Source organism: Elaeis guineensis, chromosome 15, assembly GCF_000442705.2.
Source record: "Elaeis guineensis isolate ETL-2024a chromosome 15, EG11, whole genome shotgun sequence".
Taxonomy (NCBI): Eukaryota; Viridiplantae; Streptophyta; class Magnoliopsida; order Arecales; family Arecaceae; genus Elaeis; species Elaeis guineensis.
Window position 1 is genome coordinate 64,776,633 of NC_026007.2, and position 72,089 is coordinate 64,848,721.

The following is a 72,089-nucleotide window of genomic DNA, read 5'->3' on the forward strand; positions in this document are numbered from 1 at the left end:
AAAGATTCTCCTTTCTTCGCATGAGTTCATTGTTAGATCGCACAATGGTCACTTCAAGATCTGTGTAGATAGAGAAATGGAGTTTGACTTGTTTTAAAAGCTATTCAGAATACAATTCAATAATTGATATTGAAAAAAAAAAATCAATCATTCTTTCATACAAAATATACACTCAGATCCTCGTTTGTAAGGTACAGAATTTGATATTATAGCAGTTGAACAAGAAGCAGGGAAAAAAAAAAAGAAAAGAAAAGGAATGCAAGGATTGCACAATCTTCGCGGAATCCGTCCCAAAAGGCGAACCAAACCATGTTACAAGTTCCAAATTCCAAGCAAAAAAGAAAACCTCAGAAAAAAATAATATTTTTTTCCTGGTGGGAGAAGAAGTTGCACCACAAATTCACAACCTAGGGAATAGACCTTGCTATTATTCACAAACCCAAGTTGCACCATATCGGCTGATGTGTCAGGGTATAGAAAGAAGCAAAAGCTTTTCCACATCCTAGTATGGCCCTTAAATTTGAGTTCGCCTTCACAAAACCCAATAGTTAGTTTAGTGATGTTGCTAAGAAGATAAGTTTCAACAGCTAAGCAAATAGTTCTACGGTGGTGTGGCTATGTTCCAGTGACACGCTGGGGAGGTTGGAACAAAAATAAAAAGGAAGGTGCTACGGTATTTCTTTATAGTTTCCTATAAAAATATAGATTTATTAAAAAAAATACTTGTTGGGGGTATCCTAAAAAAATCCCATGTGATGCCAATGGAGAACCATATGGTTTTTTTTTTTTTTTTTTTGATGGAAAAAGAGGCAGGGACTGCCACTTGAGTTTCTATTAATATGAGGAAGTAGAATATTTACTTGGGGTGAGGATAGAGAAGATGCTGAAAGAGATTCAACAGACGAGAAAGACGGACGTTTTCAGATTAGCAGAATTCCAGAAGTCAGTTTTTCAGGATCTGAGACTGCGTCTGTCAGTGAGCAATATATATTCAGAGATATAAAAAAATTCAGAGGGATGGGTTTTGTTGCTTAGTTGTGCAGAGATTACCCATTTTTTAAGAGTCAAACAGGTGATTTCAATAGTTTTGATGGGAGAATTAGCTATGTTCCTTGGTATGGGGATTTATTAAAAGAAATTAGTTCGTGGTGCATTTACACCATTATTTTTGTTCGAACTTAGCTAGCCTTATTTTTCAGGTAATGTCCAGCCTGACCCATTTTATACGTTGCATCTTTTAATGTCACTTTAGATATTTCTATGAGATTTGACTGAAAATCTTATAAAATTTTTAGATTAGGCCGTCCATTTAAGTATAGCTCTATATCAACCAAATTCCACCTAATTCAAATTATATCGAAAGAAAAATGATCGTCCTTTTTTTTGCCTTGCAGCCTAAAAACTAGATTGTAGGTTGGGATTGAAAAATATAAGCTACATAGGCCAACAAATCTGGTTCTTATTGAGTTTTTAGCCCAATTCTATAAAAATATCCAAATAAATATTCAATGTAATATAGTGATATTTATATGACTAAACTAAATTAATTAGCTGTAATTCTATTTAAAAAAAAAAAAAAAGAAAGAAAGAAACAAGATTCAGAATCAAGAAACAACATAGAAATCATAAAAAATAAAAAGATAATAAATTAAAATAAAAAAGTGAAGAAATTAAAAAAAATATTCGAACCTCATCGAATGAAAGAAATCTAAGAGAGTCATGAAAAATTAGGTAGCCGAATTTCTTGAAGCTTGATGAATTTATACCACGAATCCTATCAAAATATCTCCGAAAGAACCAGCTCTCAACTAGGAAGCAGATGTATCTTTGCCCAGATGAAAACTAATGATACATGCTAAACACATGGGCCCACCACGTCCTAATCTCCACGTGTCCCATGATTATAGGCAGTGAAAAGAATCTCATTCCCCTCCATCAAAAATTCCAATTCCCCTCACGAGATATTAAACCCAATACCTACCAACCTAACTTTTCCTTCTTCTTTTTTTCAATGCCAAAAAAGAGCTACGGCGAATAATGGAGCAGTCAAGAATCGAAGGCTAAACTTTGCCGAACTCTCTTCTCCCTCACACCTCCATAGCGTCATTTGCTTCTCGGCCTCCATTCAAAGTCCAAAAAAAAAACTCTTCTTCGTCAAATCCACCACCCAGAATAACTTTGGCCATCAGTACGTGTATTACTACAAATAAAACGTCCATTCCTTAAACCCATATGCTTACTGCTCTCCATCCCTCCATATTAAAACACCGGTTAGAGTTTGGTTCCATCGGAGTCTCCAAAACAGCGTAGAGAGAGAGAGAAAGATCAGATGGCCTTCATTTGTTTCCCGGTGCTGCCGCAGAGAGAGATGACTGTAGGGGAGTTCAAGGCGTGGTTGAGGCAGTTCGACTCGAACCATGATGGCCGGATAAGCAAAGAAGAGCTGCAGCGTGCACTTCATAGCTTGCACACGTGGTTCCCATGGTGGAAGGCTCGACAAGGTATCAAGGAAGCTGATGTCAATCGAAATGGAATGGTAGATAAGGAGGAGATCAGCAAGCTGGTCAACTATGCGCAACGACATCTTCATATGAAGATTTATGATTTCGATTCCTGCTGAGAGCTCTTTTTCTCGATCTGTCTACAATATGCCATATGTTTTGATCCATATGGGTTGAGGGGCCGGGCTAAAGCAGTCTTTAAATTTTGTCTTTTACTCATTGTTGCTGAGTGTAAGTCTTCTTTCTTTTATGAAATGAATCATCTTACGATTCATAATGTTAATAGGACATCTTAGGTGCAAGTATAAGCAATAATAATTATTAAATGTGTAAATTCATATGAAATTTATTGCATTTCTTCAATGAATGTTCCATCTCAAAGAAAATTATTGATACACCTAAAAACGAACCGTGCACCGAGGCGCCGGCGAACTAATGGCAGCCCAATACATGTTCTTGGTGGAGAGCGATGGAGCAGCTGCATAGCCTCTGCCATCTGATCTTTTAAGATCATACCGAAGGAGTTTCAAGACCTTCTGCCTACAAGATGATAAACAGTCCAGTCACTTGCTGCTCTACTCCCTCTTTTAATAAGTGAGATCCATGATCTCATCAACTTCGAGACATGCACACCATTATGTCCTAATAGCCAAAGTGTGTCCCCATGATCGTTGCTCTCTGACAGACGGCACACGTTCTTGAAGAGATAGGTACCCACCTTCATCTATAAACTCCTCTCCTTGAGACCCTCCAAGTTAGTGAACACCAACCTCGCATGCCATCTCTCGAAGATAGACTCGATGTGAACTGAAATCCGGCTCCTCTCTAGAACTCTGAGCTCTACCTTCGAGATATATATGTGCCATTTTCCACCCTCCATTCTTCAAGAACCTTTCATTTCTATCGACATTTTAGATATTTTCTGTTTGCTTCCGTGGGAGACTGACTTAAACATCGGAGGGTCTACGGTAAAAAAATCTTCCAACATAAAGATTTTCCTATATTTGATGATTTTGTAGGATTGGCTCGATGGATCAATCAAGGATCCGATGCCAGTATCCTGCTTCAAAGATCTCGATCAGCTATCTTGTGATCGTTATTCTCTCTCAACTCCAACTTAGCAGCTTAAGCTAGTTCGACTATGCAGTAGCAACAACTATCATTTTAGAGAGGCGTCTTACACAATATACAGTAAACTTCTCAGTGTAAGAAAGTTTGATGTATAACAAATATGAAAATTTATCGAATGAGATGGCAAAAGTTCATCGGTCTATCCATGTGAACCGAAAGAAATCCAATAATGCATTGCAGATAGTATTTTTAGATTAAATTTTATTTTATTATAAATGATATCAAAATAGATCCAATCTATTGTCTATATAGATCTACAGTATGGATCTATTTAGGTTGATCTCAAACTAATTATCGTGCTTATGATTGAATTTATAATATCTATGATTGAATTTGAATTGATTTGAATCATTAGTCTGTCGAGATGTTGAGATTTAAATTGAGAAAGTATGTTACAGGCCTCGTAGGCTCTGCACGGGGTCATGGGTTGTTGCAAAAATCCCAATAAAGATCCACAATGCCATCATCTTTTAAAATAGCATAACATGTGACAAAAACTTATATGATGCAATCTACAGTATGAACACGGCTATGACTAAAGTGATTTGAAAAATTAATTTGAAGGCAAATCCAAAACCATCTCCGTATATTCCATGGCTGAATGACTTGGAAATGCTTGCCAAGTTGCAGTATGCGTCACCATTCTCCATCGACAATGACAAATTTAAAGCTGAAAGAATTTGTGACGTCATTCAGACGGCTATTGGGAATACTTTAGGAAGACCACGGTTTTTTTTTTTTGGGTAAAGGGAAGACCACGGTTTTCAACGTGAAAAATGATTAGCATTTTCAGGGGAAAAAAAATGAACACGAGCACCCACCCTCGTCCTCTAAAGAAACTCTGAGGGCTCGTTTGATTCGTGAAAAGTTTTTTTTTTTCATAAAATTATTTTTTAAAAAATTAATTTTTAAAAAATAAAATTTTAATATATTTAATAAATTATAAAAAATAATTTATTATAAAATAATTTATATTTGATTGAATATTTATTTTTTTAAAAAAATTATATAAAATATCTATTATATCTTTTGTAGATATAAGACTATATCTTTTTGCTCCTAAATTTTATATAAATATAAATATTATATTTATATTAATATAAATATAAGATTAATATATTATAATATAATATTAAGTCATAATAATTTATTATATTAATATAATACTAATATATATTAATATAATATTAATATTTAATATAATAAATTTATTAATATAGATATAAATATAATATTATATTTATATTAATATATTAATATTAATATTTTATTAATATTAATAAAAATATTATATTAGTATATATATTAAAATAATATTAAAATATGATAAATATTATAATATTAATATTATATTTATATAAATATTAAAATAATATTTATATTATATTATATTATTATTCAGTATTTCATCCTATCCATCTATTGATATTTTATAAAATCTTAACTATTGATCTTAAAAGAATATCTTAACAAAAAATATCATCATTTTTTACTTCACGAAAAATATCAAAACCCATCTCTCTATGGGTTTTTACTTCTTATAAAATGTGAGAAGAAATTTTTCAAGAGAATAGATTTCCTATAAAAAGAGTTTTTTATTTTTTTTTTCCATTAAAATTCAACTAAATAAGAGATCCTCTCCCCATTTTTAAAGAACAGTCTCTTTTTCTTTTCACTTTCTGCCAACCAAACCTGTCTTAAGAAAATAAAAGGTGTAAGGCCAAACATTCCAATGCATGCATTACATTTAACATATAATAAAAAATAAACTAAAGTATTCTAAAAAAAAAAAAAAGGCTAAAGTGACCGATCAGGAATGGGAAGTAAATTATGGTTATGTAAATCATAAAAATACCATAAAAAATATGAATATCCAACACTAAGGTGCATATATACGTGCAGATGTCCAATCTTAAATTAAAAAGTTTAAAGAAAATAACAATGCATGTTTAAAAAATAACAGCAATTTAATTAAATCTCAATTCATAAAAAAATAAATACATTCAAAAATAAAATTTCAGAGCCAAATCAGCATGCCTTCTCTCATATTTTTAGAAGGCAACAAATGATCATAAAGACTCAATCACTGCAACGTTAACCAAAAATACTAACTTGAAGATATTATTTAAATTTTTTAATATATATAAATATTTAAAATTTATTGAGTGTATAGCTGATGTAGGACTAAATATATATCTATATATATCCTCATACTAACATCAGAATAAAAATAAAAAAATTAAAAAAATAACAAAAATCCAAATATGGGGAGTAGGCAGTCCCAAACTCCATTCTTGAGAGGTGCCTTGCACAATGCACAGTAAATTTCTCAGTGTAGCAAAGTTTGTCATATAACAAATATGAAAATTTATCAAATGAGATGGCTAAAGTTCGTCAATCTATGTGAATCGAAAGAAACCTAATAATGCATTGCAGATAGTATTTTTAGATGAAGTCCCATTTTATTACAAATGATATAAATATAGATCCAATCTATTGTCTATATGGACTAGGGAATACTACAGTATAGATTTTTATTGGGATATACCGGCTGACCCCTATACGCCGATTTATCCTCAGAACGGTCCGACCGATGCCCGACTCTACCCACCGGACGGACAGACGACTCCGACAATGATTGCCGACAATATCCGACCAAAGGTATGCCGGCCAAACAGGCCAATACTGTTTCCAACCGGCCGAGTGGCTGAACCCATATCACCGACTCACTGTCGGGGGTGGCAGCCGACATCCGACTTCCACAAGGTACCAGATCAGCCAACGGTATTTTCGAGTCATCATCCGACGTCCAGGCAACCAAATACCGACATATAGTCGGCCAGTCCGTCCAAATGCCGTACAACCGTCATGGGCTGTTGTCCTGCTAAGGACATGCTGTACGACGGTATGGGGCATTGTCCTGCCAAGGACATGGGTGACCTGACAACCCATGACGATTTGATAGTCCCCGATGATTTGATAACTCCCTAGTTGTCTACATCATTAATGGCAGGACCATACCGCATTCTACTATAAAATGGGATAAGGCAACGGTTTTGGTAAGCTTTCTCTCTCGTCGAGCCCCTGATTTTTTCACTGTTGCCTAATCTCCTCTCTGACTTAAGCATCAAAGGGTCCTCGTCGGAGACATCTCCGGTCGGTGAGGACTTTCCTTGCAGGTACGCATCCCCGACGATCAGACGATGAGGAGATTGACCGTAACAGATTTATTTAGGTTGATCTCAGACTAATTATTATGCTCATGATTGAATTTATAATATCTATCATTGAATTTGAGTCGATTTGAACCATTAGTCCAACGAGGATACTGAGATTAAAATTGATAAAGTATGTTAGAACCCTCGTAGGCTCTGCACGGGGTCATGGGTTGTCGCAAAAATCCCAATGAGATCCACAATGCCATCATCTTTTAAAATAGCATAACATGTGATAAAAACTTATATGATGCAATCTACAGTATGAGCATGGCTATGACTGAAGTGATTTGAAAAATTAATTTGAAGGCCAATCCAAAACCATCTCCGTATATTCCATGGCTGAATGACCTGGAAATGCTTGCCAAGTTGCAGTATCCATCACCATTCTCCATCGATAATGGCAAATTTAAAGCTGAAACAATTTGTGACGTCATTCAGATGGCTATTGAGAATATTTTAGGAAGACCGCGGTTTTTTTTTGGGTAAAGGGAAGACCACAGTTTTCAATGTAAAAAATGATTAGCATTTTCAGGGGAAAAAAAAAAATGAACACGAACACCCACCCTCATCCTCTAAAAAAACTCTGAGGGCTTATTTGATTCGCGGGAGTATTTTTCTTCCCATGAAATAATTTTTTAAAAATAAAATTTTATATTATTTGATTGATCATAAAAAAATAATTTATTATAAAATAATTTATATTTGATTGAATATTTATTTTTTTAAAAAAATTATATAAAATACCTATTATACTTTTAGTAGATATAAGATTATACATTTTTGCTCCTAAATTTTATAATATAGATATTAATATTATATTTATATTAATATAAATATAATATTAATATATTATAATATAATATTAAATCATAATAATTTATTATATTAATATAATACTAATATATATTAATATAATATTAATATTTAATTTAATAAATTTATTAATATAGATATAAATATTATATTATATTAATATTAATATTAATATATTAATATAAATATTATATTAATATTAATAAAAATATTATATTAATATTAATAAAAATATTATATTAGTATAAATATTAAAATAATAATAAAATATGATAAATATTATAATATTAATATTATATTCATATAAATATTAGGATAATACTAATATAATATTATATTATTATTTGATATTTCATCCTAACCATCTATTAATATTTTATAAAATCTTAATTATTGATCTTAAAAGATATTTTAGAAAAAAAAATACTACCACTTTTTATCTTATGGGAAGTGTCAAAACTCACTTATCCATGGATTTTTACTTTTCATGGAGTATGGGAAGAGACTTTCTATGGAAAGAATTTTTTTTACTCTCTTTTTTCTTAAAATTTTAATCAAATAAGAGATTCTTTCCACTTTTCAAGAACCGTCTCTTTCTTCTTTCACTTTCTGTCAACCAAACAAATCCTAAGAAAATAAAGGGCGCAAGGCCAAACATTCCAATGCATGCATTACATTTAATATACAATAAAAAATAAGCTAAAGTATTCTAAAAAAAAAGCTAAAGTGATTGATCAGGAACGGGAAGTAAATTATGGTTATGTAAATCATAAAAATATCATAAAAATATGAATATTCAACATTAAAAAGCATATATACATGCAGATGTCTAATCTTAAATTAAAAAATTTAAAGAAACTAACAATGCATGTTTAAAAAATAACAGCAATTCAATTAAATCTCAATTCATAAAGTAATAAATACATCCAAAAATAAAATTTCAAAGTCAAATCAGCATGCCTTCTCTCACATATTTAGAAGGTAACAAATGGCCATAAAGACTCAATCACTATAATGTCAACCAAAAACAAGAGCTTGAAGATACTATTTTGATTTCTTAATCTATATAAATACTTAAAATCTATTGAGTGCATAGTTAATACAGGACTACATATACATCTACATATATCCTCACACTAACATCAGGATGAAAATGAAGCAACAAAAAAAAAAAATCAAAAAATAATAAAAATCCAAATACAATTGGGGAGCAGGCAGTCCCAAACTCCAGGCCCAAATGAACCACGCTGCAGGTCGGAGGAGGGCCCACGCGGAGAGTTAGAATTCCGCTTACAATCTGAAAGCATCATTCCCTCCATCACGTTTTATACCCATAGACATGGACTGGACCGTAGAACCAACCCGGAGATGTGCATGCCAACCTCAAATATTTTATATCAAACGGAGATTTTAATATTGCATATGCTTCTCAAGAGACATAATCTCGTGAACCTTCGTAGAACATGAACAGCCGAGCCAGTTAGTTGTACAAATTTATTTATGAATCTTCGCCGAAGAGGTGCGTGTGGACTTAGGCCCCAATAAATTTTGGGCCTTGCGTCCTCCCACAGCATCACATATTCTTTATTCTTCTGGCACATGGAAGTCTGAAACAGATAAAGCCTTTAAGGAAATGTATCTCTGGATTATATATAATCCCAAATGTTGCTTGCACATAAAGATCAGGCTTAAGGAAGAGTAAAATGTTGTGTGTGTGTGTGTGTATGTTTTGTGAAGTAAGGTTGGACTCCAAGAACATGAATGTCATATTTAATGAATGTCATAAAAATCCCCAAGAGAACTATATGTAGATCATAAGCCCAATCATTGCATGGACTTAATATTAGAATTTTGAAAAAATCAGTTGAGAATTTAATCCGGACAAAGTACATGAATGGACCACAAGATCAAATGTCATATGAACTTATATAAGACTAAGCTTCAATGAGAGTAAGATGTACTATAAATGCTGAAAATGAGAACATGTAGACCATGGGCTACATGCAAATGTTTTATGAATCCTACAAAAAAGCATATCTGGACCATAAGCCCAAACATTGGAACAACTTGAGATCGAGCTCTGAAGAGACTCAAGTGAATCTCCAAGGAATATATACATGTAAATCTTTTTTTGTTTTTTTGGTAGAAAAATGGAAGAGACTCAAGTGAATCTCCAAGGAATATATACATGTAAATCTTTTTTTTTTTTTTTTTTTTGGTAGAAAAAATGAGTTGAGGGGGGCGAATCCTCATTTAATCGTAAGCCCGCAGACTTGAACCTTAGAGGTGGGGACGAGTGGTTAGCGGCCCATTTTAACTGAGCTACCAATACGGTGGTTATATGGAAATCATTAATCTTAATTCCATGAGCTTAATTCTAGAACACAGAGAGTCAAAACATGTATGGAATAAACCCAAATGTAATACCCACATTTAGTCTAGCTCCACAAGCCCTTGAGGAAATGTATATGGATGTATCATAAACCTAAATGGTTTGCGAAAATAAATACAAGCCCATGAATATAATTAGCTAGCTATTTCTGCCTATTGGAGTTCTTCACCTTGGAATATCGACAAGCTAGCTTTTGTATTTGTCTCCATCATCCCTTGTGCCTAAAGATTCTGTAGTCTCATTTTTTGTGTTGGATGACTTTAAAGAGCTGTGCTAATTGACTATTGAGCATACTTATCATCAAAAAAGACTGTTGACCATAATTGGCTTTTATTACTATGCACCGAAAGCCATCTAATTCATGATAGTCCTCATCCTACTCTTTGAAGAAATATAATAACATTCATGACCTTTGGATCTGACATTGGGGTGAGGAACATTAGATTTAGACTCCTAAAGTGTTTAAAGCGTTTAAAAATTGAGCCTCCCGCAAGCATATAAGTCCCAAAGAAAGGAAGCCTTGCCACCAATGCAGGAGACCAAAACAGAGACAGCATCCCTAGTCACGAGCTTCTTCCTATCCTAAAAGAGAGATTCGCCACAGTTTGACCACTCTTTAAACCTCCACCTCGTTCGTATCCCTTGCCACCAAGTGTCCCACTTCTTTTTGGCCTGGGCATGTGAGTGACAGCCGTACCTTTAGGTGAGAGAATAAAAGATAATACTGTCGAGATCTCCATCTTGATTTTCCAATAATCAAATCCTAGCTCCAACCTAGCTAACCATTAGAGATATCATTTTAAAGCCATGGAAGGAGGCACTAAGTGTGAATTATCCTAGAGCACTTCTAAGTGTATAGGCTTTGTATGAAAAATTTAACCCATTGGGCTCCTCAAATTTTACAAATACACCCTTATTCAATCATAGAAAACCACTTTTATTCATCGATATGTGGGACATTTTATTCATTTATCTATGAAAAGTTTTATCTAGTATCTTGTGATTTAAAAAAGTCATTCCTCATTGTGCCTATTTGTTTCTTAATGTGAACCTATGAAGTAACAAATAGATTCATGTTATTTGGAATAACTAATTAATTAGAGGTAAGACATATTTGTAGAACTAAGAGTACAAAGACAGCGTTCAAAATTTTAAGTTGTCTCTTCCAGACTGTCCCTTCTATTATACTCTTCCTCACTTTGCTAAGTATTAGCTCTGGTACTCGCTTGCACTCATGGCTTTGCCTATTCATATTTTGCCTTTATTTCCTTAATCAAGTTTGGTAGAACTTATCTGCTCTACATTCTCAAAATAATAATAATAATAATAATAATAATAATAATAATAATATTCAAAATTATGAATAAAATTATATAAAATATATTATTAATTCTTTTATAAGAGAACGCAATGGCCAATCATCCTAACTTCTTATCTTGATTCTTTTTTTTTTTTGGGTCTCAATTAGTTATATGTTTTAATTAACAAGATTTCATAGTTGCACTATAGTTAGGTGATCACGGCCAAAGAAAATTGCAACTCGACATGGTTAGTTGGCACACATCGTTACCGTATATAATGCATCAGAATCACTTGGAGTTTATTTCTTACTCTAAAAAAATCATGACAAAACATGTTTCTGCATCATTTTCCAATACAGTGCAAATAAACTCTTCAAGATAGTCTTAATTCCAAGTTCTGCATGCATGCTAACTTTTACAACAATCCCTTATTTCAGAGAAATTTTTGGTTTGTCTCCTTGGTAGCATGTCAACAACAAGCTTGCTCGAGTTGTCCAAATGAGTAACAATACATTCATTCCAACTTCTTTGTCATTGTTTCCCAGAGTATACACCTACCTGACCATGCGTGTAGCTGTATTCCTTCCATTTTTCCACAATACTCTTGTTGATAAGCTAGAAGTTTAAATCCATGGAGTAGATCATTATCTATTTGGTGGAGGCAGGCAGATGGCTTGAGTGGTCTTAAAATGATTATCCAAATCAAAAATCAAATGGAGCTACCTTAGTGGGAGCGATCTCGATATAAATTCTACTTTGGCTAAAAAAAATTCTAGAGATGTTTACATGATTTTCATTTCGCATGTGTCACTGACCAATAGTTCGCAATCAATATTGATGTGTAACTCATGAGAAATTATATCTTGCACTATGTGTACCATATGATCATGTACCATACTGATAAGATCATCTCATTTCTATAGACCTCACTCATCATCATGAGTTCATCTCGATAATTGATGGATAAGATGATTTGATTGGCATGATGTATCACCATATTGATGCACACGATGCAGAATATAATTTACGGTGACTCATGGATCAAGGAATATAGCTGGTACTGACAAAAGGCAACAACATGTGCATTTGTGTAATTATCCACCAAACTCCCCTCACATGTGCAGTGAAAAAGGAGGACAATGGGCAAGGCGAGGAGCCGCTCATGTGACCATATGGAGCCACAAACCTTTTCATCCCAAAGAAGACAATATCAAAGATGGGAAGGCTGTTCAATTTTATTTTTTTTTATTTTTTTTTTACAAAGGAAAAAGAAACCATAATAAAATCCAAATTCGTTTTCTATCAGAATTTTTATAGCATAGGTGTCATGTTTTGTGGCGGAAAAAACAGGGAGAGATCCCTCGGGATCACGTGATCTTATGGAGCTGTCGACATCGCCAGCTCACGCCTTGCTAATAACAAACCAGTCAAAGACCGGTCAACCCTCTTTTTCCTTAAAAAGTAAGCCTGTGGCCCTCTTGTGATCTATAGATTTAATTATAAAGGACCCCATCAAAATACTATCCTTGGCCAATTTCCTACCACCTTTGCCTTCCAGGCATCTCAGATACTTTGCCACATCAATGACCCTTGCTATGGCGTTAGCATGCATCTACATCGTGTTGGACCCATCCATTCATGACAGCATATGTGAGTGGACTCACCATGGACATTACCACCCCTTTCTAGGTAGTGAAAAGTTTGGCTGTGAGAGAGAGAGAGAGAGAACGAGAGAAAAGTTTGCCATCCTTCACCCCTCATCTTCTTAATATTTGCATTCACCTAATGATTTGGATTTTGTTTTTTCTAGAGAGATATGGTTTTAAAATCTTGATAAGATTATCCAGATGGTTTTTTTTGTGGAAAGAAAAGGAAGAGAAAGAGCAGGATCAATGGTTTTCACAACAGTGTATACATGTAATCTTCCATTCCTTCAATTTTTTTTTTTCCTTCTTTATTTCACAAAGCATGTATCAAAAACCTAAAATGTTAAAATCATGACTTAAAGCATGTACATCCTTTTACGGGTTCGTAAATATGAGACTATGAACACAACCAACATTTTGTACCATTATTTATGAAGCAGACTTTCTGCTTCCATGCTCTCTCTCTCTCTCTCCCCCCCCCCCCTTTGTTTTCTTGAGATAAAAAGTGAGATACATGCGTAACATTCTAAAAATATAAAATATTAAAAAATATGTTTGTGAATTAATTTATAATCTTCTGTCAAAACAAATATTATGGACATGGGATAATAATTGCCAAGAAAAGTTTTATCTCCAGCATCAGCAAAAAGCATGGTTTTGCGACACTACTATTGTATATGAAATGCAAATGAATGCTTGCATGGTTTTTTAATTTAGATATTCTATTTTTGTTGGATTCTATATGTAAGAAATGGTATATCAGAGAATTTTAAAGGTATATGCTTATGGTGCTGCAATAAAATATTTCATATTCATCTCTTTGAAATTCCAATAAAACGATGATTTGCATAAACTGCTTTGCAGTAGAGTTTGTTTGAATGATACGCAATGCATTTGTTTGTATCTGAAAATTCAGGGATTACATGGAAATGACTGCCGCATAATATTTTTGCATGCATATTAGTCACAGTTTGACATATTATGAGACAAACATAACTAGGCACAGCAAATGTCCGTGTTAACAAACCCTTGGGATTCAATCTGAAGCATAAAATATTGTTACACTAGTTTATAAATTTTGTTTAATATCATTCCAAATAATCTTTAGATCAAATTTATATAAAAACCCATTGTACCTTAAAATAGTGAGTGTCGATGAGTGTCTTTATAGATGTTATATAACATGGTCTGTAATAATCACAACGTAATGAAGGATAAGCCAAACTTCTTAAAATGCAATTTAGAAAAGAATATTTTTATAAGTTAAGGCAAGTAACAAGTAAAAACAAAGAGTGAGAATAAACAATGGAGGCATATTTGATAAAGCTATGATTAAGTATTAACCAAGATAATTAAGATGAATAAAAGCTAATAATAGGATTGGATGCATCACATTCAAATTTATTGTATGTCTTGCAAATCAACATGTTATCATCACTTCTGCGAGTGCAAATTTGTATGTTCAGAATGTAAAACTCACGAATAGTGCTCATCCGAAGATACAATATCTAGTGTAATTAATAATTCAAAAAAGTGCCTAAAAAGATATAAAGTTCATTCATTTTACATGATAATTTGTAGACTTTGGAGCTGTATCTTTATAACTAGAAACTTGCAAAAAAGATAGCCAAACTGAAAAAATGAATAAAATCTCAAATTCAAAGGCAAGATATTTTGTGATTGAATAAAGGGATATGATGTTTGAGATTATAAAAATTCAAGGTCTTTAAAATAGTGAATCATGAAAAAATTGTTTCTTATTGAATGTTACTCAAGTTTTAAAATTTTTGACATAAGATTATTGTACATGTATATAAAACTAATGGTGAAAAAAGTTGAATATGGGAAAAGTGAGAATGTTGTGATTATAGGAAGCACAAATTGAGAAATAAATATATTGAATGAGCTATATATAAAAGTAAGATCAATTAAGGATAGAAAAATGGTTAACTAATTAAATTGTATTATGATGTGTACAAAGTTTTAAAGTACGATTTAATAAGAGAGGGGTTCAGGTGAAAGAGAGGAGGGTTTCAATGATAGAAAGGCATTCTAGCCTTCTAAAAAGAGCGAGAGATGATGGGAGATGGACCTCCAACAATAGAAAAAAAGTCAAGGATTGGAGAACATCATAAAGATTAGGGAAGGTCGAAGTTTTTGGAAGACTAAAGGTTGGGAGATATCGGAGTTTAGAGAAACTTGAGGGTTGAGAGAGTGTCACGCCCCGAACCCAACATCCGGATCGGATACGTGATGGCCGCACACTCCTTAGAGCATGCCCTAAATAATATGCAAGGCCAAAATAAATCATCACAATCTTAACATCCATAACAATTAATTTCAAATATAATTCATAAAACCTTGCATAATTACAATTTAAATTTCTTCAATTCTCTGATCAGATACTATGACACTCTATTTATCCTTCTGCTCACCCGTAAATCCAAGCCATAGCCAATCTAAGTCATCCTGTAACTCTGAGAAGAAAAAGAAAGATAAAGGGGTGTGAGCTTTACAGCCCAGTAAGAATTCCCATATCACACTGATATAGTAATATAGTCTGAAAATAAGGATAAGCAATAAAATATAAAATCTCATGTTCAATGTCCAGAATAATGCAAACATTCATAAATTTTCTGTCTTGTTAAAATAGATGCATCATCATATGTTAACAGGTAAAACATTTTTGTTCAATAATTATTTCATATCTTATCTTTCATTTCTCCTTTCATAATCACATGATTTTTAACCTTTTCTTTCTGGTTCTGGACTATCCAATTCTATACCTCAGTCATCATCCGGATCGAATCCACTTAAAAAGTCTTTCAAGACTGTCCCAGGATGAGCTCCTGGCCGGCTGTCCCACGTACCAAAGCCCGTGAGAGGCTGTCCCAGGCATAAGCTCCTGACGGGCTGTCCCAGGCATGAGCTCCTGGCCGGCTGATCCACCTGTAAGCCAGTGGGGGCTGTCCCAGGCATAAGCTTCTGGCGGGCTGTTCCACATGACAAGACTAGTCCAAACCATATATCTCTTTCTTTTCATTTAATCATTATGCGTTGATTTCATCAAATCAATTCTAACTTGCATTATGATCAATTCAGATATGTCATATCCATATAATTATGCTATCAATCTCTGATACATATATATTGACATAACATACTCATGCTCAAAATCAAATAACAGTATCTCAGGTATAATAAATTCATCGATCTCAAATCCGACGATGCAAAAACCAACGATGCAAGATCAATAGTAAAATAGTATATATATAATAGTGATCATGTACAGGGATTCTTACCTTTACCGGTGACTGATCCAAGCACAGAAATCAATGTTCTTCTTTGATTTATGAATTTTTTTAACAAAATATTCCACTCGATATCATTTGCAGATGATCATCTCTCCGTAACCCTGATCAATATAAAAATCACATATGGAGAAAATTATCGATAATCGACCTGATAACACAAATCTAGGATCTCTCTTAGGATTAACCAAAATTAGGATTTACCTAAGTATCTGGATCCTCCACTGATCCATAAGACTTCTAGAGAGAGAAAATCCATGAAGAGAGAGAAAATTTTAGAGAGAGAAAGTAGAGAGAGAAATTTTCGTATCCTTCCGATGAGGCACTCATGATCGAGATCATCAGAGGTCCTATCAGGGTGACTCAATATGAATCAAGCGTTACAATTTTGAATAGAATCGAATTGGGATCAGATCTACCGCACGAATTTCGGAGCAATCTCAAATCATCTTATTTTCATCTCAATTTTTATCCTAGGGTTCATGATGCAATCAGAGAGGAAGAAAAGATCCTAGAGAGACAAAATTCGTAAAGAGAGAGAAAAAAAAGTCTAGAGAGAGAAAATGTAGAGAGAGAAGGTAGAGAGAGGAGAGAGAAAAGAGAGAGAAAGAAGAGAGAAAGGAGAGAGAAAAAATTCTCTCCTTCTTCTTCTTATTTTATTTTATTTTATTTTTTATTTTTCTCTTTCTCTTCTTCTTTTTCTTTTTTTTCCTTTTTCTTTTCTTTTTCTTTTTCCTTTTTCTTTTCTTTTCTTTTCTTCTTCTTCTTCCTTCTTCTTTTCTTCCCGCGGCCTCCCTTGGCTGAAACAGGGGAGGACCGTGAGGTCTCCCTTGGTGGCTTGGGCTTCGACGAGAGGGTGACTTGGCCGGAGGTCCAGCAACGGCGGCCGACCATGCAAGTTGGCCAGCGACTAGGTTTGGCCGGCGAGCTTTCTCCTTTTTTTTTCGAAAAACAGGGGATCCATCCCCTTCTTCATGATTTTCGGCCATTGGCCGATCGCCGACGGTCGAGAACTCTCGAGGAAGAGAGATAGAGGGATGGCGGTGCTGTCCTAGGGATAAGACGCCGCAAACGGCGGTGCCGGCGGTCGGAAAAAAAAGGAAAGGGCTTGACCAAACAGGGAAAAACAGAGTCTTACCTTTTTCATGAGTTTTTCCGACGATCCCGACGGCCGGCAAGGGTGTGCGAGCTACGGAAAGAAGGGGAAGGAAGAGGAGATTTATAGGGTGTAGGGGAGGTCGAATCCGCCTCGGATTGGACCTCTCTACCGGTGATTTGGGTGGAAGAAGACTCCCGCTCCCAGCGGGAGTCTTCTTCATTCCATATTTTTTTTTTTATTTCTGGGTTATTACAGAGAGGTTCAAGGTGTTCAGTGGAATTGATCAGGATTGGGAGTGAGATCCAAGGCTAAAGACTTGTGTGGAGAAGTGGTGATAGGGAGAGGGTTCCGAAGAAAGTTAGAGAGAGAGGGAGGAGGATTCTGATTGTAGAGAAAGAGCAAAAGGATGAGGATTCTATATTTTATGAAGAGAGAGAGAAGATTAAGCAATGGAAGACTTCAAACGGAGAGGACTGAGCACATGTGACCTCTCATCTTATCCAAATTAATACGAATCTTTTTTTCTAAACACCACCTCATCCAAACGGATGCAAAAATGGCTATTAACTTAAGTTGGGCTGCATGGAGATACGTGCAGATCAGATGGATAGAAAGCTGAATAGATTTGGCCTACATATGTGATTAACCTAATCCTAGTCCATCTCTCTCTCTCTCACGCGCGCTCTCTCTCTCTCTGTATGTGTGTGTGGATGGATGAATGGATGTATACGCATTTGTATATAGAGTTTTAATTTTATGAGTGTTTCACAAAATAGCTTTGTGGCATGTGAAATTTAAAGCTTAAGATCAAATGCATGCGTATGAGGGTAGCAAGCATCGTCCCGTTTGAGTTTCACCATAGATTCATGCGCTTCATGCATGGCCCCACCCATGGGTAATCCAAAATCTGTACGTTAAATCCATTGTACAATACTTACCAAAAAAAAATCTATTGTACAATAAATACAAGCCAGCACAGATATCAATGAGCATGTACATGTTAGTTTATACCAATAATTGCAGATCAGCAGGCTTAGACGATCACAAAAAAGCAAATTGGAGAAGGCATTTGAAAGATGGCCCACATGCCACCCTTACGTACCCAGCCTTCAATTATTCCGTTTGGTTCATGACATGCTTCCAAAATATTAGGTTCAGCCGTCAGTAAAGCCTTGACGCGAACTGCCCTAAAATTTTGCCCAACTATGCCAATCCGCCACTCTACCAAAAGCAGCTGTTCACTATTTACATTCTTGAGAATCAAATCTTTTTGTAATTCCATAATTATGCGCATTTAACAACCATGGCCCCCAATCTTATAATTACATATCATAGATATTGAACTTTCAACTTCCTTTTTTCTTATGCTATGTTACAACTACTACTGATATTAGTTGTTTTTGCAGCAAATAATTATTGTTTTCATACTTAAATAGCAACATTTTATATTTTAATTTAATTAAATAATGAATTTTATGTAACCCATATAATAGATAATTAAAATAAGAACATCATTTTTATGCAATTTGCAAACAATGACTATTACATTAATTCATTAATTACAACCTTGACATAACACTATAATTATTGGCGTAACATATATATATATATATATATATATATATATATATATATATATATATAATAACTGTAGTTATATTTATATATTGTTGTCAATCTATGCCTATAAACTATTTATAAGAACTCTGGCTATTGAATATATAAATGCAATCTTTCTTTTTAGGAAGAATTACTTCGTCAAGAATAGGATCCAAAACTGGTGCGTTAGACCGACGTTCACTCAACCTTATTGACAATAAATGCAATGCATGGCAAAGAACCTACCCCCAGTTTTTACTGAGTCCTATATTAAATTACCTTGAATCAAATTTAAAAGGAAGTATGCATGCTCTTTTCTTTTTGAAAATAATTCAAGACTACCATTGTCCAAAATAGAATTTTCATGTCAACGACGTCCAAGATTTCTTTTTTTTTTTTTTTTTTCCTTTCTTCTTCTTTTTTTTTTTTTTTTTTTTTTTTGCATACGTGCAATCGCACGTGAATCTGCCCATAACGTAACGGAGTGGGCTTCTGGCACATAAACAGCAGCTATTAAAAACCATGGAGAGGACCAGCTGTTCAACAAAAATAACTCCTTGCTGCCACCGACAGCGAGCTTTCCTTCGTATAGGGACCACTGTATGCGATCAAGATGATGCCATTGCCTTCGTGTTAGTCACAGCCCTGCCGATCCAATCCTTCTACTCTCCACAGTGCCACACTCTAGTCTATTCTCTATGGCATGCACAAAGAGAAAAATGATGCATGGATGGTAACAATATACGACAGATCTAGATGGTAACCCCAAAGCATTTCACATTAACATGTCATGCATGCATGCATCCATAACATGCACCCCCTCTCCCATCATCTCTCTATATATATAAACACGAAAACCTCACCATTTGGTCAGGCCAAGTAGTGGTAGAAGACTGCCAAAGTGCATCCTTCCTCACCCTTCCCACCACCATCTTTAGTTTTTCCTTTTTTTTTTTTTTGGATGGAACCCTATCCACCACTCATATAACTTTTGTTTCTAGCTTTTACTTGGAGTTATTTGTATCACTGCCATTGGGGAAGAGAAGAAGAGAAGGGGAGTGAAGAGAGGTTGATGGCATGTGTTAACATGTTCAATCCGGAGCACCAGGGTTTCCGTGGAGTGCCGGCGGCTCCGCCGATGAGTCCCCGCATCTCCTTCTCCAACGACTTCGTCATGGAACCACCACCACCAGCCCCGCGCACGCCAGCGCCGCCGGCCGACCCCAACTTCGAGTTCTCGGTGGGCAGCCACCACATGATGGCGGCCGACCAGCTCTTCTTCAAGGGCCGGCTCCTCCCCCTCAAGGAGAACCACCACGGCGCCGGCGCCCAGAGGGTGACTACCCTCCGCGACGAGCTCCGTGCCCATGATGGCGATGACGACGGCCGGCCACCAAAGGGTTCCATTAGGTGGAAGGAGCTCCTTGGGCTCAGGAAGGGCCCCTGCCCTGCGGGCAAAAGGAACGATAAGAATGACAGGGCAATGGAGGCTGCAGACGTGCACGTTGGAAAGTCTGCACCTGAGGTTGGCAACTAAATTTCATGCACAACTTTCTGTGATGATGATGATAATTTGTGAACATGATAAGGGTTTGGCTTTTGTAATTCTTATTTGTACAATCAGCCATTTAAATTTCTATATATCATGAGATATATATCTTCAATGTTACTGCAAGCTTTTTCAAATCATTTTGATCAACTTTACCCTTGGTAGCTTAACTTCTCTTCCTTTTTCTGGACTTTCAACATATTTTCATGTAGTTTTCCTAAAACTACATTGAACATATAATATTTAGTTTTATTATGTATTTAAAGATTATAACATTAGGTTTCGTCTGTTGTCGTTTCTTTTCTTGTACAGGAGCTATGAGGCAATTATATGGAGGAATGTGAGTTTAAAAGACGTCGATGATAATGGTACATGATACTGAAGTAGCAAGCGAAGCAGTAGTGGTGCTAGCAACTCTTCTTCTTGTTTGTTTCTTCTTCTTCTTCTTCTCCTCCTCCTCCTTGTTGATGTTGATGTTGTTGTTCTTGTTGAAGGAAAATGTTGGTGGCTGTGTAGGGACTGGCGCTTGATGTGGGAAGACTCCTGTTGTTTTTCTTAGTTTGGGAGTGGGGGGAATTAGATGAAGGGGGATACGCATTGTATGAGAGGAAGTTTGGTTGAGTGATATTAACTCTCATTGATCTGTCTGTTGAGAGGACCTAATTCCATTTTTCCAACAAGCTGTTGTTTAGTTGTATGCTCCTTTGTCCTTCTTGTACAAATGTTTGTAGCTGGAAAATTAAATGGTGTGATGATTCTGATTTCTTTCTCTCTTCTTTTTTTTTTTTTTTTTTTGAGGGAGTGATGATTCTGATTTCAGATCTGTGGAGATGGGGCATTTATGGCTTGGATGTGGGATCAATATGTTTGGACCCTTTGGGGTGGAAACAGTGCCACTTTTGTCTTTTGGACTGAAGTGAGGAAGAGAGAGAAAGAGAGAGGCAGTTAATATATTTTGAATTGATTCTTGTGTTTCTGATCCCCCATACAACGTTCATTTATGTTATTCAATTCAATTGGGACTCTTTTTTATTGTTATCATTAAACTATTGGATAGGAGAAGAAGACAAAGTAAGGATGGTGCGCGTTAGAAAACAAGCAAAGAGGAGAAGGACAAGAAGAGCTGTCAGAGGGGGAGAGAGAAAAGTCAGTTCAAAGAGTAAAAGTAAATTTTCTAGCTTGAGGGTACTACATGTTTCCTTGGCGGAATTTGCGGGAACTTTGTCTTGATTGCTTCATTATTTAGCGAACGCTATAACTAGCTCAAGGCTTCTTTTATAGGTTAGCAAGAGGAAATGGAGGGTAGCTCCTAGTTTTGTGGAATTTCACCGACCATGTACTAAAAGTTTGTTTGAACCCGATAAAAAACTGTGGCACTCCCTTTCAATGCTCTCAAGTAAACTCTCAGTTTCCTCAAAAGAAGTACACTTCATACCTTGCCTTCAAATTTTGTTACATGATCAGCTTCTTGAAACAAGTGAAGTTTCTTGTAGCATGAAGAAATCCGCGGTGGAAAGAACCAATTATCTTAAGATTTCAGATTACAAATCCATGTTTCATCACCTTTCAACATAAATTTAGTGAATCCACCTGCAGCCAATATAAGTTGCACCCACCTTTTTATTCTTTGCCAAATCGGAAATGAGCAATTTTAGCTGCAGCAACACAATTTCATAGCTAATCCTGGTCAATAAGCAAAAATCCTGCAACACAAAAAATCTATGTAATCATAAAGTGCCACCCACCATCCCTCCTTTCCTAATGGAGGACAGACCCTGAGAATCGAACCTTTTTTTTTTTTTCTGAGAAAGCTCCAAAAACAGCTAAAAAGAGTGCCCAGATTGTTGGCATGTGAGCATGTACTATTCAATCACACTATCCAGAAGAATTCTACGGTTTGCAAGCATCATGCTTAGATATACCAAGTTCATCAACAATTGAAACAGACATGGCAACCAACTGGACAATCCCTTTAAGTGCATGAAACAAAGATCTCTATAGAACTCGGATTAATTCATTAAGGTGCTAATGTTTGCATCCTAAAAACCAAGCTAGAACAACATAATTACGTGATATATATCATCATGAGGATAATTTGCATCAATTTTTATGCAATCATACTATTCCTATCACAAGGTACCAACCCTCAATCCAAAAGCGCTATGGTAAGGCTTCACCAATTAAAGCTGACCTTAGTAAAACTCACCCACAGGTTTACTATCTTAACCAGTAGCACCAATCATAGAGTAAAATATGATGTCCTAGTAAACTAAATAGTTCAATAGGCATATCCTGAGACTAAGTTTGTAAAAAGAGTACAGGTCCAAGTTCAAATGTTGAAGTTAATATTATTTATCTCGGCTATGCTTTCAGGATATCCCATCACATAGCAGCCATAATTAATATGCAAGGGTCAAATAATGTCCTGGCCCCAGTTTGTCCTTGCAATGATAAATTATAGATGAATAAGGCCAAACATACTAACATTTTTTCCAAACATTTCAAGAAAAAGTGGAGCTGATATGTTCTTACAGAACGCAACCTCCTATTATCATTAATCTACGGAAAGAAACAACGTAAGTCAAGTATCCAAAAGTAGGAGCACCTGATAGCATGCTCCATGCGATTCCAGTACGAGAAAAAAAGGAAAAAATCAGATGAAACTATAAGATCCGGACAATGTCCATTGAAACGTTCTTGTTATCAGACATGATGCATGCACTTCTTTTAACTCATGTTACATGAAATTATATTGTGGTTATTCTACGAGGTTGACCTGAGCTTGTCTTGCACATTATTGTTCAAGACAATTGGGAATGGATAAGATAGTTACTTGTTATCGTGAGATAAAAGCTTGAATTTATTTGCCTCCTTTCAACATAAATCTAACTAAATTGGAAGTCCATGTACCATATATTTCCAGTCCAGCCTTGTTTATAAAAGTGCCTTTGAGGGGCGATTATTCATTCCAAGAGATAGGACAGCCTCATGATCAGCCTGACACAAAATTTTCCAACGTAGTGAGAAGAAGTTTCTTTGCAGACTTTTAGCAACCAATATTTTCAAAGTTATCTAGCTTATTGATCAATCAAAAAGGTGTAGGCATGATCAATTACCTGCTTAAATTGATCAATGATTTCATGATATGCTTTTCTTTTTTCTTTGTTTCTTTTTCTGAAATATTACTTTAGCAAGCAATGCTTTATAGAGGCACACTAACTGTGCCTACATTAGTTGTTACACTGATTGAGAGTTTAGGAACTTTTTCCTTATGGTCTTTATATGTTATTTTTTGATATGTAGTGAAGAATTTCTATTTATCTTTTAATTAAGAAATGTAGATTACAGAGTCAAAATCTGATCCTTATAGTTCATTTCAAAGCCAACTAATTCGACTGCTGTGTCAACGAATTGATTTGTAAAAGAAATGTCAAATTCTCAAATGTATCATCCAAGCTGGTTTGGCATTGCAGCTTGATGCTGCTAGATTACCTAGAAGTCATGTTGAAGCTGAAAATAATTTAGGCTAGTTTGGTTCGGTACCTTGTTAAAATTTTTTTCTGGCCTAAGTGCTTAAGAAAGCATGATCCACCTCATGTTCAGAGTTCATTTGGCACCATAGCTGTCAAGAATACAGAAAAAATGTTGTTTCTTTGCAAAATCTCCATGGCATCAGTTTCTTCTTCCACTTCTCATGTTTTTATTCTAGTTAAACTCGTACCTGTTTACAGTACTCTAGTTAACAATATGGTCTATGTCCCAAAATATAATGGATTTCATGATGGCGGCCTTGTAAACTATTTATTCTCTACAAAGCTTGCTCGTTTCTAAGGCATGCTGGATAAAGCTCGATTAATGATGGAAAAAGCAAGGGGATAGATTCTTCCGAGCTTAAACCACGCAATTGTAAGCTTTATTTTGAACGGGAGAAGTTTCGTCCAGAAGAATTGACTATGTTGTCTTTTCCATCAAAAATTTTAATTTAAATCCCATAAAAAAAAAAAAAGAATTCACTTCGTTTTTGCTAACGTTTTTTTTTTTTCTTGGGGGGGTAGGGTGGCGGGCGGTGGAGTTGTGTCCAAAACCTAAATGATCCGCTCCACAAAAATTTATAAATTTATAAAAAGCTTCAAACAGGCCCTTTTCTTTTTTCTTTTGCTAACAACGGGGCATTCATATAAGTTTTACATGAATACATGCAGATGAGCCGAAAACTAAAATATTCATAATAGGCCAAGAGACCGACTCCAAATAAATTCAAAGAATATCTTCGATATATTCAGCAATGTAGGCGGCCACTCAATCAACCACCGTATTAGTCTCCCTAAAAATATGATGAATAGTGATGCTAACGTAGCCCCAGCTATAGTCAAGTCGCAATATCCTGCAAGAGAGGATAGGAAGTGGCTCTCTATCTGTAGTTCTGTAGTCAGATCACCACATTGGCTGAGTCCCCCTTGATGATGACATCATCAATATAAAATGTTCGATGAGCATAAACAATCCCAATCCAGACCACGTGGAGCTTTGTCTCGAGGATGATAGGCTCATCCAATCTGCTCCCTTTGGTCGCAATAAAGTCCGAACCTAGATCCCGAATCACAAAATTAGTACCATCCTACCTATCTCTGACATTGCTGTTGAAGTTGACCTTGAGGCAAACCAGAGGTAAAAGCTCCCAGAAGATGAAAATCTAACGGATCACTGCACAAGTAGAATGGGAGTTCTAGATCTCTAGATGCCTCAAGATCACTTCAGTCAACTCCATAGCCGAGGTGAGGGCTCGTTCCAAAGTAAATCTCATCGGGCACCATCTAAACTTGAAGACCACTCCATTCATCGCCAGCCAAATGTGATAAGTAACGTAAGCAACCTAAATGGTAGTCGCTCTAGTAGCTTCACTCATAGTGATCTACCTCAGAAGCTTCAGGAAAGCTTGGATGAAACCCCAATATGAATAAATTGGTGATACTCACTTACGAAGTACTACACCTATCTAGCCCTCGAACACTGAAGGAGGACATGCTCTACTGTCTCATCCTCGACATTGCGGGACAAACATCCAACCGAAAGGTCCAAGCCTCTATCCCTCAAGATATCTCTAGTCGGAAGCCGATCTCAAGCTATTTTCCAAATGAACAAACTCACCCTTGAATACACTTCTATCCTCCAAATCCAAGCAATATCCAAATGCCTAGTAGGCTCTTGCCGAAATATGCAATACAGATCAGCTGTCATCGCTCTCAGAATGCAAGAGGATCTCCAGACTCTAACGTCACGGCACCTGTGCATGGAAATCGCAACGGAGCGCACTCGCTCCCATATCTGCTGGTCGAAAATATGAGTGTCAGCCCCTGATTCTATCAGGTACTGTCAAATTGAAGAAGATTACTAACCCTCGAGGATGCAGCAGCCTCAGGGCAAAAGAAGGTCGGCAAAAAAAGATCCTTTTTCACCATGTTGCATCATTGGAGGCTCTCCGATCGGTCAATGATGCCTTACACTTTTCTAGACAACAACTACAAATATTGAAATTTACAACAATTAATAGTTCCTTCATCTCAATTACTCAAAATTGGAAAACAGAAAGGACTTGATAACTCTGTTGCCGCTTTGTTTTCAGAGTGTATTTCAACATAAAACTTATAAGTTGATGTCTTCACAAAATGAAATTAATATCTTTTTCCTCCTATTTTTTCGAAAGAAATTGATATATTGATTCTATCATTAATGCTAGCAGTTGTATGTGTAAACCCAATTCTCCACAATAGTTCTAATTTTAACACAATCTTGGCCTTCGGTTAACTGTTACTGGAATTTGGATTCTAAAACTGTAGACCTAGTTTGTTTGGGCCTGCTCCTAGCTTGGACCCACTCATGTTGGCCTATAAATACGGGCTTTGGACCCAACCTCACATGGACCCACAGGTGACTTGACCCAGCATGAATCGACTCACTTTATCCATACCTCTATCTGCTAGACTTAACCAAACCTTCACACTCACTAATGTTTCCTTGGTTCCCGTTGGAAACATGTAACTTGGTGCATTGGCACACCAGATACCAGTAAATAGCCTCGTTACAGCACTTTGTTTCGATGTAGTTTGGTACATATGGTCTACCTGAACCTACCAAACTCCTCCTACCTGTAATAACCTGCTCTATGGCCACAATGCTCTACAGGGAGGCATTACCTTCCAATACAAATGCATGTAGCCACCAGACCATCACATACTGGTAAAGGTCACATATTAACAGATAAGACTACCAAGTGCTTGCTTGGATGGTATATATTATCTCTCGCCCTTTAAGCGACAAGCTCCGGTTCGATTGCCAGTGGCAAACTCGACGATAGTACAACCAAAAGGAAAACAAAATGTTAGGCATAACCTAAACATATTAAACCTAAATATGAACTCTAAGTTATACTCACGCCAGTCCAAACATTTTAACTAAATCCACTGCTTCTTGGCACAAAATTTAGATTCAATTAGAGTAAGATCCAAACAATTGATGCGACCTACTTCCCTTGGCAAACCTTGAATATGTTAGAGGAACAAAAGTGGCCTTTACTCCACCAAAGCCAAATGGCAGGCACAGTACCTTGGCTTAAAGGACAGACATCTTTTGAGGGAAATAAGGACAGACTTCTTAGAATCTAACCTCTTGAGGACATAGACTCAATCATAAGTGCACTGTAATAAAGGGAGAAGACATCTAGTTTTCTAAAGCTAAGCCACAGTTGGCTAGTGTAGATGAACGCAGCAACAGCTGGGGCCTTCCATAATGAGCTCATCCGGGGACCATGATGGCTTTTTTTGGTAAACGGACCATGATGGCTTGAGAACCACCACAAAATACTGTTTATCCTAATGACATTCCGGTTTGATTGCCACCTCTCGGCAGAACTTAATCATGCAGCCATGCATGTTGGACGAATCAAACATGCCAGAGCAATCCATTTTGAGAGAAGGTACACTGATTGAACCATGTCCGGTTGTTGCCGTCCAAGCAGTGGCCCGTTGAATGAAGCATTCGATCCATGACAAAGGCATCCATTAATAGAAGTTGTTGGAGGTTTTGAAGGTTTTGTTTGAACGTTTTGAGACATCAACAGGTGAACGAGGCACCTTAAAGTGAAGGAATGTGACAGTGGGAGAGGGGCCTTCATCACTGTGAGGTTTTGCTCAAATAGAATAATAAAAAAATGTTTGCTCCACAACTGATCGGAATAAATAAAAATAAGAATAGATTGAAATCAGAATTGAAATCGAAATGGTTAAATTTTTCAAAATATTTTATTCATGATTGAAATTGAAATAAAAATTTAAAACTGTAAGAGAGAACAGAAAATTATTTTAAATAGATTGAATTATTTTTATTCTGTTTCGAAATCGGAATAAGACTCTTTCGAATCAAATAATTAGAATGGGAGCCACCCATTTTCTTTTCAATTTTGGACTTTAACTCCCTTTAACCAAACACCTCACGATGGACACGTCTGGTTTTGATGCAAAAGAAGTAGGATTCAAAAGATACGAGGATTGAGAAAAGAATTGGATATTGTTTATATTAAACTAAATAACAGGAGATATTATATTTAACTTGAAGTATTTTTCAGGATTTTTTCTTGAAAACAGCATCTTAAATTATGCAGCATAATATGATCCAAAAAAAATTAGTAAAATAGGCATCTTCAGCGACATGTGAGTGTCACATAGATCGCCAAACTAAATACTGTCACCTACACCACCAAACTGACATAATTTTTTTCCAATGTTCATCGTAATTTTCGTTTTCAGAAAAAAGACATTCGTGCTAATATGAAGGCCAGAGTTTTGAATTTTTTGCTGAATGGGAATTGAATAGTGTAGCTAAACCTGCATTTGAAGTTCAAGTTTGAAAACCTGTCTTTGACTGATATAGTTTAATTAACTCATAATATGATGTCATTTAACTAATATAGCAGATTGGACATATGATAAAATAATAATGTTAATAAAATAGTGGATAAAAGTTCGGCCCGTCACGTGAGGTATTATCCGTTCTGATCTATGGACCTCACAGTTTTACTTTTTAAAAAGCGCCTCACGTAGGAAGAATTTTTTCTTCCTTATAAGCACGGGTTATCCTTGCTCACAATCGATGTGGGATTATTGATACCCTTCACATTATTAGAATCACAACAAAGTCCCCCAGTCAAGGGAGACTTCGATGTGTATAGTCTGAGAAGTCTCACAGTCAGTCGAAGCGGACCTCGACACCTATCTGGTGCATCATTGTTGCGGATAAGAGCTCGGTCCATCATGTGAGGTATTGTCCGCTCTGGCCCATGGGCTTCATGATTTTCTCCTTTAAAAGGTGCCTCATGTGGAAAGATTTTTTTCCTCCTTATAAGTGTGAGTCTCCCTTGACAATCTCCCTTCACTCACAATCTATGCGGAACTATTGATGCCCTCCACATTATTAGAACCACAACAAATACAATTCATAAATAATATAAAATGTAACTATAATAGTATAGCATATATTGTATTTGCATTACTATTGTTGATTATTACTTAATGTATAAGAATAAATTTTACATTACAATAATTATTAATATTAATTGAAGAATTGTAACTGTGTGAACTTTCAGATATAATATCATTATAGCTTTCCTTATTTGTTTCCATTGGTAGAAGATAAAGAGTTAATAGCCGAAACCAATGCTGGCGATCCACTCAAGTAGACTTCAAGTTGGATCTTTTTATATGAAATCAAAAGTTAAACCAATAGTAATGATCTAGATCATTAAAATGATCTATCATCTCTAAACTAACTACAAATCAAAAATTATGTAATTTGGAGGCAACTAGTCCATGTATTCAGTAAGGCTGCAACTTGGTCAAATTAAATCATGAGACAATCCAATCCATATAGACCCGTTCCGATCCATTTTGTAGAACTTGTAAGATTGGATTAACTTTTAAAATTAGATTTATTCCGTGATCGGGATCAAATCTAGATTTATTGAATTCAAATCTAACTCAAACTCGATATACCAATTAGGGCGCGGTGTGTCATGGGGGGAGGGGGCAGGAGGGGTGTGGTGCGGGCTATTAACTAGTTAAGTGGGTCTCTAATCTCTGCAGAGTTTTGATCTCTCTCCAAACACTCTCCCAATTGCTCTCTCTCTCTCTCTCTCTCTCTCTCTCTCTCTCTCTCAAATTCAGAAAACCAATTCCCAAATCAGCTCCCTTCAAATCCCTGCACACCCTAGATGCGATTCCGAGACTACCTCCAACTCTGCTCTCTTTTCAAAACCCATCCTGCCTCTAAATGACTTATTCAATTAAAATGGTGGAATCAGTTACAATATCCCTGTTGCTGCATCCCCGTGGCACCAGCAGTCTGCATCCCTCTTTTCTCCTCTTTATAATCTCTGATGTTAATGATTGAATCCTACCATGCTACAGTAACCTATCCATTTTTTGTTTGATCATAACAGTTCTAACTGGATCCAATTTTTTTTGGATTAGGACTGGATTATAGGTATGAATCTAACCGGACCCAAATAATTTGTTGGGCCAAAAATTTTAGTCATAGATCCAATCCGACCATACTAATCTTAAGTTGGATTAGATCTCGGTCCAACGTTACAATCTAAATAAAGAACTGGGTTAAATTGGAGCCACTCATGACCCAGTATGACCTAACTCATTTGCACCCGTTATATTAAGTGATCAAAAATGAGTATTTCTTATGCTATCGATTTCTAAAACTTTATCTATAGGTCAAGAGTCTCTAAATCACATATTCTTGCTATGTAAAAAAGAGTACTAAGATCAATGATCCAAATCATCGATATGATCTATTATTTTTAAATTGCTAATAGATCAAAAATCTTATAATTTGAAGATTATTCGTCTATGTACCAAATGATCAAAAATAGATAAATTATATAACATTATGTAAATTATCTTTTAACTTCTCGATGTATAATTAGAGATCATCAAGTTGCATTGTTTTTAGCATATAAAATAATTTAGAGAAAATAGATTATATTGAATAACTTGAATCATTGGTACCGGACCCTCGTCTTACAATTTCACCTGATGGAAAGAGTGCATGTGGTACTAATGATTTTGAACAATCATTTTTTTTATATAACGCAGATAATTATATATTTTATAAGTTTGCCTCAGCTACAAGAAGTAAAAATGTTACGACTTCAGCAAAAAGTAAAAAGGTTAAAAGAGCGATCATGCACCATGGACCCGACCCGCATCCAGGCATCAGAATTTAATCAATTTAAAGGTTAAAACTCGAACCTTGGACGTGGAGACGAGAGGTTAATGGTCCGTTCCAACTGGACTACCACACTAGGCTGTCTAAATAGGATGGTAGCATCAAGTGCAAAAAGTGCAGGATCTCTGCGAACGTCTCTGGGACTTGATATTCTTACTATTTACCGGCCATTAATTTCGGACAAATTCCTCATGCATGGTGTTTAATTTAGTTGCCTATTATTGATCATGAACTTGTAATTAAAAACCAACGATTGCATGTGATAATCGGTGAAAAACCTGAATGGTTATCATTCTGGACAACTCAAACCTCATTTTTGCTTAAAAAAATGTTGATTTATGATAAGTTATGCTGGTATTCGAATGAGGCATTGTCATCAAGCTAAGAAACATGGAGTAGCTAGGATCACTGGATGCCATTAGATATTGGCAATGCTGGTCAAGCAATTAAAACTGGATTTCTACTGAAAGTTCAATCTACCTTCAGGACAACTAAATTCAGCCATAAGTCTTAGCAACTTTGGTAGCTTTAGGCTGATGATACCTTTCTTTGTTGCAGATATAGATTAATCAAAATTAAGGCTAGAAATGGATTCGGGCTGGTCCAAATATGGGTCGGGCTTCGAGCCTAGCTCGAACAAAATCAAACTAGGTTGAGACTCGGATATAGAGCATTTCATTTTTGGATCAGACTCGGGCCTATCATTGGCCCAGCTCGAGCCGAACTGCAAGCCCGATCCCGGCCTAAAATTCCGGCATGAGCCCAAATATTGAGAGTCCGAAATCAACAGTTATCCCTAATTTTATTAGAGCTATGAATTGATACAGGATACTAAGAGCCGTGGTAGCAGCCAATTTACATCGATGCGGTTGCCATTTGCTACATAGGATCCCCTGAAAAATACTTTGCAGAGGTAATATCGCCACATTTGTACCAAGGGTGGTGTCTCAAAGATTTTTTTTACTTGTTCAATACCAAAATGTTGCTTCATGTGGCCAGATGGTGAGATCTTTAGTCTTAGGACTTGAAACAGATGAGAACTCTTACAAGAGCTATTGTGAGCCGAGCCGAAATTGATATGAAGAAGATCTAAGAAGAGTACAAGATTAGATACAAGACCACCCTTAATGCTGATGTTATTGATGATACCTCTAGGGATTACAAGAATTTCTTGCTTACGTTTATGGGGAATGCTAATCCATGACATGTAGTATGGATGAGTTGTATATGAAATTTAGAGATCCATTTAAAATAAAAAAAGATCAGGATGATTCGGTGAACCCTTACTATACTTTTCAGCAAAGATACTTCATAAAACTATTTTCTCCTTGGTACCTGTGGATATTTTGGTGCTTAAGACAAGTTATTTACCTTTAAACAAAAGATAACGGGCTCGGACAAGGCTCGAACCAAGCAGTGTCTTAGATTGGCCCAAATAGATTTTGGCGGGGTTCGAATCAAGCTCAAATCTAGATTTTTATAAAATTATCGGACCAAAGTCCGATCCGAAATCCAAAAATAATTTTTGGACCGAGTTCGAAAAGAGATACAGCCCAACCCAGTTCGGCCTTATTCCACCTCTAATCAGAATTTTGCAGAAGCAATTCTAATTTTTTTGCCTGCACACTGCATTCTCCTTATATTGCAGCGAGGAATTAAAACAGTTGCCGTAATGCAAGAAAAGGAAAAAACTATTTTAGGCATCATGTTGATTCATTGGATTGAGACAAGTTGTAGCTAGAGATGGTCTTGAGTTTTTGTCTTGTGTGCCAGGTAAGGCAGAGATTTCCGGCCACTCATGCAATTGCTATGGATTAGCACACATGTATCCTGACTGATACCTACATCCAAACATGGAACCATCCCTGATCAAACAGCACATGTGCATGACCATGCTGTTGAACCGTGACTAAAATTGCTAAAACCGCATCTGTCTTGTCACCTACAGTGCAAAGGTGTCCAAACTTCCCTGGTCACAACGCCTGGTAGAGGGGAAGTTATCGCCTGGACCACGCCTAGGTAGACCAGCACAAATCTCGGAGCACATACATGGCGGATAGCATGCAATCGGGAATGCATAAAAGACAAGGGTTAATGTGACATGTTATCCACCGTGGACTGGTCTAGCTGAGCGTGGTCCAGGCAATAATTTCTCCCGTTGGAGGGCAAGAGATACGCCAACTTTATTTATGCAGTGTGATATTATTATTGGACTCGTAAAGTTCCAGCTGCTCTGGTTCTGCATGGACCGCAAAATTCCTAAGCATATTAAGGTTATTGGTTTTCGGACCAGGTTCCAGTTTTTATCGAAGTATTAAGAGTCGATTTAATTGCACGCTGGGTTTCTTGTTTGTGTCTGGAGTCGGCAGGGGCCCAAATCTGGGTAGGGTTGGGACCACGATTGATTGGATCCTGGTTGGTATTTGGGAAGGTTGACATCCTCCTCCTAATAGTGTCAACATGTCTACTTCAACCAGCCCCAAAAGGTTTCGTGCGAAATTTGTATACATCTTCCTTCCTAAAGGTCTTTGACATTTGCAATCAACTTTCAACATCCCATCCCCACGCCAGGGCATACAGCTGTTCGAGAAATTAGAGGCTTGCTTCTGCAGTCCATCAACTGCAAGCTAGTGGAGTCTGGATTGAAGGCGACTCCCCAGCGGTAATTAGATTGATAGATAAAATGATATATTCACCCTCTACTTTCAGGTATTTGGCATGTGTGTGAACCGGCCAAACAACGCTTGCCTAGGCTAAAGTTGGTGGCCCACCCAATATTCTATTTAAAATTTTTATAAAAAAAAAATAGAGGGATGGCGATAGGGTTGGAACTGGATCAGGTTAGGCCGGGCCATACCTCTACTCGAGTCCAATCCGAATTTTTTGAGCTTCGGACAGGATTTAGGTCTGATTTTTTTGGAAAAACCCAAGCCCGAGCCTAGCCCGAACCTGATTGGGCCAGTCCGAGTCGTCTTGCTCTACAATAACCTCTTCTTCTCCATCTCTCCAATTCATCTCCTCACCTTGCTCAATCTTGGCACCCTAGACGATCGGGTTCTCGCAAGTGATGGCCTTCTAGTCGGCAGCTTTACAGTCAAAGCTATAGTTGTGGCTAGGGCTAAGCAAATAATCGAAATCCGAAGAAACCCATCCAATCTGACCCAATAAACATCGGTTTCGGTCAGTTGAAAGATATAAATCACATGGAATTAGATTGGATTTGTAAAAAATCAGTTATTTATAGTCGGATCGATTCCTACACTTTTAATCCATATGAAATCGAATCCAACCGATTTAGTATTTCATAAACTCACTTTCATTTTGGGATGGCATCATTTAGACTTTAATACTTCAATACTTCGTTTAGACTTTATTCTAAAGGTTTAGATATTTTTTGCATTAAATTGTTCAAAAAAAAAGTAAATAAGCTTAAGTGGGCCACTATTAGACTTAAAATCAATATTGGATCAATATTGAAGTCTAAACCAACACAACCCATCCAAATCCACTACAAACAGTTCATTTCGATTTCAAATGATTTATACATGATAAATGGTCGGCAACGGGTTGAATTTTCTTCAATCCGATTGGATTCGATCGGATAAAATTTTTCTCTCAATCTGACCGAATCCGACTCGTGCTTAGCCCTAGTTGTGGCGGTCCAAGTACCGATGCTCCAAATAGAACACCTCCTCGCACCAGCAACAAAATTCCATTAGACCCACCCTCATCCAAGACCCAGCACTAGTTCACCTGTCGTGTTGGCACCACGCCTACAATAAGCAACATCAGCATTCGCTACTAGCCCCTCCACCCCTCCAATGATCAGGGAGGGTTGGATTTGGGATTCTTATGGTCAGAATAAGATGACAGCAACAATAGAGAGGTGAATCTGACAGCCTGGAAGTGGATCTAGCATATGCTATTGTTGATCGGATTGTTGTAGAAACCACAGTTTTGATACAGAGGGTGTGGGTCTCCGAGACCTGGAGCCCCTTCTCTCTCTGGACCATTTCTCTACTTCGATTACTCCATAGGGTTAGAGTTATGGTTTGGGAAAGAGATCTGGCTTGGGCTTGAAGTTAGGCTCAAGATGGTGCCTGAATTTGGGTTGGGCTCAAGCCGAGCCTGGGTCAAACCAATGGTATATCCGAGCCAAATGGGTCCTATAAATCTAACCTAAAATATTTGGGCCTAATCTATAGCCTGATCCAAAGTCAACCTAGCCCGAGCCACTTGAGCCTATTTTCATCCCTACATGACAATTGAAATAGGATCGTCATCTCTGCCCGAGTGCCCCCATTGTTGGGATGAGATCGAGGGGGCGTGGCTGGTGTTGACTCTCAAGGCCGATATAAATGGCCATCGACCATTGAGGCTGATGTAATAGCCGACCTTATGCACCATTGAGTCAACCATATCTCCATTCGAAATCCCTCTTTAAATTCTCTGGGTCCCTTACAATTGATCGTCGTCGAGCCTTCCTCTCCCTTTCCTCCTATCCAGCGGCTGTCATGCTACCACGATCGAGCTCCACCATACAAAAATCTCTTCTCTTTAAAATTTTATGATTGCAATGCTTTTCCTATTTCGAGAATTGTTGGCCTCCTTTTCATCAGAATCGATCACTAGCAGTTGAGACCACTGCCACCGCCACTCACCGATAAAAAATCTCTTGACCCTCGTCATTCTTCTTGAACCTGAGCCCCTATTTTTTTTCAATTTTTTAATCTATTTTAAGATCCTATTTTCTGCTTCTTTCATCCTTGCTCTCGGGCCACCACCATCACCTACTGTAATGAATCCCAAGCCCCTGCTACTAGACCACCCCTCCCCCCTATCCTATCAAAACCTTCTTTTCTTCTCCTCTACATCTGAGTAATTGGGCTAAAAATCTCGATGGATTTGCGGATTGGGCTCATATAACTAACTAGATAATAAGAATGCAAGTTGGACTAGATCTATATATACAAGTATCCAGGAGTGGCTTGAAGGTGTGCAAGCTCCAATTCCATATGGAAAAAAAAAAAAAAAAAAAAAAAGATCTAGTGATTGGGATTGTCCACTTCCAAATCACTTCTGGATGCTAATATATATATATAGGCATAACTCAACCTAGTTACCAAAAATTATGGCATCTTTTTTCTCCTTACGGTATTCGAGATAGCCCACTCAAAAGGTGGTTCTTGATAGTTGTAAAATAGGCTTAGTCCAATCTATAATTCTGTATTTTTTTGTGATTAGACTACAAACCCCATAGAATTTTAAATCTAACCATCCAAACGAGTCTTAAGTTGAAAAAAAAATCCCATTTTGGCCAGAAAAAAAGGAAAAAAAAAGGGGAAAGTAAAAAAGAAAAAAAGAAGAAAGAAAAGACACCCCCTAGCTGTGTTTTCTATGCATGCTGCTAGGATGCTGCTGCACAACTAGGGCTGTAGCCACCTTGTCATGACCCACACCGCCTGGCCTCCTCCCCTATCTCAACATCTCTGTGAGGATTTTTAACGACCTATTTTCATTTGCTGCCACCGCAATGGCCGCCGCAACTGGCTCTCGAGCCTCGTCACCTTGCTGCCGGATTTGCGGCACCCTCCCAGCCTCTGCTCTTCCTTCTCTTCCTCTTTCCCTCCATCTTCATCTTCTTCTTTTAATTTCCTTTATTTTCTTCCCGTTTTTTATTTTTTAATAATCCTCTCTTTCTTCCTCTATTGGTTATTTCCTCTCCTTTGACTCATGGACCCGATACAGTGATTTATCCATGTCACCGATGAATCAAATCCAGACCTCGATTGAGTCTCTCCTTCTTTTTTTGATCTTTGTTGATTGATCCGCATCAAATCAAAATAACTCACATATACCAAGAAGTGAATGAGCCATCTAACCGGATTGCATCATATGTAGAATACCACACTCATATTATACCTGTGGTCCAGCGTGAATGATTGCCCTGGAAACTGAGAGGTATATTGTATTCTGATTCTATTGGTTGTATTTATATTTAATTAAGGTGTAGGTGCATCAGTTTCACCCAAAAAAAATTACAAAAGACAGAAAATAAAGTGAAATAGAACACAGTGCTCGCTGAGATGAGCAATGGAACAACTAAAGAAGTCAAATACCAAGATATGGATGCTCGGTTAAATTAATAAATTCAAGGCAAATCTACTAATTTGAGTATACGTTTCTTGTGATTCATGTAGTTAAGTCTTTATACACGTAACGAAACAAGACAGTAACGCTTTTTGCCTTTTTTTTTTTTTTTGCTTCCTTATCTCAACTAGTTCATTTCTCCTCCTTCGGTGCAGTAGAATTCTTACAGTGCGCTATGGCTGCCTGGATCGCACTCTGGAATTCTTCCATCGTGCTCACGTCCGAGTAGGCCGAGAGGAGGCCGCTGTTCGTCGGAGACGTTCTCATAGAGGCTGGTGCAGAGACTTCACCTCTTCTTCTCCTCCATCCAACCCTCTCCTTTGGGTTCGAATATCCCGAGATGGAGTAATGTCTGCGACGAAGGTCACGCTTCTCCTTCTTTCCCTTAAAGAAGAAGAAAAGCTCCAGCATAGTAACATACTTTTTTAGGAACCGGCTCACGTCAATTCCCTTCTTCTTCTTCTTCTCCTCCTCTTTTTCTCCTGGGTCACTCGCCTTCCTCCACTTTACAAGCCCGAAGAAGGAAGACAAGGACTTGAACTTGGTTCTCTCCCTGGTCTCGCCAGTCTCGGTGTTGTTATGGCGATAGTTGTTTTGGTACTCAAGAGGAAGGCTAAGGTTTTCGATGGAGATGTCGGAAGGGCGGGGAGAGATGGAGGAATAGGACACGAAGTGGAGGGGAAGGAGGTGGCCATGGAAGAAGATGTCGTCGGCCGGGGCCATGTCGACAGCAGTGGATAGCATGGCCTTGTTGCATTTGATGGGGTTCGGTGATGACATGGAAGAAGGGAGTACAGAGATTGAGAAGGAGAAGTCATGGGAAGGGGAAGAGTTGGAGGATGGAGGCAGAGGTGGTGGGAGAGTTTCCTCATCTTCTTTTGATCCTTGGTTGGCTTCTCTCTCTCCTCTTTGGGGCTTGTGTGCGTCCATGGCCCAAATATGCTCTGTGAGGCAGGTCAGAAGCTAACTTTTATGGAGCCTAGAAAGGGTGCAAGACTAAAGAGTTCTTGAGGCTAAGAAAAGGAGAATGGACGGTAGTGAAGGAGATGGAGAGAGGGTGAGGGGGTTGAGGAAGAGGTCAAAATGTTAGAGGATTAGTCAAGTAATTAGAATTAGAGTTGCAAGTTGGCAAGAAATATTAGTAAGAGGTCAGAAAGCAAGAGTTTTAGTCAAGTCAGAAAGTTAAGTGTTCTTAGAATTAGAGGTGAATGCTACCAAGAAATATTAATAGCGGATCCCCTCGGTCTACGCGCATGGCCTTAGTTTTCTGCTGTTGGATTGGTGACAACCTAATGCTGCCTTCTTTCTTCGCCTGTTCATTCTACAGAATTTATGGTAGACTTATTTTTCCAACACAAGAATTTCCCGTTTTCCACGGAGTTGGAAAAAAATGTTCTCATCGCTCGTGGAGAATATCAAAAATTTTTAAGAGTCGGCTGCTGGGTTTTGATCACTCCTTGTCTTTCTATCTGTGGGAAAGAGACGCAAGCAGGAAGTTGCGGTGTTATCTTTAAATCCTCCATTAAGTATTCTGTATGTTTATTACTTTTCCATTATAGAGAGCAATCATGATAGATCTCCTACAGATCAAGATGTGGAAAATCTCTACAATCTAGAAGGTTTTTTTCTTAAAAAAAATGCACCAAATCTTGATAGACTATAAAAAAGAATAGTAAAAAGATTCTCTTTCTGTTTTGATGTAAAAGAACTCTTTTTCTAATCACAGTCAACCTCTTTTATGTATTGGATATACATCAGAATTGTCAAGGGAATAAAAAATCTGCCACGTATCGTAATTCCAGGAATTTTCTTTACCTAAAATTTTTGTGGATTTGCACTTATAAAGCATCTTTTGAGACTTTGCTCATGTAAAAATGACACCTAATGTGAATATAAAAATCTTTTCATTCGGAATACGTTGAACCATTCAAATGCATCACATCAGGCATTTGTAATGGAACAATTTATGGGCCCCATTCGAGCCATACGACAGTACTGTTGTCGTGTACAACCGATTATTATGGAATAGCAGATCCGGTACAACCGATTATTATTGAATAGAAGATCCACCGGAATGAAGAGGAGGTGTGAACATATCCTGAGGAAATCCGAGCTTGTGGAATGTTTGCATCCAATCTAATTAATTGCATCTACGAAAGAAACTCTAGATCTTGTTTGTATTAGAAAGGCTGATCCCGATACCAACATTATCAGGTCCTTATCCATCTTCAAATAAAATGAATGGCCAATATCATGATTAACGTACCAATGCATCTAAATTGAAATTTAATAATCCAAAGGAATTGTAATCAGTCCAAATAAATTAGTCATGGTAGACTTTTTTGAAGTAATACCTCTCTCTCTCTGACACACACACAATCCATCAAACATGAAATTTTTTTTTTCCTTTTTCTCATTCTCAGCAATATCTGAGAATCACCCACGTACTACATCAAAGGCTTGGCATCCACCACCGAGAGTGGGGATCATTTGTTTGATTTGCTTGACATAGTGTTGAAGGACTTCGAATACATTTTGGCTTCCATCCGGCATTGATGCGTGCATTATTTTGCACGATCTGAAAAATGTCATGCAGCATGTTTGAAGATGATTTGGTAGCTAGGGGCTCAGGAGGGTGCAAAAGGAAGCAAAGCGATATGGAGGACCATTGGAGCATAAAAGAATCCAAGATAGAATGGTCTCGGACGCCACAACTCCTCGAGATTTTTCTAACAAGGTAGCATGGTTCCGTCCCCACCCCACCACACTTTTGGCGTTGGTGGTGATATGTGAATTACGATCACAAGTTTGGACGTGGTCCTCCCTTCATTGGAACCATTTGTTCCAGTACCACCTGTTCTACGCTTTGGATGTGCATGTGTGTCTGTGTGTGTGAGAGACAGAGAACAGGTTCACGGAACCAAAGTGCTCCCATAGTCCCAAGGAGACAAGATATACGCCCTCTTTGGAGGTATGACACGTTGTCGTGGCTGGCACGGTAAATCTCCATTGGAAAGGAATAGACTCTTCGCCTCCTCGTTTAATTCCACGTAGCATGACTTGCGAAAGAACCCAGAGATCTTGCTTCAGATGCTTTGACTGCCATTTTGTTTGCTAGGGCCGACGCTCTTTTGGTTGGGTTCGATTTTCCAACGTGTCTCCATCAGGGAAAACTCTTTGTGCATCACCGATGGTGTAAAAAATTCAACGTGGTGTGCATCGTCTTGTTTGATTGATCCACATAGTTACTACTTTTCAACACGTATTTAATACTTGCAGCTTTACTTTTTCATTTAAAATTTTGAATAACGAAAATGCTTCTGTTCTTTGAAAAAATTATAACACCTTATGTCTATATCATGACATCTTGCATCCAAAAAATCATAATTTTTTTTAAAAAATAAGAATATTTTTGTCATTCAAAATTTTCAAATGAAAAAAATAAAACTGTAGGCATTAAATATGTATTAAAAAATGATTGGACAAAAATGCCTCTTCTATATTATGATATCCTGGGTCATATTATGACATCCTGGACCATATTATGATATCCTGTACGTAGGAAGTCATAATTTGACACAGGATGTCGTAATATATATAGGATGTCATAATTTTCTGAACTATATTATGATATCTTGCATATAAGAAGTTATAATATGTCCCAGGATGTCATAATTTTCTGAACTATATTATGATATCTTGCATATAAGAAGTTATAATATGTCCCAGGATGTCATAATTTTTTCCAAATGATAAAAGCTTTTTTGTCATACAAAATTTTTAAATGAAAAAATAAAATTATAGACATTAAATGCATGTTGAAAAGCGATGACTATATAGATCAATTACATAAAATGATATGCTCCACATTAAAATTTCTACACTGTCCGCGGTGCACAAAGAATTTCTCTTTCCATTAACAGTTTATGGGATATGAAAAGAAAAAACTGACCCAGCCCAATAAATACTGTTTGGGCCAAACTACTTATCGATTTGACTTGGATTGGGGTCAAACTGAAAGGGAAGATGGGTCAAGGCTTTAATCCATAACAAATTAAAGAGCACGCCTCCACATGGCATGGTTTGCACCGGACGGCCTCGAACACGACAGCTATATGTATCGTATACGGCATGCCTAATTTGATGGTCATCCACCTTTTAATGGTGGCCATCAACCCTGCATGGTATTCTACGGTGCAAATAGCTCATGGCAGAGGATCCTAGATCATAACAGAAATTATACTATTCTATTCGATCATTTATATTACTCTCGGCTCCATCATGGACTCCGGTCCACTGCTTCCTTCCGTCATCCGAATTGGCCACGGGAGTTTGTTGCCCCACCTAACCTCATGGAGACTTCAAATCTCAGTGATCTTTATTGCAATTGCCCAAAAACAACCTCATCATCCCCGCTAGCTTTATTAATGGTCAAAAATTAGCCAATTTTTAAAGGTGCATACACTCTAAGAGGCACATTTTTGACTTCCACTTCATTTCATTCGTCTAAAATTTACCATTTCCCTGGTGGTTCACTCTCTTATTTAAATGACCGTTTGCATGAAGGAAACTTGGTTCCGCGAGTAGCCGCCTTGACATTTTTGGTCACATAGAATTGGACCCAACCAGCCTGCAAAGCTCTAAGCCTCAACTTCCCGGAAAATGCTAAATTGACTTTCCTAGGAGGTGGACCAAGGCCAGCTTATAAAATCTAAGGAAGAAGATTATTTCGTTTATGAGAAGCTCCTTCCAACCAACTACACCCTTCTATTGGTCTCAAAACACATCTGATCTTTTGACCACCAAGGGTGTGTTCGCTCTGGAGAATAAGTGGGAAAAATCCCACCAAACACCCAGAAAATTCAGGGGGAATAGACTTGCACCATCTTTTAAGGGAGAGGGGGGGGGGGGGGGAGATAAGGGGACAGTTAAAATTATATTATGCCACCGAAAAGGAGAAAGCTATCCCCCCTACCCGCTTTTTTTTTTCTCCTCCTCTCCACACTAATTATAGAGCAATGATAAAACCCAAATCATCATAAAATCCAGTGCATATTAAATTCCTTTTATTCCCTGTACTAATCCTGCAACCAAACATCAAAAGACCCCTATTTCATAGGATAAGTCCTATTCCCCTATTAGCATCCAGATAAATTTCCTTTGTCATCAGCTTCATTTCCGCACCAACTTAGAAAACTGTTACTTGGACATCCATGCAGCGAGTAAAAATGATCGACCAACCATAGGAATTCTACTCTCATCCCTTGGTGCAGCATGTTCTTTTCTACCCCATCCCGACCAACAATGAACCCTACCGGACTAAGTCAGTCAACTAGATCTAGAACTGTGTTGTCCCTGAGGAAAATCAGGTAGGTACACAGCTCCATTCAATGAACAAAGTATAATGACCGCCACTTAAACTGTGCTCACCTGCACTACATTTGCATCCAATCATGCTTTTGTGGCTTGATCGTACCAAAAATCATGCCCATCATAAGAATTCCTGAGGGACAAGTTCCAGGCTTTTTGGTTTCTATAATGTCAAGACCCATATGCTCTTTTTCAGTGGCAACATGCAGCCTCATACAAATAAGTGGAAGGTCGGAATTTGCACATCAGTATTCCATCGTTGCTAGGTGGATTCCACTCTAAAGTGACATGCCAGCAATGAGTACACAAATGTTCGTCCAGTCAATCTAAAGCTGCAGCCTAGTTCAAAACAACAATACCCCTCTCCAAGACGCTACAAAGAAATCCCCCAATCATATTAAGCTATAAGGATTATTTAATGGCATATAACCGACCAAACAGTAATCCTTATTTGAAGCCTAGATCGACAAGATGATACTGATTAAAGTTTCATCTATTCAATCCAAGAGTTTCAATCTGCCACTATAATGAAAGCAAAAGAAAACCTAGAATGGAACTGACTCTGGGCATCCATATACTCTGACATGTAAATTTTTATCAGTCGCAGAAAAGATGAGATTCCTGCTGACTACCTCATTGTCTGCAACCAATAGACTTCCATTTGCACGCCCATGATAATTATTTGAGATTATTTAAAAAAAAAGTTTGATAACAACATTTAAACATGGCAGGGCATGTTAGCTGATCCGAACACCAATAAGATTATTTGAGACAGTAGAAGCACTGAAGCTCACAGCATGATATAAAGAAAAGTCACTTAATCATAATCATTAAAAAAACATCAAAATTATGAAAGCGCTTCAACATGAACATAATGGCAAGAAGAATACTAATGCTGGTCAGAATTTCTAAAAAACTAAAAGATATGTTTGTCTTTAATGTAATACAATTCAATGACAAAGCTAAACAATGTATTGCCTGTTTTTCATATGTTGCAGAATATGAGGATAAAATTTCTAAGCAAAGCCTGTAAAGTATATTGAATTAATAGACAGTACAGTCATCCCTAGTTTAACAGAAAAAACAATCTAGACACATTTTAAATATTACAAAGCATGCTAGACAACTCGAGCAGTTTGCTTAAAATTGGACATGAACAGCTAACATTTCATAAGTTATGCAAAAAATAATCCAGTGGAAACTAGAGATAACCTATGCTACTAACCATCAAGAATGATTTCCTAGAGGCAACACTAGAAACCCCAGTACAATTTGCCAAATCAACTGAGGAAAATGATTATATCAAGAACACTAATTAATTATTTCCCTATGCAATTGAGATGAAGAAGATGCTATCATGTCATAATTGAAGAAGGAAAGTCCTGTAAATTATGTATTCTGATCCCACAAATAAACCCAACTACATAACCATATTCCATGAATAAATAGAGAAGTGTAAATCATTACAATGTCCCAGTGGAACCAATGACATTATACTTACATAAGAGGTTCCTGCAGATTACAGATATGATCACTTCTAGTAATTCAAAAAAAAAAAAAAAATACAAACATTTAAGGCACAAGGAATGTCGACAAACATTTAAGGCACAACAAGGAATGTGGACAAACATTTAAGGCACAGTAAGGAATGTCATGTAAGCCATTTGAAATGCATAAAATTTCAATGCTTGTGACTGAAACTTTGAACATAAAAAACTTCTTAGAAAATCATTTCATGATATTTGACTCGAGGATTAAAGTACAATGCCCTCGAAAGGCAAGCTTAAAAATTTCTATCAATCTAGTAACAAGTAAATCAGGAGTTTCATGTACGAGATGAATCACTTAGCAAGAAAGGTGGACCCACAAGTGTTTTTTTTGGAAAAAATATTAAACTCCACCATCCCCATTGGCAGTACACTGTAGACTGTCATCAGTTTTGTCTCTATAAAATGATTCATTTACAAGGCAATGAACCTAGAAAAGAATTGAGTTATCTCAGGTCCTTCATCAGCCAGACACTGCAGCATTGAACTTATCAGTGCCCCGATGTCTCCAAATGAAAAATCAGCACATTGCCTGCCCAACAAAGCAGCTTTGCAACTAATGAGTGCTAATTTTCACCTCTCACCTCGAAACTGAATGTTAGTAAAAATATCCAACGAAATGCCTTGTGCTACTCCAGAATTTTCATGTTATTTCAGAACTTGATGATCATACAATTTTACAGGAGGAAGAAGAAGTATCTGGAGACCTTCAAATGTTTTTGTTCCATCAGTTCTGCCACCAATGCTCGAGCCATGATATAAGTATACTATCACTAACACCACCAATGTCAGCCACTACTCACTTCCAGTACTCCTTCTAGAAGAGGAATCTAGATATATCAAAAAATAAAATAAAATAAATAAGGCATCAACATTTTGCAGCATAGATAAGTTAGAAATGGTTTTGTAAGTGTATTATACCTCTTGAAGGCCTTTTTCCTTCCATTGCTTCTTTTTTTCCTTGGCAACTTTGGCAAAGGAATGGACCATCCCAAGGACGCAATTTTCCATGTTGTGACAAACCAGCATGTACAGAAATGCCCTCATTTGGTTTCATCTCTACCTGGCAAACTGCACATATGAAAAGCTTGAACATGTTGCGTATTGGATACTCTGCATCTAACCTGCAGCATACAAGAATTTCATTGACCATTAATCACTTAACATAGAAATGCTTATATCCCGCATTAAGTGCTTGTCACAAAATGGTATTTGTTGCAAATTATTTTTCTACAAGCTCATCAAGCTGGTATTATATATGGTTCTATACGAGAATTTATACATTTTTGTTTTTATATGTCCACACATGCATTAGTTTCAAAGCCCAAGCATGTCAAGCACCACCAGTATCCACAACATCTCATTTGGCAATGTTCTTAGATAACTTTTTGAAATTAATAGCATTCCATACACCTTTACGACTGAGGGCATCTTAATGCATCAGCTCATTTTATATATGGGAATAGAAATGGGCCAGGTCCCAAGCTAAGCATGGACTCAACCCAAACTTTTTAATGCAAGGCCTATGCTCCATCAAGCACAAAAATGTTAGCGCTGTTAGCCCCAAGCGCACACAAATTTGGGCCAGGCTGGGCCATTTCAAAGACATGCCACGGACAGATAGAAACAGGTGGGTGCTGATTTGCCAAAGCTGCATGCATCAATGACAGAGGCAATGGGAAGTTTTGCATTGCAATAGGGAGTGTCACCAAGGGCATTGAGGGTTGTAGGTCCCATCGATAGGTGCAGTTGAGGGTCAGGACTATCAGGTAACCCCATAGAAGAGAAGAGAAGGAAGATAGCGGAGGGAGATGAGAGAGGAGAGAGAATGGAGGACAAAAAGAAAGGCAGAAGGATATAAAAGGTGGATAGGAGGAAGAGATGCGAAAGATTGGAAGAGAAGAGGAGAGGAAAAATTAGGGATATGTTAATTTGGGCCATCCATCTCAGACAAACAAATGGAAAAGTTTTGTTTTTAATAAAATGTGCCCATACAGAAGTGCCCTTTGACGGAGAAGATTCAAGTGTTCCTCATCTGCTCATGCAAAGGAAAATTCTTACAGCTGAAAATTTGAGAAAAAGTAATTGGCATGCACCATTAGCATGCGCATTGTGCAATGTAGAAGAAGAATCTCTTCATCATTTGTTTGCCAATTTTCGCTAGACTTGTCAGGTTTGGGTTTAAAATGCAGTTTTTTGACTCCACATACTCTCTGCATCAAAATTTGGTTTGAATAGCCCTTCTTAAAATCAGGAAAGTTTAGATGTTGGGCTGGGTTACCCTTGCAGCCATTATCTGTTTATCTCTTTAGATACAAAGAAACAAAAGATTGTCTACCCACCAGTCTGATGTTGTTGAAAGTGTGGATAAAGTGACCTTTCTTATGGAAGATTGATGAGCCAGAGACAAAGTTCAGTGTTGCTGAAATTATCTTTTCATCACTTAAGGATCTATAGCATTGTTGGACATTTCTGGGTTGCCACTGTTCTCCATCCATTGCATTGCTTGAGGTCAAGTTGATCTCTTTTCTTTTGTTCGTTCGTTCTATTTTTTTGGTAGTTCTTAATGCTGTTTGACTCTTTTATATGTGCCATACTTTTCATCAACTTAATGAAAGTGAATAGACACTGCCTAATCTTTTCTCAAAAAATAAAATAAAGTAAAACAACATATGCTTATAAATGAACATTTCATAACTATTCAATAAGGCTCCAGACCAAGCTCAAGGTGAAGAAAGGGCTGCCCAAAGCTGACCCAAAACATATTCAGACTTAATTTAGGCACAGTCCAACCTTAAATTATAACAGATCAAGCCTAAAGGCTCGAAGGTAGTCAGTCCAAGGCATACTTCTAGCCCTAAGCAATATTATAGATCTTGCTTGGTCCTAAGGTGACAGACTAGATTAAATATATCGGACTGAGAATCAATTTGACTCAAGGAAAGCAGAACCGGAATCGAGACCTATACCGGCTGACCGGCGGTACAAGCCGGTACAGATCCATACCGAACTGGACTGACAAGAACAAACACAAAGGAGAAGGGAATCGGGAAAGAGAAAAGGAGAAAGAGATAGAGAAAGAAAAAAAAGAGAGGGAAAGCCGTCGGAGGGCCTTCGACTGGCTATCGGATGGCGCAATCAATGCTTGCAATGCCCATGCGGCACAGCAGGTGTGAAACAGAGGCTTCACTATTCATCATCATTTTAAAAAATTGCAATGAGTGAACAGAGGCAGTCACCAATGTTCCGCGGCCACGGCTCCGCCCATGAGTTTTCCGCCGTCCGATGGCCACGACAACCATCCGGTGCCCGCCGACAGCCTCTCCACTGGCTACGTCTCCCTCCATTACCATCGCTCCATCCTCCACTCTTTTTCTTTCACTATCAGGCAACACCGAGCCGCGGAGGCCTCCGCGGCCCTCTGGCGGCCTCAGTGGACCATCGCTGGCCTCTAGCAACGTCGTCCCCTCTTTCCCTCCCTTCCTCTCTCTCTCTTCCTCTCTTTCCCTCTCTCTCCTCCAGTGTTCCAATTTGCTCGGCCGAACCATCCCGATTTGCCACTGGTATGGCTCAAAATGACTTGAACCATCCGGTTTGGGACGGTTTGGCAAACGCTGATTTGACTCTTCAGTTTTTAACTGATTCCCTAGAAATGAATGTAGCATCAGTATTCGTTATATCAAATCTTGCCGCCTTCCCTCTTTGGCCAGACACTCTTTCAAGTCACAAAGAAATTCAGAGGATTACTTCTTGCTCGCATGAGATTGTATTACAGTGAACAGGTAAGATTCCCGCTAGCCAAATGGCTTTTCAGGATTCATGGCAAGCTCCTCTTCTGCCTAAAGTTGCCTTCATCAGCAATTCAGCACCACTAAAGTCTGCTGAACCTTCCTAAAGCCTTCATGATTTACCATGCCCATTTAGATGAAAAAAAAAATCTTGGATTGTGGTGATGCTATATGATGATAGTGATGGTAAAGAAAATTAGACAGAATGTAAAAGCATCGTAGTAACTACTGATTTATCAAGTTCTAAATAAAAATACCGACCTTTTAGCAAGCATTGCAGATCCCTCCTCAAATATTTCTTCCACCACATCTGGCTGAGAATAGCCTCTATCTGAATGAGATGTTGATTCACAAGACCTTCTCCGAAACATATTCTTGAACACCCCCATCCCTTGCCTCTTTTGTGAAGGATCAGTAGGAGTTACCTTCTCTGGAGGTAATATATCAACTACAATGCAGGTAGTATCATCTCTTAGTCCTTTGACTTGTACAGCTTCCTGCAAAAGAAGCTATATAAAATAACTGACAGAAACCATCAGATGCAGCTCAAACAAAATGCGGGCAAACCATTAGAATGCAGTACTTTAACAATCTGATTTGCTGCAACATCTGCTGGCAGGCCACGGGAGCAATTAAGAGCTTCTTCACAAGTCAAAGCATCCCATACACCATCACTTGAGATGATTAAGCGACCACCAGCATTGGATAGCTGCAGTTATCATGTAGAATCCATTATCATGATCATGTTTCAGAAATGCAATAATAGACCATAACAAAGAACACAAAAGTCGTTTTTTCAACAATAGGCATCAACATACATGGTTACAGACTTACAGCCAACAATAAGTGTGCTGCTGAAAAAGCTAGATGCAAGAAGGCGGCAATTTTAAGTACTGTTCATCAGAGAACAATGATCACCAACTGTTGCTACTGATATTATCTCCGCACAGTTGAGTAGAAAATTTTAAGTACTGTTGTATCATTCTATTGATAGAAAGCATGGCATTTGAGATGTGCCAACAATGCAGACACTTGCCATGCATAGGTATGACAAAGAAATACCATTTTGTCAAAGGACGCCCATGAAAAGTCTGTAAAGCTATCCCAATGAAACTTCTTTTCTCACTGACATTGCTTAAGATGATAAGTCTGTATGCCTAGTGGGTGCTTGGAGACTAAGATGTTGTCTACACTGGATATCCCATTTATGGACATGAGGTACACTTCACATGTTGGAATGATAAGGAGAGGGAAAGCATATAGTCATTGAAACTGGAATTATGTTTCCAACCAAAGCCATGTATTTTTACCATAATCCATATGAAACTGGGGACCACAGAAATCTCAGGATTGCAAATCAGCAACCTCTGTCAACCCCAACATTTCTCCCTAGCTCTGCCTCCTCTCCTAAGCTCAAGTAAAGATGTCACATTATATTTCCCAGCCATTTACAGGACCTTATACAAGCAAGACAGCCAGGCATCCATGGAGCCTCTTAAAATATGTTCGTTTAACTGTTACAGATACATCATGCACAAAAGAAAGAAAATGGAAAGTAATCTCAGATGTGCAAAGCTGTTTAAATATGAAAACACATTTTGTAGTTATATGTCAAAACCACATATAAATATTCAAATCACATTAAGTAAAACAAATTCAACAGAAACATAGTTTTCAAAAAGTTGGGGTCTAACAAATAATAGTTAAAACTGCAAATATGTCTGCATGGTGAAGCATTGATAATAAGCAACCATATAAAATGATATTCTGACATGTAAACCAAAGTTTACTAAATAAGTACTGGATATTTTACCTGTCAGAAATCCAGTTGGTATGGTGTCATACCATACCAACAGGTGCCAGCCGCTGAGAAATGAGAGGAGAAAAGCACTGGGATAGCCTTTCTCCTCTATTTTAGCCCAGAACTGGCAGGAACCGGTCCCAACAGATACAAACCGGTGGTTCAGATCAATTTGGACTGGTTCCTAGCTTATCCCAAGCCGACACCAGAAACCATCCTGCTTCTGCACTGGTTCAGTTTGGTACACCCGAAACTGCATGGTTTGGGACAGTTCTGTATTCGTTGGTTGTTAACATGTAAACTCAGCCCATGCAGCGTACATGATAAACGGCCAGCAACGTGGCTACACACAAAAATGTTTAAGAATGAAACAGGCTGGTTTCAAGCCAGCACACGCTTGCCCCAGTCCGAATCAAACCCATGCAAGTATGCCTAATAGTCCAAAAGAAAATACTTCAGCTAGGCTCAAGCTATCTCAGACCTAAAAATCTGAAGGCCTGAACTGGTCCACACTGGGGGCAAGGGAGACAGAAAGGGAAGACTGCCATGAGGTGATGGCAGAGCAGCAGATGGCTGTAGCCCAGATCCCTCAATTTAGGCTAAAATACCCACATCCAACATTTAAACTTGGTTATTGGCATAGGCAGATGGAGAGACATAAAGGCTATCCTTGTGGTGGTGGCAACCATCAAGAGGAGAGACATTTCAATATGATTTCAATCTTGGCTTAGCTAACCATGTTTCATTTCAGCAGTTTTAATAACTTCAACTTCAGGTTCAAGCAAATATACCAGACATAATTTTAAAAGTATATTGCATTCTTAAGGTCCTTTTGGTGGTTTTAAAGCAAATATTATGTTAATGCATGCTTACCCCATACAAGTCCATCCTTTTTTTGAAATTTTTTCCCTTATTTGTACCCATGTGTATTGAGGCATACTGAACCCATAAAGGCACCATATGGCCTACTGTACCAAAATGGGCCATAACTGGAACATGGTTATAGTCTGTAAAAATTAATATCCTTGATCCAACATAATATATATTGTTTAAAACGGTTGTTGACTACAAAACAACACTACATGTAGGTGAATAATATTAGGTGCATATCATATGCATTAACGTCCATCATACGCAATATGCAAAAGAACAAGTCATAAAATTCATAGAATTCTTTTTGCAGGAAAAGACAAAGTGGGCTTTTATGGATAGAGTTAACTTACAGACCTTTACTTGCTTGACGTGAGGAACAGGAACAATAAATTCACCAACATCCATATCTCCAATTGATCTTGATAGACACAAGCCACCTGGCCAACACCTGAGAGGGCCAATCTGAAAAACCAACGTTCACTATTAAGTCAGATAGCCAAACTATAACCAGGGCTATAGATAAAAACCATAAGAGAATAGTTAGGACAAGGAATCTCTAAAAAGAACTCAAAATGAGTATAAAAATGTCTCGTTACATACTTACAACCATGTATAGAACATTAATTAATGTTGAAAATATAATACCATCAGACATACTTAAGAACTTCTAAGATCATTATGTCCGAATTGTCTAGTTAACTGTTTTACCCACAGAGTTTGGCAAAAATTTCAACATTCTAAAAGAGAACTGCACATGCATCTTTTTTTCCAATCAATGGGGCCTCGATAAGGAGAGGAAGGAGTGGGGAGCTTACAGTTTTTTGCTCCCCCTTTTCCCAACTGGTGCATCGTAGGCAAGCAGAGGAGGAGGCAGGGGCCTCATAGTTTTTTTTCCTTTCACCCGTATTATGTTAGGGCGAAAAAAAGATCAACCCAGTGGAAGATCAAAGATGAGGGGGTCTTTTAATGCTTTTTGTTAAGGGCCCAGCTTCGAGCTTTGGGGCCTTCTGCATGAAGCCAGCCTCAAAGTCTTTCCCATTACATACGAGTAGATTGATGATAAGAGGGAGCGCATTGTGCAAAATTAAGCTTTTTGACCAATTAAGTCATCATATCACTAGGAAGCAACACATATTTCACAGCATTTGTAGTTAATTTTAAAATGTTTTAAGCCATCAAATGATTAAATGTCTTGATCAAATTAAATGAGGTTAGTACATGTCTACTGTTTGAAGAAGCTGTCACCACAAATTGGCAAGCCATTAATTATACATGGTGAACTAGAAAAAAAGTTCCATACAATAACTTGACCCTTTATTGGCTTTCATGAAACTCGAGGGCCTAAGCAATCCTGACAATGGTTAGAAGAGATTCAAAAAATAAATAAATATAAAAACAGACCATATATATATATATATAATCAGGACAGACTCCCATGTGAAATCTTCATCCATCAAAATTTGGAGACTAAAACAAGTGGCATTTCTACCAGAATTCAAACTTTTAACTGGTTCATGGAGAAATCAAACTCTATGTTAACATCAAAGCAGTCATAAAATCCACCAAACTCCCATTAGTTGTTAGTAAGTGAAGAAGCATGTTCAGAGCAAGGAGTTACAACCATCTAGACTTAAATTAGCCTTTAAAAACCTGAAGAAAGTATGACTGTTTTGACAAGTGACTTCAAACAAAATATAGTCAACAGCTTAAGCACAAAATAATCTGCCAGCTGCATTACAAGGAAGCTAAATAACTAATATATACTACAGAAAAACCGAGGATATAGATGTATACAGCTACAGACTTCACAAAATGTGCAATTGTGACTACTTTGGCCAAAGGCAAAAAAAGGCCAGCATTTCAGCAAAATTGAACACTTGTAGGCCAGATAACTGATAAGAATTCAATGGCCACCGTATACAGAACAAATTATTTTTGTAGCCTAATAAAGTCGATCAAGACTTGTTAGGGACAAAAAAGAAGAAATTTCCAAAAACAAAATAAATATAAAAGCTCTTACTCAAATATATTGCCCATGAGAAAAATGGGGCGTACATACTAGTAGCACACTACAAACTCCTGCACTTCAAAGATTTTTTTTTCCCTATTACAGTCCAATGCATATAGATACCGATAATACTTGTCTATATCCCTTGAAGTTGCTCCCATGATTTTCTTGAATGACCTTTTTAAAAGATTAAAAACTGTAAACATAAAATTTCTAAACCTTTTTAATAATCATTCAATTTCATTAGGGAAAAGATGCACATGCCAACCAGGTGTCCACAACCAGAACAGACCGTCAGCTAGCTTTGCATATAAAGAATATTATTCAACAAAGCAATCAGCTCAGTTAATCTGGAAGTTGGAATATATACTAATGGAGAAGATGGGAACAGGAGCTGCTACAGAAGTATAGAGATAATGTTCTGAGTCCTGTCCTGACTACAAAAAATCAACAGCATAAAGTATCTCAAACAAAAACAAATAAACGATGAATACAGTATCCAAGGAAACAACCTCTGCACCACCAACAACATTCAGTCTCCCGACCTCACCTCCACTCGCTGTTATACGTTCCACCCTGCAGAAGAGTAAATCATAAAAAATTGATTGCCAAAAACCAATAGGATCTTCTGAAGTTATTATTATAAACAAGAGGAAAAACTTACTCTTCTTCATTGGCTTCTAGCCTATGATCTGCAGACAAGTAATAAACTGAACCTTCAGCAGATTCAAGTATGCAACGTGAATCACCAACTGATGCTACAGTTACAACCCATCCATCTATTATCACAAATGTCACAGTTGTTCCCGAGGTACGTGCTGAAATGTAAATCAACCAATCAAGCATAACAGATAAGTAGCATGACAATAATGGGGGCAAGAAATTAAAAAAGTTAATCAAGCATCAGAAAACACAAAAGGCAAATCTAGTAATTATAAAACAGAAGTAAATATTAAAACAGACAGATGAATTGGCATTCATACTTCATTAGATAGAAACTATTACCGTGTGGCTCAAAAAGTTCATGAAAGTTACAGTACATAACATCCAGATATTATGCTAAAGACAAGTTGGAGGGCACCTTGTGCTGGGCATCATTTGCACTCTTCACCGCAATAAAGTATAGCATTGGTCCAAAATAAAAAATTTAATATTCAATAAAAACAACCTAAAGAATTTGACTATTAAGAAACTAGATGAATGTTTGGAAAATTTACTAGCCAAAAGAATATGAAATGTAAGCAGAGAGATGAAATTTCTGCTCCAGAAATGTCAAGATCCATTATGTAGAATCTATATGTAATACACCATGTTCCAATTAAGATGTTTGTCTTCATGATATTGAATCTATATATGATGCAAAAAATAATATATAGCAGACCATTAAATTGAACTCCATGATCGCTACATCCTTATACTACTAAAATACAAGCACCACATTAGTCAAGCACAACAAAAGCACAATCAAAATAACCACCTCTTGATAGATCATATACTTACAATCAAGATTTTAAATCCCATAGGATGGAGCCATCCCAGTTTTTCCATGGAATAGGACATACTACCATCCCACCCCATCCCAACACTTGGGATGATAGATGCCTTGGGACATGCTGATCAGGATGCTGGGATGATCGGGATGGTCCTGTCCTGATAATTGGGATGGAACCTCATCCCAACGTCCCACCAGACATCCCACCAGGATTTGAAACCATGCTTACAATAACTTAAGTACTTTTAATCATCACAACAATGGTCTGAAGATGCTTAAGATCCTGCAAGTTCAAGACTCAAGATACAAAGCAATCTCCACTTAATACTGCGGATGTACCTCTAGTTTGAAAATCTTTATCTGTTTTAACAAACCCTGCAACCAAAGCTCTTGGTAGCGCTGCTAGCCATTCATCTCTGCTAAGATCTGATGGGATGGCACATAAAATATTATTTAAGAGATTTTCCTTAGCATATATAGCAGCTGCAGACCCGTTGTGCCCATCAAATAGCTGCAAAAGAAAAATGCAGTTGTTCAATACAAAAACTTCAAAATAAACATTAATGTTGCTAACATAGTTCAAAAATCAGAACATGCTAAAAGTAGGCATTATTAGAGACAGTTATTGCAGCAATTCCAATGTCATTGGCATATTATAATACAAATGTTTCACAAGATATGTGATAGCAGCTAGTTAATAGTTCATAAAAATACTAATAATTCTACACCTCAGAGATTTCCAAAAGCACCCTAAGTAACAGCTTTTGCTAAGTAGCATACATTAAGGGGCAGAAAAAAACTGCATGAGAAGCATCTTTGATTTTTCTTCAAAATTAAATATTATGGGGGGAAAGAAGAGATCAATTTTATGTGCATTTGCCATCTACATTTACAAAAGCTAATAACTTAGACTTTCATAGGTACATGATAATAACAGCAAGCTACATGATAATAACAGCATAAAGTACAGAAAACCTTAAAAAGAAACGATGACAAAGAGAGCATGTCATCATCTAAAATTGTAAGTTCTTTTAGGAAATACAGGATCCTCTCATCACTTGAGAAATCCTGCACATGTCATTGCTCATGCAAGTAAGACCTCACTAAATGTTCATGAGAAGACAAGGCCTGAGGAAAGCAGACAAAAATACTCCAATGAAATTCAATATGGGCTGGTATACGCAAGTGTTAACACACAAAGCTCAGCAAAATGGAAATACCATAAAACCTATTCTCACTTAAGCCAATTCCAGTTTAATTTTATCATTTTCTAACAAATAATTTCTGGTGCTTCTATAGAGAGCTAGAGAGAGCGTGGAAACTAATTTTTCATCACTCTCAGTCAAGCAGGAAAGGACAAAAAACAAGGAAAGGAATCACGTGATGCTTAGCTGATTGCTCTTGTAAACAAAATGTACCACATAATGAATGAAAGTGTTCACTGATCATTTTCAGAAAGTGTTTGGGATGCAGCAGTAAGTGAAAGTCAAAGTGTGCATGCTTTGTTTGTAGAATGAATTCTCCACAGGCTACACACAAAACTAGGACTAGAAGTAGACACTTGGAAGTCTTACGAGCATAACGAGACTTTGATGCAATGGTGAATCTGCAAATAACATCATAGGCTCAAACTGATGGAGCGATTGACCAGGAAAAATCTTGTTTAACTTCAGCAAATGTCTAGTTCATATACAGACACAATCACAAAGTGATCATCTTTTTTCGTTTGGTAAACACAAAGGGATTATTTTAATCTACCATCTTCAGCCTAGGAAATTTTAATAGCATGAAGGTTTAAGTTTTAGGGTGCTTTGGCGGTTCTGATTTTCCGTTTATGTTTTTGGATGATGTATTGCACCTTAAAGCTACACTAAGCATATGGTTTATTACCATGTGATATTATCAGTTGACATTTGACTTTATTATCAGTCGTGTTTTCAAGAAGTCTTGTGAGGTTATGACTAGAGTGTAGTTTGTCAGGAGGTGCATTTCTGCTTGTTTTAGCACTTTCAAAGACAACACAGTTCTTATTAACCCACTTTTCTTCTGCAGGTTTTACTCTCTCTTTCATGCACCATATAACCAAATCTGGGTGGGGAAAGAGCAAAAATAGCATCTTAATATGTTTTATACAGAATGATTTAAGTTTTATAAGAAAATCACCTAAATCAACTATAAAACTCGGCAATCCAAGTGGCATTTCAATCCATCCAAAACTAGAAATATCAAAGCCAATAGAATTATCAAATCCAACAAAGTTGTCTGCAGGACCAAGCAGATGATACGGGATTTACTGTGTCTGCCGGCGTCACCGCCTAAAACTGCATCAATACTATGTCCTCCAGCACCATCACTGCAGATTGTACCGAGAACGCATCAGAACCCTCCGTACCAAAAGAGTCATCTCGTAAAAAGCTATCAATTCTCCAACCAAGTCACAACACCTAATAAAGTTCCACTCAATCCAAAGTTTCGTGATACCTAATAAAATTCCACAATATCTACAAATTTCAGCACAATCACCCCTTGTCAACACCACAACAAACCATCAATTCTAACGAAAAATCAATAATTTACGGGGGCAAAAAAAAAAAAAGAAAAGCAACCACCATCCAAAACATCACAACAGGATAACCTTAAAACATTCAGGAAAATCATGAAAGATTCGAAAATAGGAGTCAAAAGGACAGGAGGGGGGGAGGAGGGAGACGGGGAGAGAGAGAGAGAGAGAGAGAGATATACAGCGAAGACCGAGAAGGTGGTGACGCCGTCGCCGGGAATGCGCTGGCAGTCCAACTTGAGCAGGGTGAAGTCCTCCCCTTTCTTGCTCTGGCTCGCTTGCCCATGCAAGACGTCGGGCTTATCAATCTTCTCACTTGTCAATTCCCTCTTCAGCAGCACCGCCAGTGGCACCGTCTGATTTCCCGCTGCCTTCGCCGCCATGATTCCCCCAATTCTCCTCCACGCCCCCACTGGCTTCGAATTCCTCTCCCTTGAACTAATTACACCGAATCAAACCCAAAGTACTCGCTTTAACCCGACTATTTATATAAAATTGGGAGAAATCTGTGGTTCCTTCTCCGAAAACTTCGATCTTAAAAAGGGAGGAAAGAATCACAGGGATCAGTTACATTCCCGAACGCGGAAATCCAGCAAGAAGGCAGCCCGCCACGCGGAATCTATGGAACGGGAATGGAAAGAAGCGAGAATTAATGGAAAAAAATCACCAAATGCGGCAAGTGTGGGGAGAATTAATGGAGGGGGGGAAAAGGATTTTTTTTTCCTTTCCTTCTTTCCTCTTCTCTTCATTGGAGAGAGAGAGAGAAGGGAAGGAGGGGGGAGGGGGCGGAAGAGAAGGTCGGCCTCTGGCATGGGAAAAATTATGGGGCGGGTCTTTTATCGCAATTCCTTGGTGTCGGCGGTAGGATGTCCCGCGGGAGGGGTTTAGGCTGAGCGAGTTGGCGCGCACCGGTGTAGTAGCGGGAAGTTGGCCGGACCGGGACTGGTCTGCTGAAAAATCTGGCATTGGGTGCCATCTTATTCGGTTTTTTAATATATATTTAATATTTTTATTTTTATTTTTTATTTAAAATTTAAATAATAAAAATATTTTTTTAAAAAAAATTATAATATTTTATGACATATTATGATATCCTACATTAAATTATGATTTTCTGTATGCAAAATGTCAAAATTTGATCTAAAAAATTATGACATCCTATGATATATTATTACATTCTGTGTCAAATTATGATTTTCTATATACAGGATATCATAATATAGCATATGATATTATAATATAAGAGGGATATTTTTTCCAACCACTTTCCAATGCACATTTAATATCTGTAGTTTTATTTTTTCATTTGAAAATTTTGAATGACGAAAATATCTCCACTCTTTTGAAAAAATTATGATATCTTGCATCAAATTATGATATCCTGCATCGAATTATTATTTTCTACATACAAGATGTCATAATATAAAAATAAGATGTCATAATTTTTTTTAAAAAATAAAGATATTTTCATCATTCAAAATTTTAAATAAAAAAATAAAATTATAGATATTAAATATGCGTTGAAAAATAATAACTACGTGAACCAATCAGATAAGATGGTATGCTTCACATCGAATTTTCAACGTCACCTGTGATACACAAAAAATTTCTCCAATCTATAATATTCTCCATTTCTAATGATATACAAATTTGAAGCTATTTTTTATTATCTTTTATTTTTTCAATTTGCTGGTTCTCTCAACCTCGTTCTCTTTAGTTTACTTTCGGGAGTGGGCAGATACTCTTGTCCTTGTAATCCACAGAAAGTATATTTGACCGCAGTATAGTTTGGTTAAAAGTAGGAAGTGATGGATTATCATTTAACTATATATTCGATCAAAATAGTTTTTTAACTATAAAAAGATATGTCTCATCAAAAAGTATAAAAGAATATGCGCTTTATGCTGGAGGATTTTCTTTTTTAAGAAATTGCTGTTAGGAGAAGGATTGGTAAGTTGGTCCCAAAATAAGCACTCAATTCTTTTGTATCTTGGGCAAAAAATCTATTGTTTATCCTTTCTCTGGGTGTTCTTAGAACGTAGAAAGTTTTCTCTTTCTTTCTTCTTTTTTATTTTTTTTTTTTTTGTATGTTGAGATATAAAAGGTTTAGTAAACAAAAGTTAATCCTCGAAGATAGGGTAAACGACACCTTTGCAGTGGCAAAAAACAAAGAATTTTGCACACCAAAAGGCCTCGTATAGCATTATAATGCACGAGGATAAGCAAGGATGAAAGAAGTGATATCAATCCTTAACTTTAAGAAAAAAAAAAATACAAAATACAAAATACAAAAACAACTCGGCATAGCATGGTTTAGTGCTGAAGTTACATGTGGATAGATAAGCTCCAAAGAAAATATTTATATGATATATAAATAATGAAAGTGTTCTTAAATCTTTGCCGGGATTAATGGTTCCTCTCTGATTAATTGTTGATAGGCAAAAATGAAAATCATCAAATCGACAAAACTTTTTTTTAGAGGAATAAGTTTAGTATCATATCAACTCTCTTTCTCTATATTTATCATTTAGTCACTTGATTCATTAATCTTTTGCAATTACAATCCATTCAAATCATCCATGATTTTTTTTTTTGGTACAATCATTGAATTGAAGATATTTTATCCTGCTATGACTATAGATCTCTTCCGCAACCACTCATTATATATAAGATCATTGTTAATTTATTTTTATAAGTCACATATGCTATAATTTAAACTTTTTTATTTATATTTTTCTTAAACATATGCTTATATGCTTAATTACCAATAAATAATTTTAAAAAGGGCAAAAGCCCATACAATAGGCTGAATATAAACTCAGCTTATTAATATCAAAATTTTAAAAATTATAATATCTTAATGGTATTTTATGATCAAATTATGATATTTTATACGTAGAAAGTTATAATTTAACTGCAGAATGTCATAATATGGCCATATGATGTCATTTTTTTTTAGAAAATGAATGATATTTTTATCATTTAAAATTAAAAAATAAAATTATAAATATTAAATATGTATTGAAAAATGATGACTAACGTGATCCAATTAAATAGAATTATATATTTTTTTTATATCAAATATGATGTATCAAAAATTATTTTATAAAATATATATATATAAAATATATAATATTTATTTTGTTCGGTAGCTGTCCATCTCAACGACTATCGAGATGGCTACCCCTGAGGTGCAAAATGCACAGCGCGGAGAAACCGCAGTAATTTCTGCTGTACAGGGGGTTCAACGTACCACGAAAAGGAGTCCAACGGCATTCACATGCGAAGGGAGCATCACGCGTTTTCTCATGAGGGTGGTCGCCATCGTTATCATCGGTCAAGCGATTGTTATGTTGAAGTTCTTGTCGAAATCTTGAATGGGGATAACATGTGTGCATTGATTGTATGTTGTTGACGTGTCTTCGATTTGAAAAAATCCATCAAAAATATAAAAAAGAATAAAATAAGATCTCTCGACAAGGGCCCAACTTTATACCCGGCATCGTTGCGTTTGTGTCATTTTGGTGGTTACCACTTTGTAGGTGAGAGGGATCCACGTAAGATGTGGCTGCTGACCACGCAAATCCAGCAGAGAGACACCACAGGGTGGTTGTTAGATAACGAAGCACCATCTTTCTCTGCTCAATCTTCCTACGTCCATGTCATCTTGCTTGATATATTTAAAAAAATGGTGCAATTTGGCAAGCATGATGATGATGATAATTATAAGAATGGTATCTCATTGGCCCATGAAGACCCAGTCAACCTACCGAGGAATAGTCTACAAGGAAAGGATTAGGTTGATAATCTCACTCCTGGCCTTTTTAGATAATTAATTAGCTGATCAATAAGTTAAGTTGTTAACTCATAATCTTTTTCATCGGAAAACTATTAGGTTGAGCGAATCCATCATGGATTTAGGATAAAATCATCCAAGTGCATATTATTGTTAGACGTAAAAAGAAAAAAAGACGGCAAAAATTGGAATGATTGCATCCTAGATCCATAATAATTTTTTAAAGAGAATTGAAAAAAATAAAAAAAAAACGTACCAACTACAGTAGACAATAATAGTAAGTGAAGATAAATGGCTGAAGATAAGCATATAAGTTTGGCAAAAGATTAGTCAAATTGAGTATAAAACAAGTTGAGATGCAAGTACCAATTGAAAATTACAGTTCGAATCTTATATATTTATCGGATTGATTGGAAATCAAAACCTTGATCCATTCAACAAATGAGTAATATGATCGACAATGCATACTTGTCTACGAAAATAGGTCAAGCTAAATCAAGTTTGTAGTAATCTATAAACCAATTTGATGGAGGCAACTTAATTATAAACAAATCAATCTAATCTAATCTGATTATTGAATGGTTCAAAGTTCTGAACGTGAATCTAATTCGTCTAATAAGTTATGACATAAATAGCTACTCCCAATATACAATAAGAAGTAAACAATAAGAACATAAAAATTTAAAAATATGGTGTTACACACACATACATATATATATATATATATAGAAGATTTTTTACCACAAGCATATTATTATCGATTATTCAATTACAATGAACAACATCATAATTATTGATTTATATTTTATCCCTTCAATATTTACACTATGAAGGTTTTTTCTTTTTAATTAGAATAAGTTATTAATCGGAATCGGAAGAAAGCATACTATCCATGCATAGTGATTTTGCAAATAGAAAGTAGGATTACTATTCTTGTTATCAACCGGTATTTCTTGTTACCAAACCATTGATATAATAGCAATTATAACACTTACCCTTATGCTGACTAAGATAGTTGGCTGGGAAGGCCCAGCGGGTGAAAACAGAGGTGAGCCCAGATTCTTCTTGGCCTCTAGTCATTATTGATTGTATTTATATATATCTTGCAACGATGCCAACCCTACAAAATGGCAAAGATGTCACATCTTGCTTTATCAACCATCATTGCAACATACGTATCCGTAACTGTTTGCATTTGAAATCGAAAATGATTAAAAGACAAAAAAAATAAAAAAATTGATAAAAAAATAAAAATTAAAAAATAAAGAATTAAAAGGGCACCACAGTCACCGAAAAATAAGATATATATATATATATATATATATATATATATATATATATATATATATATATATACACACACACACACACTATCAAATATACATTGATATCATGTAAAAATAAATAAATAAAATATTGGAGTGAAATTATCAAGCGCAAAAAAGGAGCAAGGATTAAAAGACACCCCAGTTGCCGAATAAAGAGGTATGCAATATATATATATATATATAACATGTCAAAAAATAAAAAGAAAAGAGGGAACATAAAATGCTGGGGTGAAATTATCAAGCACAAAGGAGGAGCCGGCAAGTGAGGGCCACAGCAGGTGTGGGGCCCGCGCACGTAGATATCCAGCTGGCTAATCCTTGACTTCCAAGTGGAGCGCCGCGGACGCAAGCGCGTAAATCTTGCTTCCGATTTCTTTTTCCCGCGCTTCCGCCCCAAAAATCTCGCGCACGTCGCGCTCCGTCGATTGCCGGCCCCCGAACGTCTTGGTGACTGCCCGCCTATAGATGACCCTGTCAACTAGAAGAAGTGGCTCATCCAAGCTGCCAAGCATTAGCAGCATGCAGTGCTCATAAAGAATGAATTTCCTTATCAAAAAAAATAAAAATAGAGAATGAATTAACTGTGACATGCTAAGAAGCCATCAATATTTTGTTACGATCCAAACCTAATTGAGAAGATCCAAATCCAAAACCCAAATTCAAATTATAAAAAAAAATAAATAAATAAAAAATATTGGGAGGAAGAAAACTTTCGTTGAGAATCTTCTTTTCACCGTGAAAAGGAGAGAAGAATCTGAGTAAAAAATAGATTTTTCTCTATAAAACTCAAGCCCCTCGTCTCCTCCTTTGTTAATCATTGAAAATTTTCTTTTTATCTTCTTTTTCTCTCAATTTTTTGTTGTTTATTTGCCTTCGGATTGAAGGCTTTTGCCGACGAATTCGTGGCTTAAAAACCTCTATAAAGAGTAAGGTATTATCTCCTCGATCTTCTCTTGATTATAAATTAGAATTTTTATTGTTTATTTTTATTTTTTTTTGAAAAATTTCGGAATCAAGAATCCCTTGTTTTGAGTTCTTATTTTGATTTTTTTTTTCTGACGCCGTTCGGTGCCGTCCGCCACCAACGAGCACCCAGATTGGGTGTCGCGGTTGCGCCGCCTCGAGTTGGACCTCCCCACTCGTTGTTTCGATGAGATCCCATGGGAGATTTGGATGGGAAAGAAGGGGGGACCACATCCCCTATTTCAGTCTAAACGAAGAAGAAGAAGAAGAGAAAAAGAAAGAAAAAAAAAGAGAGAGAGAAAGAGAAGGAGAGAGAGACTTCCTCTCTCTGCTCTCTCTTGAATTTTGAAAATTGATGAATTAAAAAAAATAAAAATTTGTAAAACCCAATATCCTCACATGGATCGACTTTATGGTATCAGAGCTTAGATTATGATCATTGGAGATTTTGATATAAGTGATTAGGATATGATAGAATAATATCAGAGCTTAGGTTTAAGATCATTGAGATTATGAAGTGATATCAAAACTTTATGTATGATCAATAAATTGTGAGAGAGTGGAGTATGATGGATAATATCAGAACTTAAGATTATGATCATTAAGGACGTGATAGAATGATATAAAGTTTAGGTTATAATCACCAGAGAATATGACTTAAGTGGTATTTGAACTTAAGGTTATCATTATTCGAGATTGTGACTTTAGTGATATTTGAACTTGAAGCCAAGATCATGAGAAACATGATAGATATAAAAGAAAGAATTTAATAATTTGATTTCGAATCAATAGGTATTATGATAAAATTTATGCATAAGTGGCATATGATGTTTATAATAGAATTGACGAGTTATATCTTGGATTCCAATTAGTAGGGTTGACCTGAGTACGAGAAGTATTGACCCTAGAATGAAGTGGGAGGTATTGATATGTTATGTTGGATATATTCGATGACATTGGAATGCTAAACCTATATGGATAAAGGACATGATAACTTTGCTGATTTTGATGTTAATTTTTTTTTTTTTGCAAAGAAAGATTGGTTTAGAAGTTGTCTAAATGATTGTAAGGCTACATTGAATTTCAATGACCATTGTATCGGATCGAGAAACCAGATTTGTATCACAGTTTTGGAAGAGCTTACACAAGGCATTAGGAACAAAATTGAATTTCAGTACAGTCTTTCATCCACAGACTGATGGCCAGTCAGAAAGAACTATTCAAATCTTAGAAGATATGTTGAGAACCTGTATTTTAGATATGAAAAGTTCATGGGATGAGCATCTACTTTTGATTGAGTTTGCTTATAATAATAATTATCAGACTAGCATTGGTATGGCACCTTATGAAGCATTATATGGTAGAAGATGTCGATCACCAATTCATTGGGATGATGTTGGCGAGCGAAGAATATTGGGTCCCGAACTTATTCAACGAGCAGTCAAGAAGATTCAATTAATCAAAAGACGACTTCGGACAGCACAAAACAGACAAAAAGGTTATGCAGATAATAGGAGACGGAAAATAGAATTTTAAATTGGTGATCATGTATTTCTCAAAGTGTCTCCTTCAAAAGAAATCTCAAGATTTGGCATTTATGGTAAATTGAATCCTAGATATGTGGGCCCATTCAAGATTTTAAAAAGAATTGATGAGGTGGCTTATAGACTTGTCTTACCACCTTCACTTGCCAGAGTACATGATGTTTTTCATATTTCAATGTTGAAGAAATATTTACCAGACCCAAGTCATATCATGGAACTTGAACCATTGCAAGCTAGAAAGGATCTAACGTATGAAGAATATCCTATATGGATCGTGGACCGTAAAGAATAAATGCTAAGACGTCGTAACATTCCCTATGTCAAGGTATAGTGGAATCGACATTCGAAAAGAGAAGCTACTTGGGAACTAGAGAAAGAAATGAAGGAAAAATATCTCCAGCTCTTCGAGATCACAGGTACAAAAAATTTTGAGGACGAAATTTCTTTTAGGGGTGAAGAATATTATGACCCAGCCCAATTAAGAAGACCCAAGCCCAAATTGAAAAAAAAAATAGAAGATATCGGGAGGAAGAAGACTCTTAACATCGAAATTTCTTTTAGGGGTGAAGAATGTTATGACCCAAGCTCAATTGAGAAGACCCAAGCCCAAAGCCCAAGCCCAAATTGAAAAAAAAAAAACAGAGGATATTCGTGGAAAGGAGAGGGAAATCCGAGTAAAAAATAGATTTTCTTCTATAAAATTCAAGCCCCTCGTCTCCTCCTTCGTTAATCATCGAAAATTTTTCTTTTATCTTCTTTTTCTCCCAATTTTTTGCTGTTTATTTGCCCTCGGATTGAAAGCTTTTGCCGACGAATTCATGGCCTAAAAATCTCCCCACTCATCGTTCCGACAAGATCCCGTGGGAGATTTGGACGGGAAAGAAGGGGGGACCACATCCTCTATTTCGGTCTAAACGAGGAAGAAGAAGAGAAGAGAAAAGAAAAAAAAAGGGAGAGAGAAAGAGAAGGAGAGAGAGACTTCCCCTCTCTGCTCTCTTTTGAATTTTGAGGATTGATGAATTAAAAAAAAAATTCTGAATGTTGTCATCTAGTCGATCCATGTGAGGATATTGAGTTTTAAAATTTTTTATTTTTTTTAATTTAATAAAATTTTGATTAAACATATGATATTTGACATATCAGATTCAGAGAAGGATTTTCAAGATTTCTAAGATTCCTAATTTGGATTTCTTTTGAGATAAGTAGTGTTTTATTTTTATTGAATTTATCTGATAAATTATAGATTTAAATTATATTAATTCATGGTATGTTGTGATTGAAAATAATTGTTAAAAATTATTTATGATTGAAGATATTTGTTGAAGTTAATTATGACTGAAGATATTTGTTGAAAAATATTTATGATGATGTATAATCATAAAGAATGATCTGATTGATTTATTCGAATATCATTTATTTATATTGTTATCAAAATAATATATGAATTGAAAGATGATATGAATTAACAATCTGGATATGCAAAGGATCCCGCCAATGAAGGCATATATGTCGGCAAATGATTTATCCTGAAGATTTATATCGCCAGCGAGACCAGCGACAAACTACTAGCGAGACCAGCAGTTCCGAAGGACTTTGCTGCCAGATGATTCATAGCCTACCACAAGAAGATATGCGGTATTATGACCCTATTACAGAAAAAATATGGTCATAGTTCATGGTTGATAAGAAGAACTTAAGAAATTTGATGAACTTAAGATGATAAGCATAATTTAAAATTATGATGAATTAAAAATTTATATATGATTGATAGTGTGATGAATTAAATTATGAATTTATGAATTTACATATTGATTATGTTATTATTAGTAAACTGATATGTATAATATTATTGTCTGATTTATTCAGTTAAAGGTATACACTGCTTGCTGGGCTATTTAGCTCATGATGAGTTTATATTTTTTCTTTACAAATCCAAAAAATTAGCATGATATGGAATTTCGGTTAGAAGAGCGATTAAAGATAGAGTTAGTTTATTTGATTAGGATTTTCTCAAAATTGATGCAAGATTTTATTTTAAGTATTAACTTTGTTAGACAATTATTTTTCTTTGGACACTGAGTTTTGATTTGTTATTTGAACTAAGATTTGATTATCAAAAATTGAAGTTTATTTAACTTTATGTGTATGATATCATGATGAGATGCCTTGTATGCTTATAAAAAAAAAATTTATGAGTATGCGGTGGTTGCTATGACCTTCGACTCACAATCTCGGGACGGAGGCATGACATAATTACCACTGGGATCATGTTACGATGATGAGGTTAGTTTTGTTTTGGTTGGAGATAAAATACATTTCTTGCTTCTTAAAAAAATATATATATTAAAATAAATAATAAGTTTCACATTTTGAACAAGAAGTCAAGACAAATACTATTCAAAAAATATATTTTTTTTCCATCAAATTATATTATTTGTTAATACATGTTAAAAGGACATCAATATTTGAAATGATTCATGTTAACAGCCTTCGTATGGGCTACAAATAACCAACAAATGTATTAAATAAAAAAAAATCATTACTATTGTGGCCAACTCTCTATCGCTTATCATCGATGAAAAATATTTGCAAAATCAAACCCTCATAGATTGAAGTTGTATCCGACAGAAATCTTCCGATATTTAAGTCAGAAAGAAATTGATGAACAGCTAATCAAAGATTTAGTGTGACAAAATCTTAATTAAAAAATTATCCTTTACTCGTGCTGCTCGTTTACCTTTCTTTTTATAGATGATTCTGATGTAACCATCGAGTATATGGTCTCATTTTTTATGTCGCTAAATTATCAGGCTATAATTATAGAGTTAGTGGGTCGTTTATTCCTAGTAATGGTCGTGACGCATAGTTGATAATCGTTCATAACGGTTAAGGTATGTTGAGCAGATAAGCCGACTGTATGTCGGTAATACTAATAAGTCGGTAGAAGATCCGAATGTCCATCGACTGGTAACTCTAATATGTCGATGGTTTTCGGTCGGAGGTTAATAAAATCATCTATTGTTGGTCGATAATAGCCGACTCTCGATTGATCAACTGATTGTGAGTTGGCATAATATATTCATTCGGTCGATGTAAAGTCGGAGTCGGGGGTCGGTTAATTTGCCCCAATAGTTATCCTCCACTCTTAAGTCTAAGGTGATCCGACGTGTATATTACCACATGATCTGTCACATTGGATGAAGGGAGTCATCACGTGTTGCCTTGAGCCCCGACTTGAAGGCTAGTCAAAAATTCTCCGACTTAACGACTTGATGACTTATCGTTTCGGTGGCTGCAGAATCATTATTGGACTGTCATGTCGACAAGATAATTTGATATCGGACGTTAGTGACGAACATCATTTCAGAAAGATAATTCGACGTCGGACGATACGATTCTGACTAGTAGATTTTAGCCACGTGTCAGAATGACATTGGATCGGAGCTATTCATACGGATGACAGTGAGGTGGTACGATCTAGGATAGGTGCATCGAATCGTCCGATCAATGATCGGTCCAGATGTTGCAATGTATCGTCATCTGATGAGGCTTCGATTTGATCACTTCCATCCTGACTGTTGAGGAATCCTATATATAAGGTCACTTTCGGCCAACCTTTTAATTTTCATTTTGTCTTCATTTTTGCTGCAAAAACTCTGTTGGAAGATCGTCCCAACGTCAGAAGACTCTAGTCCTTTCCTTCATCTTCTTTTTTGGTTTTCAGGTTAAGTCTTTTTGTCCTTCTTTGGGTCCTTTTTCTTTTTGATTCTCTTTCGTTCTCTTCTCTAAAGGCTAGGGCCTCTTCTTCTTGGGGTAGTTGGTCGGAGAATCCGACTGACGACTCCCCATCGGATCCGGAAGTAGAGGCTTCTTCACTTTCTGAACCGAATGTTGAATGGCATCGGGAATAATATCGTATCCCGGAGCAACATCAACTTTTTGTGTCCGATGGCGATGGTCGGATGAACTCCCCTCCTTCGGATCAGGTGGCCTTCTATGTTGAAGATCTTCGGATAAATCTTCGATTTTTCATTCCGAAGTTCGTCCGAAATCTTTTGGACTATTATGGTCTCTGTCCCGCTCAGCTGGCATCGAACTTGGTCCGGCTTATAATCAGCTTTGCTTTGTTGTGTCGGTTAATACCGACCGAGCCTCATCCTTCTCTTTTCTGTTCTTTTTGTGTTCTCCATCCCCATCCAAAGGCCAAGGGTTGATGATTTTTCAACCTAAGAAAGGGCCTCTCCTTCATTACTGGTCTTCCATCGTCTATTCATGGATAAAAGAATCAATTCTTCTTTGCTGCTTCCTCTCTTTCCTAGGGCTTCCCTTCACACTAGGGCGATCCAAGGACCGGCTCCAACGATAACAATCAGGTGGAGGTTGATGATCGAGAGGACTTCCACCGGTTAAAGGACATGGTGGTCCCGCCACAGAGAGAGCTGATGACCAAACAAGCTCTCTATGATGTCGGTCTTAGTTCGGTCACCAATTTAGATATAGCATAGTTGATCATTTTTTTTTTGTTTTCTGAATTGTACTGACTTTCTTGTTTCGATCACAGCTATGCAGTCGAGGGTGCAAGTATCGATCATCGATTTTTGCCAGCATGCTGCCCAAAAGAGGGTAGCGACATCCAAAGCTGGATCCTTCCGACCGTCGAAGAAGGGTCGGGCAACAACATCTGTGCCGACGAGGGAACCTGAGGTACCATCAGCATCAGTTTTCGAGTCGATTCTAACGCTGTCGACTCCGACAGTGCTCACCAATGTGTCATCTACTGAAGAGGGGGCGGCAAGAGAAGACGGGGCTGCTGCAGCAACATCGGTAATTCCACCAACTGAGGTTCATACTGAGATGGAGGCCGCGGTCGAACCTGAACAATCAGCGGCTGCACCAGTCGCTCCCTCAGTGGGGCTCTCTCAGGCACAGTCAAGCTCTAGCTTCCCTGCATTTTCAAACGTGGGACCACCGACCAAAGATCGGAGAAAGGCATCGATAATTTCGACGGATGATGCAACATCGGCGGATCACACGATTCACCATGACATCAGAGTATCCGAGGATGAGTTGGCCTTGGCCAATCTGACATTGGTCAGGCAGCTCATCCAAGCTGCTCTTCTTCTGACTGATCAGAAGAACAGAAAGAATAGAACTATCATCGAGATGTTCTCTTCTTTTTATCCGATGATACTCGGGATAAGTTTTTCTTCATTTTTTTTTTAATCTAATCCAACTTATCCTCTCATTGTACTTGGTACATGACATGTTTGATCTGGAGACCAGCTATAGAAAGGTTGCCGACTTTCGTCGAACATGGATGAATAAAGTGATGGCCACCAATGCTGAGAAGGCGGCTGCCCTTGAGCAACTTTGGGCGGCGGTCAAGAGAGAGGCGAAGCTTCAGGAAAAAAATTTTCGTTTGTCCGCCGACCTTGAATCCTCTAGAGTCGAACTTGAGTCGGCTCGTCAAAATACTTTGGCTCTTGAATTGCAGATCAAAAGCAAAAAATATTACATCCACCGACTTCGACGAGAAAGAGACTGGTGCATCCTCGAACTCGAAGCCGAACGTGGATGACATCGGGCCAGCCAAAAAAGGTTGGCACTGGCCAATGAGGAATCGGCTTCCGCAAGAGCTGACACAAAATTGGCTAGGACGGAAGCAGAGTCGGCAAAGGAGGCCTTGAACCAAGCAATCGAGGATTTCAAGAATTCAGAGGAGTTCAAAGAAGAGATCTTCGAAGGCGGGTTCACTTTCTACTGCGTCGAATATGAAGACGGTCGAGATGCATCAAAAAATTATATCCAGATCTTGACTTGAGCAGCATCGTCCCTCCAGTGTCGAAAGATGGAGCTGCTGAAGAAGATGTCGAGCCGACTCAAGATGTACCGACAGCATCAGAAGTTGTCCAAGTCTCGGATGCTACACTAGAGCAAAGAGATGGAGACTGCGACTGATGATCGATGTAATTTTATTTTCTTTTTGTAATCAAATACTTGTAATCGGACTTCGGTCCAATTTTGTAATCTTCTCTTTCCAATAAATGAAAAAAAATTTTCTAAGTATAAACTCTCTTCTGTGTATTTGTAATATTGTAATTATTTAACTAATGAATATCAATCGGCAAATCGAATGTTCGATAGTATTTATAGAATCATCCATTAATCAGATATCTATTTGACATACTTTTAAGCATTGGGATAAACGGTCATAAGCCGAATACCCTGTGTTCGATCTTAGTCGGTTTAGTACGTCAAGTTATTTGATAATCGGTGGTAAGCCAAAAATTCTTTGACTAATCATAGTCAAGTCAGATAATTTCAATCCGATCTTGATCGTATTGGCATAATATTCTGCTTAGTTAAGACTAAGTCGGTATAATAATCATTCGACTATGATCAACTTTTACAATGGAAAGCTGGGATATGTTCAGTATCGAGACACAGTCAGTATCGTGGCTTTTACAATAAAAGCCAAAGTATAATTGATATGTCAGTTTCTATAGTGAAAAACTGAAATATAGTCGATAGTCGATGAATTGATCGTCCATTTGTCGGTCCATTACCACTTTATAGTTGACTGAAGCTTGTGATTCTAAAATTCAATGTTTTATTCTGAATAATATATACACGGATAACTTTATTGATAATACATTTTCAAGTTATCTGCATTCTATATTCAGAGAATGATTATTTTCTTCAGAGTTTCTAGCCGATATATGCCCAGTCGAAGTGTCTCTGTTATTCTATAGGGTCTTTCTTAGTTCAGAGATAACTTTTCCTAATCAAAAGGTCTTGAAACTTCTACTTTTTCTAAGACCAGGTCTCCTGGACGGAAGAGCTTCAGCTTAACCTTTGTATTATAAGATCAGGCTATTCTTTGTCGATATGCTGCCATTTGAAGTTGAGCTTGCTGTCAGACTTCTGGAAGTAGATCTAGATCGGCTCTCCAACATTCGAAATTGCTCAGCTCACTGTATTGCTCAACCCTTGTTGAAGGTAATCCGATCTCAAGTGGAATCATTGCTTCTGTTCCATAGGCTAAATTGAATGATGATTCAGTCATTGGTATACAAAGAATCGTTCGGTATGCCCATAAGATCGGATATAGTTTTTTTATCCAAAGACCTTTAGCTTCATTCAGTCTAGTTTTGAGTCCATACAGAATTATCCAGTTGGTTACTTCCACCTCTTCATTGGATTATGGATGATCGACTGATGTGAGTTTGTGCATAATGTGAAACTTTGCACAGAACTTTTTAAAGTTCTGATGGTTGAATTGTCGACCATTGTCAGTGATGATGGTATGTAGTAAACCGAATCTGCATATAATTGATTTTTAAATGAAGTCCTCCATCTTACTCTCAGTGATTTATTCCAGAGATTCAGCTTCTATTTATTTGATGAAATAGTCGATGTCGACCACTATGAACTTTTTAGGATCAAATACTAGAAGGAAAGAACCAAGTATATCAATCCTCCATTGTGCGAAGGACAATGGTGCAACAATTGATGTTAACTGACATGCCGATTGGTATTGCATATTTGCATATCTCAAACATGGTTCACATCTTCAGACAAGTTTAGCCGCATCTTTCTTTATGGTGGACCAATAATATTCTTATCGTAGGACCTTGTAAGCTAGAGCTTTACCCCTCAAGTGATTTTCACAAATTCCTTCATGAACCTCTCTGAGTACATAATCGGCATCTGTTGGTCCCAAACACTTCAGTAAGAAAAGAGAAAATGATCTTTTGTATAGATGATCATTCATTAAAATATATTGAGAGGCCATCCATCTAAGTCATTTGGCTTCTGAGGGATTAGCAGGGAGAGTCTCATTAATCAAGTACTGAATAATCAGATCCATCCAGCTTGGTTCATCAGTGAGTTGTAGCACTTCTTCGGCTTTATCAATACTCGACTGTTCGAGGTATTTGACGAATGTCCGACCCAGCAAGTTGAAGAAAGTAGTTGCGAGTTGTAAAAGTGCGTCGGCTCGAGCATTCTCTGTTCTTG

General features: G+C 36.9%; 3 protein-coding genes across 4 annotated transcripts; 1 reads left to right on the forward strand and 2 right to left on the reverse strand.

Moving 5' to 3' along the window:
- Window positions 1-19,878: 19,878 nt before the first annotated feature.
- On the forward strand, window positions 19,879-21,325 carry LOC105058255 (uncharacterized). The gene is made up of 2 exons (XM_010941138.4): window positions 19,879-20,536; window positions 20,873-21,325. Exons 1-2 carry the CDS (start codon window positions 20,084-20,086, stop codon window positions 20,879-20,881), a joined length of 462 nt encoding a protein of 153 aa, XP_010939440.1. The 5' UTR covers window positions 19,879-20,083; the 3' UTR covers window positions 20,882-21,325.
- A 15,662-nt stretch (window positions 21,326-36,987) lies between these two features.
- On the reverse strand, window positions 36,988-38,310 carry LOC105058257 (BRI1 kinase inhibitor 1). Its single transcript, XM_010941139.4, has one exon. The coding sequence runs from the start codon at window positions 37,928-37,930 to the stop codon at window positions 37,133-37,135; it is 798 nt and encodes a 265-aa protein (XP_010939441.1). The 5' UTR covers window positions 37,931-38,310; the 3' UTR covers window positions 36,988-37,132.
- Window positions 38,311-44,087: 5,777 nt separating this feature from the next.
- Window positions 44,088-57,248, reverse strand: LOC105058258 (probable protein phosphatase 2C 12). 2 transcript variants are annotated; one of them, XR_834101.4, is made up of 9 exons: window positions 56,622-57,248; window positions 54,219-54,390; window positions 53,052-53,205; window positions 52,900-52,963; window positions 50,734-50,841; window positions 48,289-48,414; window positions 47,967-48,202; window positions 44,839-44,988; window positions 44,088-44,747 (listed from the first exon to the last, which is right to left on the reverse strand). XR_834101.4 is itself a non-coding variant. In XM_010941140.4 (9 exons), exons 1-9 carry the CDS (start codon window positions 56,820-56,822, stop codon window positions 44,713-44,715), a joined length of 1,299 nt encoding a protein of 432 aa, XP_010939442.1. In that variant the 5' UTR covers window positions 56,823-57,245; the 3' UTR covers window positions 44,088-44,712. The 2 variants fall into 2 exon arrangements, 1 of the variants encoding a protein (XP_010939442.1); XM_010941140.4 differs by having other exon boundaries at window positions 44,839-45,041; window positions 56,622-57,245.
- Window positions 57,249-72,089: the final 14,841 nt, after the last annotated feature.

Coding starts and splice junctions, on each gene's coding strand:
- LOC105058255 (XM_010941138.4), top strand. CDS start 20,084: ATGGCATGTGTTAACATGTTCAATCCGGAGCACCAGGGTTTCCGTGGA.
- LOC105058257 (XM_010941139.4), bottom strand. CDS start 37,930: ATGGACGCACACAAGCCCCAAAGAGGAGAGAGAGAAGCCAACCAAGGA.
- LOC105058258 (XM_010941140.4), bottom strand. CDS start 56,822: ATGGCGGCGAAGGCAGCGGGAAATCAGACGGTGCCACTGGCGGTGCTG. Junction 54,391..56,621: donor CCACCTTCTCGGTCTTCGCT/GTATATCTCTCT, acceptor TTTCTTTTGCAG/CTATTTGATGGGCACAACGG. Junction 48,415..50,733: donor CTCACGTCAAGCAAGTAAAG/GTCTGTAAGTTA, acceptor TGATAACTGCAG/CTATCCAATGCTGGTGGTCG.